Genomic DNA, 72,089 nt, shown 5'->3' with positions numbered 1-72,089 from the left:
CAGCAATGTGGGCATTAGGGCAGCCTTAGCATGCCTCCCTTGGGATGCCTGCTGGCTTATCCTACAGATTAGATTAGAGCTCACTTTCCAATAATAAATGAAAAATTGGACACCAAGCAAATTAATATATAGCTATTACAGTTGCCAAAGCTAATTACATTTATTATACTGATGAGACCCTTTGTGGCCCACCTTAGCCTTTGTAACATAAATGAAAATTAATGTATTCAATTAACCTTTAAAATAGGGGTTCTTAGTCTGGGGTTTGTGAACTTGTTTAAATTTTTTTGTATCTTTATTTCAGTATAATTGGTTTCCTTGATATTTTTAATATATTTAAAAAATATTATTTTGAGAAGGCATCATTTTACCAGGTTATTCCAAGAGTCCATGACACAAAAAAAGGTTAAGAACTCTTACTTTATATAACCTCCCTCCTGCCAGAAAGTAAAGTCTGGATAATTGTAGATTATAGATCATTAATTGGGGTGTGTGTGTGTGTGTGTGTGTGTGTGTGTGTGTGTGTGTATGTATGTAAAATCATTATAATCATATATACCTGTGGGCATATAGATATGTATACATATAAGTTGCCTAGATATCTATATATTTGTATATGTTTGTGTGTGAGAGAGAGATAGAAAAATAGAAAAGATATAGAAGAGAGAGGGAGAGGGGAAGGAAGGGAAATCTCTCTATATATTATAGAGAGAGAGAGGGAGGGGGATGGGGAGGAGGGGAGATATATGTATAGGGGAGGGGGAGGGGAGGGGGAGAGAGAGAGAGAGAGAGAGAGAGAGAGAGAGAGAGAGAGAAGAGAGAGAGAGAAATATCAACCATCACGCTCAAGGGAGTAAATAAAGTTTCCTATTTACCTGCTCCCACATGATTTGAGTTTTTTCTGAGAACTGTTCAAAGTCAATTTGTTCCCAAAGGGAGGGCAGAAGAATGACATGTTTTTCTATCTGTGTTTGTCTAAGCCAAGAACAATGCCTCTAAAGAGAAATGTGAGCATTGTGCAGCCCATGGCCCTGGGACCTTAATGGTGCTCTGTTTTGCAGAATGATGCTTTCAGAAGTCCTCCCAAATGCCTGTTTAATATTGCTCCATTTGGTACTTTGACCTCAGTTTAATCTGAACAGGCCATATGCAGCCACTCTCTTTCAAAATAATGACACCAGCATTCCACCAGTGTCAGAGGGCTTCAAGTAATGCTCTTCAAGCAAAAGATATTCCCAGAAGCAGTTGAGTGTTTCCAGATTTTACTTTTTAAAAACTACATGTGATAAATCTAGTAGAAAGTGAGACCAGAGGGTAATAGGGAAAAAAAGAATTTTAAGACTGAATTTATTCTTTAAATTATTTTTTAAAAACAGAAAGCTTTCTTCTTTACTACCATGGTAGGCAATACATATTTTCCCTACAAATATACATAACAGACTCACTCCTATTGCCACTTGGACTTGAATTTATACTCAGCACAAGGCTGAGTGAGATCTGTTGCTAAATTGCCAGGGGATCTGTGACTGTCTACTTTATTACTCTATTTTTCTTTTTTGAATTTTCTTTTTTATTGTGAACTTAATCAACATCAACAAATATGAAAATTTCAGGATACAAAGAATGAAAAAGATAATTACGCATGAAACCATGGTTTTGTTACAGAGTTTGTTTTAAAGAAAATTAATAATAAATTTAATACAAGAGTAGTAAAATTTTCCTGTTTTTGTCCCCTTCTGAATGTGTCTGTGTGTGTGTGTGTGTGTGTGTGTGTGTGTGTGTGTGTGTGTGTGTTTGTATGTGACTATGAGATATAAATAGACCCAATCTGTGGAGTTTTTGAAATTTTTTTATGAATGCTGTTTTCTTTCAAAAGAAAAAAGGCTATTTTCTTTCTTTCTCTTCCTCTTCCTCCCTCTCTGCCTCCCTCTTTCATTCCTTAAATCTTCTCTCCCTCTCCATTCTTCTCTTCCTTCCTTTTCCCCTTCCTTCTTTCTTCCCCCTTCCTTTCCTGCCTTACTCACCCTTGGATTACTCTTGCCATCCACTATCTTCACTCCTCATGAACTGCCAAAATAGAGCATGAAATGGAAAAAATAATAAATCTGTAATGACTGGATGCTCTACAAATTTGTTACATAACCCCAACTGGGTGCCCAAAAATTGTGGCAAGGCAATCTTTTTAAACTTCTTTGACTTACTGGCCCACCTATCATAGTAGCTCTTCCAAACCTTTTCAAACTTCCCAATGCTTCTCCTCCTCTTCACTCTTTCAGCTAAAAACCTTTCATATTTCACTAAAAAAAACCCCAAAACTGAAGCTCTCTCTCCCCTCTTCTTCATGGCATATCACTCAATTGCCTTCCACCATTTTGTCTTTCTTTATCCATTTCTTATGAGACAAGGCGGATGTCCTCCTTGACAAGGTAACTACTCTACATGCACAAGCGATCCCATTCCATCCCAACTTCTCCAGTAGAATGTCACCTATCATCTCTACTTTCTTTTATCTTTAATCTCTCTTTATTCTACTGATTCCTTCCCCATTGCCTACAAAAGTGCCTCTGTCTCTATCAACCTCAAAAACCCCTCACTTGATCCATCTATCCCTGCTAGCTACCATTTCCCTTTCATGACTAATTTCCTTGAGTGAGCCAACTATATGAAGGGTACCTCTCTATTTTTTCTTACTCTCTTCTGAACTCTCTACAGGTCCCTGATTTCATCATTTAGTTGAAACTCTTCTATCCAAAATGGCCAGTGATCTCTTTCTGATGTTATTGTTGTTTTTGCAGAGCAGTGGGGTTAAGTGACTTGCCCAAGGTTACATAATTAATACGTATCAAGTGTTGGATGTTGGATTTGAACTCAGGTCCTCTTGATGGCAGGGTCAGTGCCCTTTCTAATCTACTGTGCCACCTAGCTGCCCACAATGATCTCTAACGGTCACTTCTCCATTCTTGACTTCAGTTTTTGACACTATCAATCATCCTCTTCTTGATACTCTCTTCTCTTGAGGTTTTTATGTCCCTGCTCTCTTCTGGTTCAATTCCTACTTATATGCCATTCCTTCTAAGTCTCTTTGACTAGATCTTCATTCAGTCAACTGCTAACCATGGATGCCTGCCCCCCGCCTCCCCAGAACTCTGTTCTGAGTCCTCATCTATTCTCCTACTATACTATTTCACCTGGTGATCTCACCAGGTAGTAGGGACTCGATTTTCATTTCTAGGAAGATTTTCAGTTATATTTCCCTAGTCCTAACTTCTTCCTGGTGGCAGCTAGGTGGCACAGTGAGATAGATAGAGTGCTGGACCTGAAGTCAGAATGACTCATTTTCCTGAGTACAATTCAGGTCTCGGCTTTGTGTGACCCTGGTAAAGTCACTGAATTCTGTTTGCCTCATTTTCCTCATTTGTACAATGATCTAGAGAAGGAAATGGCAAACCCCATCAGTATCATTGCAAGAAAACTTCAAATGGGGTCACTGAACTACTTCTTTCCTGGCCTCCAGTCTCATATTGCCCACTATTTATTGAATATCTTATAGACATCTTGAATTCAATATGAACAAAATTCTACTCTCTGCCCCCCTCCTTTGCTCACTTCCCTATTATTATCAAGGGTACCATCATCCTCCTGGTCATCCTGTCCCACCTTACTCCCTATGTGGTATCTAGACTCTGATTCTCTCAAATCCCACTCCCCATAATCAATCAGTTATTAATTCCTATCTTTTCTATCTTGGTGAAACCTCTCACAGATGCCCCCTTCTCTCCTTTCATATGGCCACCATCCTGGTACAGATTCATATCACCTCATCCTGAATCGTAGTAATCTTTTGACTTACCTTGTTTCAATTCTTTTCCTCCTCCAGTTCATCCTCCACTAAGCAGTCAAATTAATCTTCTTAAATTCTGGGTCTGGTCTTGTAACCTCCCTACTCAATAAGGATGCCTTATCATCTCCACGGCCTTCTCACTAGTCCTCAAGCACAACATTCCATTTCCTGACTTCTTTATCTTTACTGTCTGTCCCATATGCTTAACTCTTTCCCTCTTTATTTATACCTTCTAGCTTTCCTGGCTTCTTTCAAGTTCCAACCAAAGTTCTACCTACTACAATAAGGCATTCCCTGAATGCCTTAAACTTATTGTCTTCTTTCTGAGATTATGTCCAACACACACACACACACACACACACACACACACACACACACATTCACATTTATATTCTGTTTGTTCATGCTATTTACATATTTTTATATTTTTTTCCTTCATTAGATTGTGAGCTTCTTAATAGCAGAGACCTTTTTAGCCTTTCTTTGTATCCCCAATGTTTAGCATAATGGAAGTTTGATAAATGCTTACTGAGTGAACTAAAACAGGAAAATAAAACAAAAGTGACATAATAATCAAAATAGAAGGACAAGGAAAAATTTGGCTTTCTATGCATAAGGGAAGAGTTCATGACTCAGAAAATAAAATGGACAATTTTTAAAAAGGTTTTGCACAAACAAAACCAATGCAATTAAAATTGGAAGGGAACTCAGTTAACTAAGGAAAAAATCTTTATCACCATTTTATCTAATAAAGGACTATATAAAAAAACTGATTCAAATTTCTAAGAACAAAAACAATTCCTTAATAGATCACTGGTTTGTGGATATGAACAGTTCTTTTCTTTTCTTTTCTTTTCTTTTCTTTTCTTTTCTTTTCTTTTCTTTTTTAGGTTTTTGCAAGGCAAATGGGGTTAAGTGGCTTGCCCAAGGCCACACAGCTAGGTAATTATTAAGTGTCTGAGGCCAGATTTGAACCCAGGTACTCCTGACTCCAAGGCTGGTGCTTTATCCACTATGCCACCTAGCCACCCCTTGAACAGTTATTTTCCAAGGAAGAAAACCAAACTACCAATAACCATAATTTTTAAAAAGTTCCAAATCACTAAAAAGTGCAAATTAAAGCATTTTTTGAAGTTTCATCTAACGTTCACCAAAATCAGAAAAATGACAAAAAAGAGAAAGAGAGAGAGAGAGAGAGAGAGAGAGAAGAAGAAGAAGAAGAAGAAGAAGAAGAAGAAGAAGAAGAAGAAGAAGAAGAAATGTTTAGAAAGTCTATGGAAAACAGTCATTATTGTAATGAGAATAACAACAGTGCACAGTTGGTAAAGTTGCAAATTAGTTCAGCCATTCTGGAAAGCTATTTGGAACTAAGTCCTTGAAATTACTAAACTGCATACCCTTTGATCCAACAAAATCATCATTAGGCATAAAAGGAACCATGTGTGCAAAAGATATTTATAACAGCTCTCTTTGTAGTAGGAAAATGTTGAAAACTTACAGGGTTCCCGCGTATTGGGAATGGCTAAACAAATTATGTAATATCTATATAATTATAAAGCATAAAAATAACAAAACAGATGCTTTTAGAGAAAATTGGGAAGACCTCTACCAATTAATGCAGAATAAAGTAAACAGAATTAGGCAGACAAGCTACATCATAACACTATTATAAAGAAAAACAACTTTGAAAGACTTGAAAACCCTTTTCAAAGCAATGACAAATCATTCAAAGAAACATGCGATTTATCTCCCAAAAAGGAGATAAACCTAAAAATCCAGAATTAGCACACACACACACACACACACACACACACACACACAAACATATATAATTCTCAAAATCTAGAATGAGTGTGTATGTTCATGGGTGTATTGTGTGGAGGTACATTTTATATATATATATATATGTATGTGTATATATATATATATATATATATAGTTACAGTTATAGCTATTGTTATTGCTATTTGGTCATTTCATTCTTGTCCTACTCTTTGTGACCTCATTTGGGTTTTTTTTTTTTTGCAAAAATTCTGGCCATTCCCTTCTCGGCTCATTTTACAGATAAGAGTTAAGGGACTTGCTCTATAAATAAAAAAAAGTTTTAAATTTAATTTTTAAAATTTAAGCACCTTAGGGAATAGGTTCAGAAAATAAATAGCTTTGCTAAGAGCTAATTTTGTCTATTTGTGAATATACATGGAAATCACAAAAGTGGGGGCTCATGAGACATAGTGATAAAAGTGGGTACTCATTGGGTATCCTAATATCTACAAGAGTATTAGCTATCCTTTGAGGCCTCAATCAAATATGAATACAAGTTGGGGGGAACACACAGAAGGAGGATTATAATATAAAACCCAATAGAGAGGTTTTCTTTATTCAACCAATAAAACACTCAGCTTTCTTTTATATTTGCTGTATGATATGTACCAACTCTTCAAGTTTCCCTGAAGCAAGATCTATTATCTCCTGAGAATTTTTAAATTTTCTTTGAAAAATGCTACTAGATATTTTGTGAGATGTCAGAATAACTTTCAAATTCCATTTGTTTTCTCTAAGAACTGTGAGCATTTCATTCACTCCATGTATGACTTACTGGAAATAATTAAACATTCCTCACTGTTTCTAATGATCTTAAGTGACACAATATTTGATGGCTAACACCATATTGGATTATTTGAATTCCTTCCACCAAAATGTTTTGCTCTTTGATCATTTTCATATCCTTGTCTTGATAAAACTATTCTCATTAAAAATTACATTGTCCTGGATCTTTCTATTTCTCTACAGATAGTGCTAATGAGAGTAAAATGTTGACTTCAGTGGTGGTATGTTCTACAAGTTTCTTATTCTAGAGAATAGCAATTAATATATCACTTTTGAAATGCAACAAATTGCAAATATGAAGTATTACATAATGCACATGTTAAGTTCTTAAAATTGCAAACCATGCCCTTCATTTTGGTAAAAAAAAAAAGTAATGGTGAAGTTTTTAAAGCTGTTACAAAAATGTAAGATTTCACATTTTAAAAAGTTCTTATCTAAATAAGTTACTATGCAGAAACTACTACAAGTATCAGTCAACACTACACTAATTTAATAATTGCCCCAATTTTATTTCAGAAAAGCAAATAATAATAAACCTATAACTAACATTTATATAACTCTTGCAAAGCTCTTTATAAGTATTATCTCATGTTGTCCTCACATAACCCTGGGAAATAGGTGCTATTACTAACTTCAATTTATAGATAAGGCAAAAGAGGTAGGCAGTGAATAAGTGACTTGCTCAGGGTCCCATAATTGGCAAATGTCAGACTGGCTTTGAGTTCTGGCCTTTCTGACTCCAATTCCATAGCTCTATCCATTGTATTAATTAATTGCTTCAGAAAAAGGTAAAAAAATATATAAAAATCCTAGAATTTTTCCCCCAATTCTAGAAAATGAGTATTTGATTTAGAAAAGGTGGATCACAATTCCTTAAATTTAACTCAATATTTTAGTCATGAAAAAATTTAAAAATTTTAGCTCACATGAATAATGCTTTGTATTTTAATCAATCAATAAACATTTAAGAACTTGCTATTATGCTAAGTGCCAGAGATACAAAAAGAGGCAAAAGAACTTTACAAAGTTCTTTACAACTTTACAAAATTCTTTCATCGCAACAATTCCATAAGATGCCTTGTGTCAGTGCTATTTCCACTTTAAAGATGAGGAGACTCAAGTTCTGGGATATATTCCAAGTCACATAGCTAGGAAGAGAGAGATCCAGTATTCACACCAAGTTCTTCTGTTTTCAGGTCCAAAGCATTATAGGATAATACATTATGTCCTGATAATTAATTATGAACTTGAGAAGTTTTAGTACCCATCTTGTAATGCTTGATTTTTTATTCACTTTTCCACTATTATTTGAATGGAAAAAAGTTATTTATAAAACTATATTAATAGGCATGAATAATGAAAGCAACCTTCAAGAATGGTTACAGAGTGTATTCTTATTTGCATATAAATGAAATAATTGTGTTCGTGTCAGAGGAAAAAATTATATAAAGTGAATTTTTTTTTACCATGCAAACCAATATCATAAATATGCAGGTCATAACTTGTAGGTTCATAATGTTTTGTTTTATCTTTCATTATGTTAAGATGACTAAAAATCAGATTACACTAATCAAACATTACTTCATTTACATATACCTTACACATTAAAAATGTATATATATATATATATTTTCATATGAATTTCAAGAAATAAATGAATGAAAAAGCATTTATTAAGTGATTACTATGCTATGCTATGGCACTGTGCTAAGCATTGGACATACAAATGCATAAGTATAACAAATTTTGATCTTAAGGAGCTCCCATTCTAATGGAGGGGATACAATTCTTGTAGGGAAGGTTGATCAGGGAGGGTATTTGGGTATAAGAACTCAGAAGGAGTGGAATAATGGAGACGGGTGACTGGTATGCTCTTTTCAGAAATAACAGTTGAGTTTTGATGACTTTTCCCAGAATTATGGGGATAGCTGGAAGTAGAATAGTACATGTTTGGCAACTAGAGTAATGGAAAGAAGAAATAGGAGGAAACATGGGTTGGGATGGAGCTGGCTAGATATAGTAGTCTCTCCCAAATCAGTTTCATAACTGAGTGATTGAATTCCTGCAAGATATGCTATCAGGAATTTGGGTTTATAAATGCAAGGTAGGAAGATCATAGGATTAAAGTATGGTCAGGTATAGTGAGTTCTCAGTTGATTATTTTAGATAAATATTGAAATTTTGTTAAAAAATGACTGAATTCATAAAAACTATCCTTTATTTGGATATTTTGTGAGAACCCTAATGTGTCTGTTTTACAATTTTCAACATCATGATTGAAGGAACCATCATTCTTCTAATCACTCTCTTCATAACTTTGGGAACCGTCATTGATCTTTACTTTCCTTGAATCTCTATACATTATCAGTTGCCAAGTTTTATCAATCCTGTGTCCACAATATCTATCCTTTTCTCTCTAGTCATGTAATTTTTAACTCTATTTTAGGCCTTCATAACCTTCCACTCAGATTATTGCAATTGTCTAATAATTAGAGTTCCTATTCCAGGTTCTCTCTTCTCAATCTTTTTTTTTCTTTACGTTTTGCAAGGCAAATGGGGTTAAGTGGCTTGCCAAAGGCCACACAGCTAAGTAATTAGTAAGTGTCTGAGGATGGATTTGAACTCAGTTACTCCTGACTCCAAGGTCAGTGCTCTATCCACTGTGCCACCTGGCCACCCCTAAATCTATTATCTTTACAATTGCCAAATTCATCTTCCTAAAACAGACTTGACTATGTCACTCAAAAAATTCAAAGGCTCCCTATTGGTTCTAGGAATAAATAGAATATCCTTAGTCTGACAGTTAATGCCATCTCTACTCTTTCTCCAACCTTTCCCCTTCCCACATAATTTTATTCCAGCCAAACTGGTCTGTTAACTAGCCCACATACATGACTATTCATCTTCGGCCTTCACACCAGTGACCAGGTTTTCTGGTTGCCTGCCATATTTGTTTTTTATTTTTTATTTTTTCCTTTCTCATTTAAATATATTTATTTTATATCTAAAATCATTACTTGTAATTTATATAAACTGTAAACTTCAAATGATCTTGTTTTGTTTTTTTCCTTTATTTTATCCTAGCTCAGTCTTTAGTCTGGTTGTCTGTTTGAGGGTTCCACACATGTAGTATCTATCATTCCCTCAATGTTGAATTTTTTTATTTTAGCTATTTTCAGTCAAATGGATCACTTCTGTAATGGGAACAAATTAAGAATTCTGGAAAACTGCTGATTGTCTATTTGACCTTTCCTTCTTTAGTTTCCTTCTCTCTTTGATTAATAAAGATTTTCCAAGTGACTGATCAACAAGCTGACATACTTCTTGAGCTGTTTTTGTTGCTACTTTTGGGCATCATGATTCTTTTATCCTAGACGACTTGCAATGATCATTTGCTTAGGATATTGCATCATTCCCTCTCCATAACTAAAACTAAGGCTGTGCTTCTTCCAGGTATATGTTCCCTTACTCCAATCTTCAAGTATGATGTCAACCTTACCTTCTACTTACTTTCATAGTTGCTGTATTAGCCTAACTTTGGCTGACATTAAAAAAATTATAAACTCCTTGAAGCAGTATTATGTATGCCTTTAACATGAAACTTAAACCTAAAAGTATTTGCTGGTATTCCAGATTTTCAAGTTTTACAAAATTTCATCAATAAATTAATTTTGAAAAATGGAAGTTGCATAAAAAAATTAACTGATATCCAGTTATTTTTAACATCACTTAATATTTCACAAAGTATTTAGTTTTGGCAGTTTTTGTTGTAATACAGAAGCTGAAACCAAATATAAATGTAAAACTTCAGTCATGTGATGAAGCAAGGCAGATTAATTTATGATATTATTACACTCTCAATTTACGTTTAATACATCCACTGCATATGGTGTTAGACTTAAAAAAAAAGCCAGTAAATAGAATGGAAAGCACTCCATGGACATATCCATGAAAATCAGTCTAGAAATTTTTTTAAAGTCAGGAAAAGAGAAAAGATATCTAATAATGCAAATACTATAACATCAAATTCTGTTTTCATAGTTTCAAATAGAAAAATGTAATAAAAGTGATATATTACCATAAAAGAAGAATGTGGCAAAAATGGGAACTGAAAGCAAAAACTGAAGATAAGGAACACAAAGATTTTACATATGCTGTAGGGTTCCATTTTTTTTTTAGCTGACAATGGACAGCTAAAATCTGGTATTCTATTGATCAGTATAAAGAAAAACTTTATTAAAATTATACAAATTTAATCATGGTTTTTGATGATTACATAAAAAAGCTATAAAAATGAAAAATGCTTGGTTATGAAGAATTTTAAATCACTTTTTTCTTCTTTTCCTTTTTCTTAACCTCAAAGTTTAAAAATACCTTGGAAGAAGCATATATAGTTGCACTTTGGATTTTCTGTTGTATACTTAGTGAACCTGCTAGGTCAGATAATTGCTGGTTGTCTATTTGACCTTCCCATTCTTTTGTCTCCTCTTCTTTGATTAATAAAGGTTTTCCAAGTGACTGACCAACAAGCTGACATACTTCTTGAGCTTTTCGCCATGCATTCTCAACAGCAGAGAGACAGACTTGCCGTCTAAGATTTTCAATTGCTCCTGGTGTATGATAAAACTGAGGAGGACTGATAACAACTGAACTATCTAGCTTTTCAACAAGAAAGTTACAAATATCCTGCATTTTTCCAAATTCAGTGAATGTAATGCAGATCTCCGCTTCCATGTGATAAGCATTTTCTATTCTACTAAAATCCTTTGTCACAGTTACGTTTTCTGCCTGGGCGGCCGGCTTCTGCAGGTTCTGCGTGATGTAGTCCAGGCGGCGGCCCACGCTGTTCTTGGCCTCGGCGGCCGAGGTTTTGGTGCTGCTGATCTTGACCGTCACCGAGGCCCGGTCGGGGCCGCAAGACCTCTGGGCCGCGCCGCTCACGTGCACCTCGCGGGCAGGATTCTGCGCCCAGGCCAGGGCCGGGGCACATGGGGGCAGCTGGGTGTTGGGGTTCGGCGGCGCCTCCCCGTTGGGGCCCGGGATGTCATCCCGGCCCCTCTCGCTTAGCGGTGCCAGCTCGGCCAACACCCGGGACTGGCTTGTGGCGGGCCAAGGCATGGAAACCCATCTCAGGTCCCCATGGCAACTGCGCACTACGGTGCCCTGGGAGGGGCTTGCCTGCCATGCTTGGATTGTACTCCCTCTTCAACTCTATCTCTCAGAATTCCTAGAATTTTCAATCTTCAAAGCTCCCATGACCTACTCTTTCAAGATACTTTGGCTACACAGAGATGGTCACACGCTTGATCTTTCTTTCCACTATCCACTATCTACTATCAAGAACCCTGAAATTCCTTTATAGGATCATAGTCTTCCACCATTTCATCTCTTCTTAAACTTTATTACTCCTAAAAGTATTCTCCTCATCAAGACTTCCAATTCTTCTGCCCATCATTATTTGCCTTGGACATCACCCCTGCTCTGACTTGACTCTCCTCCATTTCTTTGGATAATCTGGTCAACTCTACATAAAGTTTTACTTTTTAATCCTTTGTTCTTTCATCCTATAGCTCCTCATGCTTTGTCAAATCCCAACATGGACTATTTTCATCATCCATCTCTCTGATACAGGGTTATTGAACAGAACCTGAAAGAAGTCACAATCATGCTGACTAGGAGCATTTTACATTTCAGTCAAATAATCTCAACTAAGCTCTTACTATATTACTACTACTACTACTACTACTACTACTACTACCACCACCACCACTACTACTACTACTACTACTACTACTACTACTACTACTACTACTACTACTACTACTACTACTACATAACACTTTAAAGTTTGAAGAGTGCTTACAACTTCATTTTATCATCACAACAATTCTGGGAGGTAGAATCTACAAATGAAGAAACTGTGGCAAACAGAGGTTAAAAGTTATGTGATCAGAGTTATATACCATATAAGTATTGAAAGCTGGACCTGAAGTTAGGTCTTTCTGACTCCACTTATAATGTTCATTTCACTGAACCACCAAACTACCTCTATTTCTCTCTAATTGATTCTTATGTCCTCCTGACTCTAGGTGGGTGCTCTATCCACTGCACCACCTATCTACCCCTTAATTGATTTTCTATCTATTCACAGCAATGATTGCTCCAAACCTCTTTTCTCTTCAAGCATCCCCTACCACCTTCCTCCTCTTCACTTTTTCTTTCTCATACTTTACTGAGAAAGGAGAGATCATGCCTCTTGAACTATTTTTTTTAGGTTTTTTTTTTGCAAGGCAAATGGGGTTAAGTAGCTTGCCCAAGGCCACACAGCTAGGTCATTATGAAGTGTCTGAGACCGGATTTGAACCCAGGTACTCCTGAGTCCAAGGCCGGTGCTTTATCCACTATGCCACCTAGCCGCCCCCATCATGAACTATTTTGACTTCCCTCTTCTCAACTCAAAATTCTTTGATATCATAACTTTTTCTTCCTTTAATATCTGAAAGAGTCTCCTCCAAGATCAGTTCCTCTACATGCACCCAATCTCTCCTAGCTTTTCTAAAATAGCTTCTCTACCAGCATCCTCTTCCTCTTTAATATTCAGTTGCTCCCATTACTGATTCCTTCCCCGCTGACTACAAAAGGACTCACATCTACCTCCAGCCTTAAAAAAACTCTCAGGCATTAGTCTACTTATTTAGCTCCTCTTTTTCTCAGTCATGCTTCTTTTTCTTTTTTGATTTTTGCAAGGCAATAGGGTTAAGTGACGCACCCAAGGCCACACAACTAGGTAATCATTAAGTGTCTGAGGTTGGATTTGAACTCAAATTCCCCTGACTCCAGGGCTCCACTGTGCCATCTAGCTGCCCCTCAGTCAGGCTTCTTGAAAAAGAAATTTGTACTTGGAACCTCTCATTTTTCTCCTTTTAGACTGTTGTAAACCTTATATAATCTGGCTTCTGACTTCATCACTGATCTGAAACTGCTTTCTCCAATATTACCAATGAGCTCTCAAGTTGCCAAGACTATGGTCAGTAATCAGCTCTCAAACTTTTTGACCTTTCTGCCTCATATAACACTATGGATCACTTTTTCCTCGCTGAGTTTTTATGCTAGCATTCCTAGTTCTTCTCTTTCCTTTCCTTCTTAGTTTTCCTCCCTATTTGTTCTCTGTGCCCCCCTTTTTGGCTCATTATTTACATCATTTCCACTAATTACTTGAGATTTTCCTGATCTCTCCCTTCACCTATTGCCAACACTACCTGTCTCTTAAAATAAATTTTAATATTTCCTACATACTTTGTATTACTTATCCTCAATGTGTAGATATTACATTCTCCAACAAACTGTAAAATCCTTAAGGTTTCATTTTTATTTTTGTACTTGCATTATCTGGTATACAATAGTACCTTAATGAATGTTCCTTATATAATAGAAAATACTAAAAATTCTACCATTTCTTTTCCTGATATTAATTTACATCAATAACACTTTCATTTCTCCCTGTCATTTTTGGTTATCTTCATCTACCAACCATCTCCTTTGAATCTCAAACCATCTCTGCAAAGTTGTGCTACTTTGAATTTTCTTTTTAAAAAAAATTTACTTACATTTTTATTTATTTCTCAATTATATTTAAAGATAGTTTTCAACATTTATTTTTGTAAAGTTTTTTCTCATTCACCCTTACCTCCCCCTACCCTAGGGCAGTAAGTAATCTGATATAAGTTTTATATATATATATATGCAATTGTGTTATATGTGTTTTCATTCTATGAAAGAAAAAGCAGAATAAAAGGGGGAAGACCATGAGAAGAAAAAAAATAAAAAAAAAAACAAATTTAGAAAGGTGAAAATAGTATGCTTTGATCAGCATTCAGATTCCATAGTTCTTTTTCTGGATGTAGAAGATATCTTTCATCACAGGTCTTTTAGAATTATCTTTGATCACCGTACTGCTGAAGGGAGCTTTTCTTGATCATAATTAATTATCTCACAATTTGCTTTTAAGGTGTGCAATGTTCTGGTTCTGTTCATTTCACTCAGCATCAATTTATAAAAACTTTCCAGGTTTTTCTGAAATCTGTGAACACTTTCTTTTAAAAGAAAGTTGGATTTCTATTTTCTACATTCACTGTATTTGTGTCTCCTATGAGACACAAATTATTTGTCTAAATTAAAGGAATCATTCCCTCCTATTCTTTTATCTAATACCAAAATTCTCTTTCTAATAATTTATTTTACCATCACAATATTTTCCATTTGAACTTGTTTATCCTTTAAATAATGGGTCTTCCCCCCACACACACACACACTTTTCTGTTCATTTTAATTCATTTTCTCTCCTTTACTCTACTCTTTGGTGATACTTCCTTGGCTCCCATGACAGAAATTTCTGACTTTTCAAGATCACCTCCAAATATAAACAGTCATGTTTCTTCAGAGATTCCCTGATTTAATTTTAGGAAACACTGATCCATACATTTTTCCAAATTGTTAGGTTTAAGAAAAATTTCCATTCTGGTCTTAATGATGTGAACATTGCCTATTTCTTGTCATTTTTAGGGATGATGAGATCCAGTTTGTCCATAAGTACAGACAAGCTGGCACAGATCTTGAGGATAACATAAGAACCAGATGGCCCCACAATGATGAAAAAAGCATCCTGGAAAAAAATACCTCCAACTTTAATTTTACTTTTCAGCTTTCCACAACTATCATCTGGACGTGTTCACATACCCTAATTCTAATAGTACAAATAATCATTTATTGACTGAATAATAATAGTTAGGAGTTGATTCATGGAGAATCATAACCCTGCTCTGTAGATTCTAGCAACATAGCTATTCTTCCCTCCTATCTACCACCCAAGGATTTTATAGAAAAGAATAAAGGGTTTTGGGGGGAGGGTTAGAGGATCTATAACCTCATTGGTGCACAAATTCACTCTGATGATGCAAAAATGCAACCCCTTTAACTAGTACATCTTTTGTGATATTCTCATCCTCGTCCTTCCATAAATTCCCCATGGTCCATCTGCTTTGGGAAAACTTTCTTAGTTTATTTGACACTATGTTCACTTACTAATGGAGTATGTGAGGTCCTGCTTTTTGCATCCATTCCTCCTTATTCTGCCTCTTTTTACTTCTCCTTTTTGCTTCATAGGTCAAAGTTAAGGGAAAAAAAGAAGGGAGAGAAAAAGATGGGGGGGGGGATGGAAGGGAACTACAAGAAAGGCTCAGGAATAGCTTGTGCCAAGTCAGAAATGGGGGGTGGTCGAGATTTCATAATGCCAAAAAAGACAATATTCCAAATTTTATCTTGTTTGCTTTTCTCAAAACTAAAAGTCTACCCTTACTGGCTATAACATAGAAAAGCAACATATATATGAAGCACTAACTAAGACAATCCTTTGGGGTCACATGGCCACCAAGATGGTGAATTAAGTATTTTCTCCCATGCTCACACCCTCTCAGACCTCTTCAAACTAGGAATTATGCACAAAGGAATTGCATGTGTCTTCACAGTCTAGGACACCAAGAACACAAATGAGGTAAAAACCCAATCAATCAAAAGCAAAGAAGCCTAATCCCAAACTCCAAATTTGCTCAGTATTTCTCCCACCCTGAGTCCCACAACCCTCATCATATGGTTAGGACTACCCATCCTAACCAGTGAATTTGTGATGGAGCTCATTTCCCCCAGCTGTTCTGAAATATGGCAAAATCTGGAGGATCCAAGTGGGGAATCAAGCATGGTCAGCCTGGGCCTGTTTCCTAAAGGAAGATAGAACCCTTTACATTTCATCTTAGAAAATGTAGACATCTAAGTAAGTAGACCCCAGAATGAAGTCAGAAAATACAATGCTTTCCTATTCTAATTCCATTAAGTAGTTCAGGGAGGAAATAGTCATATGGGAATAGAGAATCTTCCAGGTAAAGCCATAGAAAGATTTCATCTACATATTTGCAAGATCTACTTGGTATCCTATGAGTTGAAGAATCAGGTTGTAATTTTCTGTTTTAAAAATTTAAGAAATGATTTATAATGCTAAAAGTAATTAAAATAGTCCATTGATTTCATTTCACCTTTTCTATCTTTGTAGCAAGTGTGATCAAGAGAAACCCTGATTTGATAGACCTCGGTACCTTTCTTGAAACCAAATTTTTTTCCCCCTTTGTTGGGATCCCTGAATGACACAGGAAACTGTTTATTTGGACACTGTAATATTGGGGAAGATTGTTGGCATCTGAGAGTCAGAAGAATATAAGAAAAAAATCTGGATATCTCATCCCTGATGTACCCACATTTTAAAATAGAGTCACTATGGATTTAAGATAGGTAAGCTGTACCATATTTTTCATTGAAACATTTGAAGTCATAATTGTTACACACATACACACACAGACATAAATAGGCAATGTAAATTATTTCCATCTAAAATATTTGTAGGATGTATTATAGATTGTTCACTTAAAATGCAATACAACATAATTTTATATTATAATTTGATTAATTTTTTTCTAAATTTCTAGGTAATACATTTACCTCTACTCTAAATGCTGTAGGATTTTTTCCCCCAGGAGAAAAAAGATAGATTCAAAAAAAATGTACTAAACCTGACCTTTGCCAACCATAAAACCTGATGTTAGCAGTTTGGATTAATGAAACTAACAGAATATGTTGTCCCAAAGGACAAACACTGCATATTTAAGTCAAGAATAACCCAAGGACATAACAAACAGAAACTAAGTACTATAGTTTCAAATGTTTTCTAGAATAATTGCAAGAAGCATATTAGAATTATGGATGTATTTTTTTCAAGAAAACAGAAATAACATTTTAAATTCTATTAACTCAGCAGAATGCTAATCTTGACATAAGCAAAGTTTAAACTTTGGCATGAAAGCATGGATCATAGAACAGGAAGGGACTTCATCACCTGGATCACAGTTCAGGAAAGGACTTCAACACCATAATCAACTGAACCATCTGGAGCACCTTTCATTTTACAGATGAGAAAACAGATACCAAGAGAAGTAAAGTAACTTACTTGGGATGATGGAAATAGTAAGCTTCAGAGGAAGAATCTAGTCAAATAGCCTTTCTCCAAACCACTGCACTGCTCTCCTTTTTCCTATTTCTACTGCAACCACCTTAAAAGAGCTTCTCATTTTAATTCTGAGAGCAGAAAGAAGCAGGGCAAGATAGCAAAATGTTTTTTTATTCCCTTGTCATCTTATAATTTTGCTCTTTGCTTAGCTCTAGGCTAATCTCATCTTACATACTCTCTAGGTAATACTCTATAGCTCTACATTCCATGTTCAAGCCAAATCGAACCATTCTTTGTTCCTCAAACATGCCTTAGTAATTTCCCATCTCCACACCTTTGCCTATTTCTGTGTTTGAGATGTCCTGTTTCCCCTTCCTAAATACCTAGGCACCCTTTATAGTTCAACTCAAATAAAGTTTCCTTCCATGTTATGAAGTCTTCCTTGATCATGACCATAAATGACCTTTCTTTTTGAACCTTCTATAGCAATTTGTTGCATAATCCTCTAATTCAACTATCATGTAATGGTCCACATTAGAGTTATCTGTATTTGTTACTTATCATCTTGTTAGAATATAATTGGAGGGCAGGTACTATATATATATATATATATATATATATATATATATATATATATATATATATATATATATGTATATATTTAACTTTATAATTCCTCCATTGCCTAACAGAGTGCTCTGGCCATATGGGAGTCTGGTAAATGGAGTCTGATAAATATTTGTTGGATAAATGAATAAATTTACCTTGGAATTCACAGAGTAAAAAACATTAGGACTGTTGTTTCCTTCATCACTTACAACAAATTCTGTAATTTATACAAGTATGCCCTCGAAAGTTTCTCTCTGGAAGGAATAAGTTCATTCCATTCAGTATGAGCTGTGAGAAAGTCATTCTTTCATTTGAATTTAATTGTTTGGTTCCTAAGAGCTGTCATCTCCCCAACTATATGGTAGTCATAATATGTACTTCCCCAACATGTTAATGTTGGAAACTCTTTCAGTAAAAGAGGTTATAGAAATGTAAATTTTTTGTTGTTGTAATTAAGGTAGTGTGGTATATCTTTGGTATACCACAACATAGTCATTTTAAAAATGATTTCCTTTAAATAAAAGTAATTCATTTCAAATTACCTAGATCCAAGTACAACACTTCTTTCCCTAGAAAAATCTTATTTTACATGAACCCAAATAACTATAACCGAATCTAAAATTTACTGTTATTTTATAGGGTGAGGTTCACAAACTCAGCACTCAAGGGGATGTTTATTTCCTCTTAAGCACTTTGCATATAATTAGTGTATGCTGCCACCAGGTGAGCAGGGCTGTCTTGGCTAGAGTTTCATAATTCAAACAGCAAGACTCCCCATAAGCACGGCCAGTTGAGAATGTGATGAACATGCTTTCCCATTTAATTATTTTTTAATTTAAAAAAAATCTCATCCTCATTTTTTTAACTAAAAGTAAAAATTTCCTGTATACTGTTCATATATATATATATATATATATATATATATATATATATGTATATATACACATATCATAGTCAGTTAATCTTTTCAATATGACTGGAAGAAGTCATGAAATTGTTCACAGTGGGTACATTATAAATTCATATTATTCAGCTTCAACTGGGCCCTTCCTGCAGTTATTAATTTATGCTTTATCATACTCCCCAGAGAAGCTATTTGAAATCTCTTCTCTCCTCAGTCCTCCTAAACTTCCTCCCAATATCTCACAGTTGAAGACCTTGCCTTTTTATTGAATAAAGTGAGATCATTTGACACAAAGCAGTTTTTTCTCTCCTCTTCATCTCAACATCTTTTGACATCATCTTTGACTCATTTTTCATCATGAGTCTTTTGGAATTGTCTCATAGTCTTGAACAAAAGTAACTAAGATTTTCACTGTTGATCTTTGTTACAATATTGTTGTTCCTATTTACAATGTTCCCTTGGTTCTGCTCACTTCACTTTGCATCCATTCTCTGAGAATTAGATGGCCCTTCTTCTTGCTAACCCCTCTTAAAGTGTCTTTTTTTCCCCCTCCATCCCTTCCATTCTTCTCCCTCAGATTGCCTTCTCAATCATCCTTCCCTTACCATGGTCAGTGTCTCTGTCTACTCATTCTTTCCTTCCCGCTTTCAAACACATTCAAGACTCCCCGGTTCTAAAAAACAAAACAAAAAGAAAACAACTATCACTTCATCTCTCTCCTGGTTATTATTCTTACTTTGCAAACTTTTTTCAACCATACCATAGAAAATTCATCACCTCCAGAAATACCATTACTAGATGTGTTTCCCAGTCACAAAAAAGGATAAAAATTCCACATGTACAAAAATATTTATAGCTACTCTTTTTGTAGGGGCAAAGAATTAGAAATTGAGGATATACCCAACAATTGAGGAATTGCTGAACAAATTGTGATTTCTGAATGTGATGCCGTTGTTCTATAAGAAATCTTGAGGGACAGGACTTCAAAATCGCCTGGAAAGACTTGGATGAAATGAATCTGAATGAAGTGAGCAGAACCAGAAGAATATTGGACACCCCAACAGCAACATTGTGTGATGATCAACTATGATGGATTTGTTCATTTCAGCAATACAATAATCAAAGATAATTCTAATTGTGATGGAAAATATCATCCATATCCAGAGAAGGAACTATGGAGTTTAAATGAAGATCAAAGCTTACAATCTTCAATTTTTAAAAGTTTCTTTCTGTATTATATTTTTTTCTCTCTAAATTATTTTTCCTGTTTTGAATCGAATCTTCTTCCACAACATGGTTAATATGGATCTATGCTTAGCATGATTATACATGTATAGCCTATATTAGATTGCTTTCTTTCAGGAGAAAGGAGGAGGGAGAAAAATGTGAAGCTTAAAATCTTGCAAAACTACCATAGCATAAAATTTTTTTTAAAAAAAGAAAGAAAATTCATCACCATGGAAGTTCACTCCATATCTCCATTTTAAGGAAGCCATCAGGCTAACTATGAATTTATTTTTTCCAAGCTTAATTCTTGACCTCTAGACTTTCTCTATTGTGCCCTCAAAATGTAGCTTGTTCTCTGCCCCCCACACCAAGATTTTTAGGTTCCTTTTATGTTTTGTCTTTCTGCATTGGAATGTAAGCTTCCCCAGGGCAGGAATTGCTTTTCTTGTTTTGTTTTGATTTCTAGCTTATATGTATATATAAGAAATAGAGAATATCATCTCCTCAAGTTAGCATCCTATATCTCTCTTCCATTTCTCAAACTTCTAGAAAAAGCTACTTATACTTGGCTGCCTCTGCTTCTTTCATTTCCACTTCAACTCTTTTCTCCTTTCAAGATTTTCTTTGATGTCTTAATAGCTCAATCTGCTGCATTTGATATCATTGACCACCAGTTCCTCCTAAAATTCACTTTTCTCTCCAGGTTTTCATCACCCTTCTCTCTTGGTCCTCTTTATATGACTCTGACCATTCCCTCAGGTTCCCTTCTCTTTTGCTGGCTAATCACTGGTATCATATCCCTGAACCTGGGTCATTTCCCAATGCTCTGTCTTAGGCTTTCTTTTCTTTTTTTCCTCTACATTCCTCTTATTTTTGCTGCCTTCAGCAGTTCCCATGGATTTAATTATCATTTCCATACCAATGACTCACAGAGAAGTTCAAGAGTCCCAGAGAAGAACCTAGACCACCATGATATAGACAACTCGGGACTCAGGAACGCAGAGCATCTGACTCTGCTTGTAGTCTATTCCCCCCCATAATCACAGTTCAGGGAAGCAACCAGGTTTATTAGGGAAGGAGAAGAGAAGGGAATAAGTATTATGAAAAAATGGATATGGTTTTATTACTGGAATAACTCTAAAGAAGATGCATTACTATCTGCTTTGCTACTGTACTCTACAAACCACTGGGCTTTTCCATCTGATACCGCTGAAGCTTCATCTCTGTGCTGTCTTCCGGTTAGGATGGGAACTTCTTCAAACAGAGGATACTATACTTTTTTTTTCTTTATAGTCTCAATATTTAGCATAGTGCTTTGCATATAGTGAATGTTTAATAAGTGTTATATCATTCATTCATTCATTAATCTCATGTGTGTGACTAAAATTCATAATCGCCATACATACCCTCAAGTTCCCAAATTTCCTTATTTCTATCTTTTCCCCAGGTTTGTAACGCGGCATTATTCTCAGTTTCTCTCTCCCTCACACTGCAAGTCCTCATTTATTGCCAAATCTTGCTATTTCTATTTCCACAATATTTTCCAAATCTGATTGTTTCTCTTAATCACACAGTTGCCATCTTAATTATGACTTCTCACCAGATTTCATTTACAATCTCCCAAAGGGTCTCCCTGCCTCAGACCTCTCCTACTTTACTCAAACAATGTGAGTGATTTCCTATTGCCTCTAGGAGCAAAAATAAACTCCTCTGTTTACAATTTAAGGTCTTTTACTAGGGGCAGCTAGGTGGCCCAGTGGATAGACCATCAGCCCTGAAGTCAGGAGTACTTGAGTTCAAATCAGGCCTCAGACACTTAATAATTACCCAACTGTGTGACCTTGGGCAAGTCACTTTAACTCTATTACCTTGCAAAAAATTTTTTAAAAAATAGTCTTTCTGATCATATTGTACAACACTATTCCTCCCACTCTTAAAGTTGACCAAATTGAACCTCTTTTACTTCCTCACATATTATGCTTCTTTTCCTTTCTCCTTGGCTTTGCACTATCCCCCTATTCCTAGAACATACTCTCTCCCCTCTGCCACCTCAAAAAACACTCATTTTCCTTCTAGATACAGCTCAAGCATCTCCTTCCACATTAATTCTTACCTGATCCCCACACCTGCTAGTGCCCTCTCTGTTAAACTACCTTTAACAAATTTGTATTTATTTATTTTCATATTTAATTTTTATTTACTTCTATATATATTTGTCTTCTTCATTAGTATGTATGTAATTTATAAAAAGTTTTGTTTATTTCTATTCCCAGAGTCTTACATATAGCAGTCAATTAATAAATGATTATTAATTATAGTCAAGTTCCTCATGACCTGCTTACAAAATTTTCTTCCCTTTTGTCTTTGGTAGAAATTTCAATACATAAGGAATCTTTTTTCTTTTCTTTTTTGAACTGGACCAAAACTTTTTATTGATTCCCTCCCATCCATTATTCCTTGGCAAGTACACCCTATCCAACTGCAAGCAAGAACCCAGAACTTTTAAGCTCTAGGCTGATGCAAATGGATTTCAATCTCGAAGATTATCTCCAAATTTTTCTCTTTGGTTTACTTTGTTCCTATCAGAATTTCTTCTATGAACTCAAAATAGAAATCATGTCTAGATCTTCATAGAATGGGTAAAAGGGTTCCCGTTTCCAAACACTCTAAACAACAATGCATATTTGAGAGGAACAATTTTTATTACATTCTATTAAAAATAAAAATAAGTCAATTGGGACTCACAAGAACCTATACCAACTCTTTCTGGTGAGTATTGCTTGCTTTTTATCCTAGGGTCTTCTACACACCTACAGGTCCATAAAGTTTGACTTCTGTATGGAATGAAAATGTCTGGTATTGCTTAAGAGGCAAACTTTCATAGCCAGATGAGAGACATTTCCATCTGAGGGACATATTTACGCCTATAGTCTTAAGAGTATTACCCTAAAGGTTTGGACTTCTCTCAGAAGAGAAACAAATTCAGGATTTCAAAACAGTAATCCCTTTGTGTTGGGCCTATGATGTCCAAATAACACCCAGGATTATTAGAGGGCAAAGTTCAAATCTTCCATTTAAAATCTATGTTGGACATGCTCCATAATGGTACTAGAGAATTTGTCTTTAAAAAAATATATTGTGCTTAATATAGAAATATGTTTAACATAGTTATGCTTGTAGCCTGTAGATTTCTCTCTGTTCAGGGAAGGGAGAGAAGGAAGGAAGGGAGGAAAAGATACCTTGAAAAGATTGAAAACTTTCTTTGCATGTAGTTGGAAAAATAAATAAATGAATTTATTTAAATATATATTAAATGAAATAAAGTTCTTCAATGAATTCATTGTACCATTTTTTCCCCCTAAATCTTCACATCTTTCATGCCTGATCACATTTCTTCATGAATAAAATGGAAGAGAAGATGATGTAGATGGGAACAAAATACCTGTTCCCAATTTGGAAGAAAAGCCCAGGATCACATATTTTCTATTTTCTCTACTTTGGGTGTTATAAACTACTAATTGCCCTTTGAGCCTAGTCAGAGAAGAATAGCATGCATGAATGGCATTAAGAATGAGCAATCAGGGCTGGAAAAGAGGCAGGTGTTACTTCTTTAGCTTATAATAGTACAGGATAACAAATAAAGTAGTGCGAATTTATGGAAGAAATGGAGCAAGGAACATTGGGAAAAATTTTATCATTAAGAAAAAGTAACAAGCATCAGTCAGTTGTTAAAAACTAAACCTATTAATATTATTTTATATGTCTTGGCTTTATATTATTTTTTCCATAAGTAGTCATTCTGAATCTTAAGAAACTCCATCCTCTGGACCTAAGGATATCTCCCATTCAGACTGAGTTCTGCCATGTCTTCATTTCTTTTCAGGTTTAGTAAGTATGTCATTCAGCAAAATTCTCCAATCTTTTGTTGATCATATGACCTCTGATATAGATGTGCCTAAGAGACAAGGAAAGGGTTCTAAAAATGTCATCAGGTTTGTAGTAGTCACTGTGAACCAGTCCTTCAGATCATAGCATTTTCACGTGCACCAAGTTTGCCCAGGGTCACAGCACAGAAAGATATAGAAATGCATAGGAAGTCCTATAGGAATACCAAATTCTCAGAATCATCTAGCTCCTTTGCATAAGAGAGATCTTGCCAGCTCTCTAATTCCTTCTTTCCAACTCAAAGATCTGCAAATATAACTTCACCCTTGTAGTAATAATATAATGGGCAGCCTAAAAAACAGTCCAGAGATGTGGTTCCTGTCGAATTGCATGGGCTGCCTCAAAAAAGAGAGAGGTGAAGTCTTTGTTGGAGCTTTTGGCAGCAGCTGCTATCTTTCTACCATGCAAAACAGTTGGTTTGGTTCTCTAGTTGCAGTAATACTGTTACTCTTTTTATATTCCCTTTTAGTTAAAATTGAAAAAGGGGTGATTGTAAAATCATGCTCACAGAATGACATGAAAAAGGAAAACAAATACAGAATTACAGAACTAGATACAGGGCAGCTGGGAAGTACAGTGGTTAGAGTACTTGACATGGAATCAGAAAGACTCATTTTCTTGACTTACCAGCTATGTGATCCTGGGGAAGTCACTTAACCCTGTTTGTCTCAGTTCTTCATTATAAACTGAGCTGGAGAAGGAAATGAAAACTACTCCAGTCTTTATGCCAAGAAAACTTCAAAATGCTGTTATGAAGAGTTGGACATGACTGAAAAACAACAGAAAACAGAATTTTCTTCTTAGCATTCTTGACTCAGGTTTTCTGCTTTAAAAAGAAAAGTTATTGGACTGATTTTTTTTAATGTGCACACTTTGTCCTTTTGAAATGACAAAATTTAAGGCAGCTTATGTTCAGCTTTTAATATTCATGATTTTCTAAAGCATTTTAATTGCAAGAGAAAGCTTGCATTTGACCAGAGGTCTTGCTATAAGGAATTACCTTGTAAAGTTAACCTGACTTGACAAGTTCCAGATGTGTTTTCTCTGTCCAACATAAAATCTTGGAAATATGATTTCAACTGCTACTGCTGGAAATTTTTTTGAAAGAGTCCATTTGTTTGTCATTATGAAACAATATGATTTCATAAATTCCATACATTTAAGGAATCACCAAATAAAGAAATATTGCCTCCAACAAGATACCTCCCATGAATATGTCAAATCACAAAAGACTTCTTAAATAGATAATATCAGTGCTAAATTGCCTTAACAACTCTCTGATTATTAGCTACAAAAGGGGAGAGTTGCATGTCCAGCAAAGATGTTGGCCAGTGTCATAGAGGATCTCTAGTATTTTTGTTGCTTAGTCATTTTCCGGCCAGACCCATTTGGGGTTTTCTTGGTAAAGATACTGGAGTGGTTTGCCATTTCCTCCTCCAATAATCAGCATCAATAGAGTCCAAATGGAAGATGATGTTGAATGTCCCCCTGAGACATCAATAACTACCCAAATCTATTCATAATCGAAAGAGCTCCAACTAGGGGCAGCTAAGTGGTGTGGTGTATCAAGCACTGGCCCTGGAGTCAGGAGGACCTGAGTTCAAATCTGTCCTCAGACACTACTTGCTTAGTTGTGTGAAGTTAGGCAAGTCATTCAAGCCTAGTGCCTTGCAAAAACCAATAACTAAAAATAAGAACTCTATTCACGAGATCTAAGTGGATGAAGAGTGACTTGGCCAGATGATGTAAAATCCATAGTGCTGGTTCATCCACACATATTTCACATACAAACTCTGCAGACAATGAACTGGGATCTGAATTGAATAGGAGGAAGATAGGATTTTCTTTAACTATAGTCCTAATAATCTTTTTTTTGATAAGGCAATGGGGTTAAGTGACTTGCTCAAGGTCACACAGCCAGGTAATTATTAAGTGTCTGAGTCTGGATTTGAACTCAGGCTCTCTTGAGTCCAGGGCCGGTGCTCTATTCACTGCACCATTCCCAGTCCTTCTAATAATCTTAAGATGCCTTGGTTACTCTGCTTGGGGTTAAGAGCACCTGAGAGTGAGACCCTGAGCCTTTACAAATCAAATCTACAAACATTTCTTAAATCTTATGAAAATATTATGACCTGAATAGGACAAATATTCTGTGAACAAAAGGATTAAATCATGATTCAGATACATACATTCTCTCCAAGTACTCAGTAATATACCCTAACAACAAATATGTAAAGATGATCCTGGACTAAAATGTTTCAGTTCAACAACTCCTGGCTCTCTCAAAAAGATCATCAGTGCTCTCTGAAAAGGAGTAATATTTGCAGAGAAATCTCATTATCAGGAGTTATCTAAGGTTGTGAGTGAGTATATTAACAGGGATCATCTTCAGTCCCTATTAACTACATGTAATAGCAAGAATGTGGCAGATAGCTACACAGGTGAGAGGGATCTGAGGTGGCATTCTGCGTAATCCAGAGTCTCCATCCTACTGGTTAACGAAGGCCATGGATAAATTAAAAATCACTCCAATTGCCACATTATTCACACTTTCTAAGTCTGATTCTTCGAAATAAACCTTGTCCAATCCAACAAATTTCACAGGTTGGGGACTCTTAGCTTTAATTCATCATTCCTGAACCTAACTCCTAAGGTTCCTTTCTCTTCTAGCCTTACAATTCCTAAGCACAGAGACTGATCTCCTGTTTGAAAAGCTCTAGTGTCTCCCTATTGCCTTGGTGATGATGATGATGATGATGATGTTGATGTTTATCTTTCATTCTTGAAGAGGACATAGCAACAGGGATGCCATGGCAAGAGCATGAACTGGATTTGAGTGAGGGAGGACTGTGCTAAGTCACCAGTCTCACTTTCTCCTCTAGAGCACCTGGGTCCAGTGGCCAGATAGGAATCAGAACAATTGGAGAAGGTCTTGGATGAGAAGCAATCAGGGTAATCAGAGTTACACAACTATTAAGTGCCTGAGACTGGATTCGAACTCCTATCCCCCTGGCTCCAAGAAAAGTGCTCTATCCACTACTCATCTCCCTTAATGCAGTCATTAAAGTCCTTCACAATCTTTGGCTCATGGCAGCCTTCCCAATTCATTAAACATTACTGTCATTCATACACTTTACATTCCAGGCAAACTGCCCTCCTTACCATTCCCAGTATATGGCATTCCATGTCCCCTCTGCTTGCCTTGACTTAGTTTTTCATCCATTTTCTTTCTCCCTCCCAATGTTTCACTCTTTCTATCCTCCAAGACACCCTTTTCTGGATTTTATCATATAACTTTTTTAAAAAAATATTTTTCCAATTATATGTAAAAAAATTTTTTGAAGTTCATTTGCAAAATTTTTGTGTTTCTAAGTTTCTTCCTCCCTACCCTAACCCTTGCTTGAGAAGGCAAACAATTTGATATAGATTATACATGTGAAGTCCTTCAAAGTATATTTGCATATTTCCCATGTTGCAAAAAAAAGCAAATAACAAAACCCTCCAGAAAATTAAGAAAGTGACAAAACAGCACACCTTGATCTTCATTCAGACTACATCAACTCTTTCTCTGGAAGTGGATAACATTTTTCATCATAAATTCTTTTGAAATGTCTTAGATCCCTGCATTGTTGAGAACAGCTAAATCATTCACATCCATTGTACAATATTTCTATTATTATGTATATTGTTTTCCTGGTTTTGCACTTCACTTTGCATCAGTTCATATCACTCTTCCAAGTTTTTCTGAAAGTATCTGCTCATTATTTCTTTTATCACAGTAATATTGCATCACAATCAAATACCATTGCCTGTTGAGCATCCCTTCAATGTCCAATTCTTTCCTTCCACAAAAAGACCTGCTGTGAATATAAGTATGGGTCATTTTTCTTTTTTAAAAAATTTCTTTGGGATGCATACCTAGTAGTGGTATTGCTGGGTCAATGGGGTATGCACTTATTTATTGCCCTTTGAACATAATTCCAAATTGCTTTCCAGAGTGGTTGGATCAGTTCACAACTGTGCATTGGTGACCCAATTTTTCCACCTCCCCTCAATTATCTTCCTTTTCTGTCATATAAGTCAATCTGAAAGGTATGAGATAGTACCTCAGAGTTGTTTTAATGTCTTAATTTTTAATCAATGGTGATTTGGAACATTTTTTCTTTTTTTAAAAATTTTCTTTAATTTATTTACACATAACTAAAATATTCTTGTTTAAGAGTAAACATAATATCACCTCCCCCACAAAAATATAAAACCTCATGAGAAATAAAGTAAAAGAAAGAGAAAAAAATGTTTCAGTCTGTGTTCCGATACTATCAGCTCTGTTTTGGGTGTATCACATTCTTTATCATAAATCCATTAGAGAAGTTACTTCCATATTTTTCCACAGTTGCTGTTGCTGATTGTAATTCCCTCCATCCATTCCTCTCTACTATCATCTATTATATTCTCTCTGTCCTTTCACTCTGTCCCTCTTCAAAAATGTGCTGTGGGTAGCTGAGTGGCACAATGGACAGAGCTCCAGCCTTGGGGTCAAGAGGCCCCAAGTCCACATCCCACCCCAGAGACCTAGCAACCACTTGGCCCCACTGTCCTGGACAGGCCACCCAATCCCACCACCTTACAAAAAGTGAAAAAGAAAATGTATTATATCTGACTATCCTCTCCTATGATCTACCCTCTCCTCTATAACCCACATCCCTCTTCCCCTCCCCTTGTCCACCTTCTCTCCTTTTTCTTCTAGATGTCTACACCTTATTGAGTGTGTATGGTGTTTCCTTTCTGAGCCATTTCTTTTCTTTTCTTTTTTTGCAAGGCAGTTGGGGTTAAGTGGCTTGCCCAAGGCCACACAGCTAGGTAATTATTAAGTGTCTGAGGCCAGATTTGAACTCAGGTACTCCTGATTCCAGGGCCGGTGCTCTATCCCCTGCACCACCTAGTTGCCCCTCTGAGCCATTTCTGATGAGAATGAAGACTCCTTCATTCCCCCTCACCATCCCCTCCTTCCATACCATTGCAAAAGCTATATGAAAGCTTTCATATGAAGTATCTTAGCCTATTATGTCTCAAATTTCTCTTACTCCCAGTACATTTCCCTTTCATCCATTGACTCCATTTTTACAATATATCTTCAAATTCAGCTCTCTCCTGTGCCTCATCTATAAAAGTTCCTTCTACCTGATCTATTAAATGAGAAGGTTCATATGAGTATTATCAGGATCATTTCTATGCAGGAATACATGCACTTCATCAACATTAAGTTCCTCATAATTTACCCTTCTCGTCCACCCTCTCTATGCTTCACTTGAGTCCTGTACTTGAAGATCAAAGTTTCTGTTTAGATCTGGTCATTTCAACAGAAACATTTGAAATTCCATTTCACTGAAATTCCATCTTTTCCCCTGGAAGAGGAAGTTCAGTTTAGCTGGGTAGTTGATTCTCGGGTTGCATTCCCAGCTGTTTTGCCTTCTGGAATACTATATTCTAAGCCCTACAAGCCCTTAATGGAGATGCTGCTAAGTCCTGGGTAATCCTGACTGCAGCTACATGATATTTGAATTATGTCCTTATGGTTTCTTGTAATATTTTCTCTTTGACTTGGAAATTCTGGAACTTGGCTATAATATTCCTGGTGTTTGGTTTTTTTTGGATCTCTTTCTGGGGGAGATCAGTGGATTTTTCTCAATTTCTATTTTTCCCCCTGCTTCTAGGATATCAGGGCAATTTTAAAAATGAGGTCAAGGCCCTTCTCCTGATCATGACTTTCAGGTAGCCCAATAATTTTTAAATTATCTTTTCTAGATCTGTTTTCCATATCAGTTGTTTTTTCAATGATATTTCACATTTTTCATTATTTTGGTGTTGAATTATTGTCTTGATTTCTCACAAAGTCAACAGCTTTCTTTAGCTCCATTCTACATCTGAAGGATTTGTTTTCCTCAGAGAGCTTTCTTATCTCCTTTTCCATCTGTTCAATTCTGCTTTGTAAAGCATTATTCTCTTCAATAACTTTTTGAACTGTTTTATCCATTTGACCCAATCTGGTTTTTAACATGTTATTTTCTTCAGCATTTTTTGGATCTCCTTGACTAAGCTGCTGACTTTGTTTTCATATTTTTCCTGCATCTCTCTCATTTCTTTTCTCAGTTCTTCTTCTTCTTCTATCTCCCTTATATAATTTTCAAAATCTTTTTTCAGTTCGGTCATCACCTTCTATATTTCTTGGAGTCTTTAGCTGCAGAATCTTGGACTTTCTCATCTCCCGATTGAGTATTTTGATCTTCCATGGGACCAACGTAATTGTCTATGGTCAGATTCCTTGTTTTTGTTTGTTTACTCATTTCCCCAGTCTGTTCTTGGTTTGGGGTGCTTCCTGAGCTTTTGAGTATTATTGGAACACCCTGAAAGGGCTTCAGTGTGTGAGGCTCTGACTGCATTTCTAGTCTGTTGAATAACCACGGGGCTGGGGTGGTTGTGGTGGGGTCCTTGATCTATAGGGGGTCTAGACTGTGACCAGGGTCTGAATATGGTTAAATCTCCAGAGTCCTGTCCCAGGGACAGAGGAGAGACCTCTGCAGTCTCTCTCCACCCCCTTACCTTCTGTGAGCTGAGCATTCAGGGCGCAGCTGCTAAGCAGCTCCTGCTGTGCCACTCCACAAGCCTGCATCTGTTTCCTAGGATCTGGGATGTGCTGAGGACCGTGGCTGGGCTGAGGGTCTGGGCTTGGTGCTCACTCTGGCAGAGGTCTCCCTGCTGATTTTCCAAGTAGTGCTTGGTGCTCCCTGGGGTGCAGGTCAGGAAACTGTTTCTGCTGCAGGGAGTGGGGGCTCCCAGGCACCCTGGGGCTGTTTCCAGAAGGCTGAAGCTCCTTCCCTCTAATGTGCTACTGCTCCCTCCAACCCCATGGAACAGAGACTTCCTACTATTTTCCAGGTTATCTTGGGGAATTGCCTCACTGGATCTTTCTGTGAGTTCTCTCAAAAATTTAGTTAGAGTCATAATTTTCAGGTTTTTGAAATATTTTGGAGAGAGCACCTAAGAGAGGCTCTACTTCTGCCACCATCTTGGTCCTGCCCCCTCTAGAACATGTTTTTCACATGTCTATAAATAGCTTTGATTTCTTTTTTCTGAAAGTTGTTTCTTCCTATCTTTTGACCATGTATAAAATTGTGGAATGACTCTTGTTCTTATAGTTTTGACTCAGTTCTTTATATAATTGAGAAATGAGACATTTATCGATTAAATTTGATGTAAATTTTTTCACATTTTCTGCTTTTCTTCTAATCTTGGTAGCAATCGTTTTGAATATGCAAAACTTTTAATTTAAAGTAATCAAAATTATCTATTTTTACATATTGTAATGTTCTCTATCTCATAAATTTTTCACTTGTCCATATAATACAGATAATATATTCCATGCTCCTTTAAAATGCTTATATCACCCTTTCTGTCTAAATCACATACCCATTTTGACTTTATCTTGATAGACAGTGTGAGGTGTTCGTCTATACCTAGTTTCTGCTAATCTGCTTTCTGATTTTTCCAACAAATATTGTCAAATGGTGAGTTCTTGTCCCACGTGCTTGATCTTAGCATTTATCGTTAAACACTAGATTCCAATGGTTATTTACTATAAACTGTGACATTCCACTAATCCAGTACACTATTTCTTAGCCAGTTTTAAATTGTTTTATTATTACTGTTGGTAATACAGTTTGAGATCTGGTGCTGCTAGGGAATCATTCTTCACATTTTTTTCTTTCATTGATTCCTTTGATATTCTTGACCTTTTGTTCTTCCAGATGAATCTTTTTAATTTTTTTCTTAGTTCTATAAAATATTTTTTGCTCATTTGATTGATATGGAACTGAATAAGTAAATTGATTTAGGTAGAATAGTGTTTTTTATTATGTTGTTTGGGCCTAACTATGAACAATTAACATTTCTCCAATTGTTTAGATCTGACTTTCTTTGTGGGAAAAGTGTTCTGTAATTTTATTCATGTAGTTCTTCAGTTAATCTTGGCAGGTAGAATCCCAGGTATTTTATACTGTCTACAGTTATTTTATTTATTTATTCATTTATTTATTTTTGGCTGTTGCAAGGCAGTGGGGTTAAGTGACTTGTCCAAGGTTACAAAGCTAGATAATTATTAAGTATATGAGGCTGGGTTTGAATTCAGGTCTTCCTGACTCCAGGGCCACCTAGCAGCCCCTGTCTATAGTTCTTTTAAATGGAATTTCTCTTTCTATCTCTTCTTGATGGAATTTTTCTGCAATTTAAAGAAATGTTGAAGCTTTATTTGGGATTATTTTATATCCTTCAACTTTACTGAATTTGCTAATTATTTCAACTAGCTTCTTTTAGATGAATTCTCTAAGGAATCTCTCTCTCTCTCTCTCTCTCTATATATATATATATATATATTATCATCATGTTATCTTCAATGAGTGATAGTTGTGTTTCCTCATTGCCTATAATAATTCCTTCAATTTCTTTTTCTTCTCTTAATGCTATAGCTAGCTTTTCTAGTACAATATTGAATAATAATGATGATATTGGGGATCTTTACTTCATCCCTGATCTTATTAGGAAGGCTTCTAGCATATACCTATTACAGATAATGTTTGCTGATGATTTTAGATAGCTATTTTGATTTTAAGGGAAGCCTCATTTATTTCAATATTTTCCAGTGTTTTAATAGGAATGATAGTTGTATTTTGTCAAAAAAATTTTCTGCATATGATTTTTGTTGTTTTTGTTATTAGCATGGACAATTATGCTGATAGTTTTCCTACTAATGAACTAACCCTGCATTCCTGGGATAAGTTCCACCTGGTCATAGTATCTGATCTTTGTGATATATTTATATAATCTCCTTACTAGTGCTCTGTTTAAAATTTTTGCAGCAATATACATTAGGGAAATTGGTTCATAGTTTTCTTTCTGTTTATTTTCTTCCTTTAGGTATCTGCAACTTATTTGAATTGTAAAAATAATTTGGTAAAACTTTTTTGACTATTTTTCCAAATAGTTTATAAAGTATTGAAATTAATTGGTCTTTAAATGTTTACTAGAATTCACTTATGAATTCATCTGGTCTTGATGATTTTTTCAGGGAGTTCACTGAAGGTTTATTAAATTTATTTTTGAATTAGTTTCTTAAGTATTCTCTTTTCTCTTCTGGTAATTTAGGCAATTTACATTTCTGCAAATATTCATCCATTTCATTTTAGTTGACATATTATTTCTCTTTGGGTCAAACAGCTCCTATTTTATTTAATTTCTTCTTCATTGATGATGAATTCACCCTTTTTTTTTAGGTTTTTGCAAGGCAAATGGGGTTAAGTGGCTTGCCCAAGGTCATACAGCTAGGTAATTATTAAATGTCTGAGACCGGATTTGAACCCAGGTACTCCTGACTCCAGGGCTGGTGCTTTATCCACTACGCCACCTAGCCGCCCCTTCCCTTTTCATTTGATACCGATAAATTGGTTTCCTTTCTTTTCTATTTAAATCAAATTAACTAATGATTAATTTTTTTTCATAAAACCAGAGTCTAGTTTTATTTTACTAGTTTAATATATCTCTTACTTTTGATTTTAGTAATCTCTTCTCATTTTCAGGATTTCTGATTTGGTATTTAATTGGGGAAATTTTAATTTGTGGTTTCTCTAGTTGCATGTCCAATTTTCTTTAGTTGCATGTCCAATTCATTGATCTATTCTTTCTCTAGTTTATTGATGTAAATATTTAGTGATACAAGATTTACCCCGAGTACAACTTCGCTATATTCCATAAATTTAGGTACGTTGTCTCATTGTTGTCATTCTCTTAAAAAAAATTGTTTCTATGATTCATTCATTTTTTGGCCCACTCAGACTTTAGGATTAGATTATTTAGTTTCAATTAATTTTTAATCTAACTTTCCATGGCCCTTTAGCAAATGCAATCTTTATTGCATTTAACATTTCTGGTTCTCTACATTTGATTGTGAGATTTTTGTTTTAGATTTTTTTGTTTTTTTTTCCAAGGCAATGGGGTTAAGTGGCTTGCCCAAGGCCATACAGCTAGGTAATTATTAAGTGTCTGAGGCCAGATTTGAACTCAGGTACTACTGACTCCAGGGCCAATTCTCTGTTCACTGCACCACCTAGCTGCCCCTGATTGTGAGATTTTTATACCCTAATACATAATCAATTTTTGTATAGGGGTTATGTACAGCCAAGAAAAAGATATATTCCTTTATATTTCTATTTCTCTTCAGAGCTCTATCACATATAACTTTTCTAAAATGCTACTCATTTTCTTAATTTCTTTCTTGTTTAATTTTTGGTTGGAAAGTTAGATTTCCCCCCTAGAATAGTTATATTATTTTTTACTATAACATTTAACTTTTCCTTTAAGAATTTGGATACTATACCTTTTGATGAATATATGTCTAATATTGATATGTCATTATCTATGGTACATTTTGTTTTATTTTACTTTTTGGTTTTTGCAAAGCAATGGGGTTAAGTGACTTGTCCAAGGTCATACAGTTAGGTAATTATTAAGTGTTTGAGCTGGATTTGAACTCAGGTCCTCCTGATTGCAGGGTCAGTGCTCTATATGCTGCCCCATCCTAGCTGCTCCTATGGTACTTCTTAACAAAAATATTGTTTCCTTGTTTATTTCTTTTATCTGAACCTATTTTTGCTTTTTGCTTTGTCTGAGATCATGATTATAAGTCTGCTTTTTTTTAAAACTTCTGTTGAAGCTTGAAAGATTCTTTTTCAGTCTTTTTTTTTACTCTATGTGTCTGTCTATTTCAAATTTGTAAACAATATATTATAGGATTCTGGTTTTTAATTCACTCAGTTTTTATGGATGGGTTTATTCCATTTACATTTATAGTTATGATTACTAATTGTGTATATCCCTTGATCCTACCAAACCCAGGTTTGTCCTCCTCTCTTTTTCCTTTTGCTCTCCTCAAAAGTCTGTTTTGCTTCTGATCACTGACTTCCCAATCTGCCCTTCATCCTATCAGCTTCCTGCTTCTCTTATCCCTCTCCCCTTCTGCTTCCCTGTAGGGTAAGATTCATTGCACAGCATGGGAGACACTGGCATAGGACCACCCAGCATGGCCTGCCCTCATCAGAGAGGGGGCTGCACTCTATGAGGAAGGCAGAATTAAAGCAGTTCAAAGGAAACGTGACATCCATTAAGTTTAGTGTACCCACCCCAAGTGTTCACATGGATTGTTTGTGCCTGACCTTTGGTAGAGCATTCCAGGCTTGTATTGGTCTGATCAGCCATGGCAGGACACATTGTCATTTGTTTCAAACATAGTGATGTCATTTTGGTCTTCTTCCATAACGAAGGACAAGAACCAGAACCAGAGTAAGATAGATTTCTATAACAAACTGAGTGTGTTTGTTATTTCTTCTTTGAGACAATTCTGAGAGGAGGGTTCAAACGTTACCCCACATGCCCCCTCTAGTCTCACCTCTATTTTTTTCCAATGTAAAAATATGGCCTTTCACGCCTCTTTTATGTGTGATTTACCCCATTCTACCTCTCATTTCTCCCTTCTTTTTATCCATCCCTCTTTCTCACAACTTAATTTTATTTTTTCAAATGATTCCATCATAGTCAACTCACATCCATTCCCTCTATCTATATATACTCCTTCTAAATGCACTAATAATAATATAGTTCTTAGGAATTATAAGTATTATCTTCCCATATAGTGATATAAACAGTTTAACCATACTGAATTCCTTATGAATTCTCTTTCATGTTTATCTTTTCATGCTTCTCTTGAATCACATTTGAAAGTCAAATTTTCTAGTCAGCTCTGGTTTTTCCATCAAGAATGTTTGAGGGACGACTAGGTGGCGCAGTGGATAGAGCACTGGCCCTGGAGTCAGGAGTACCTGAGTTCAAATCCCGCCTCAGACACCTAGCCATGTGGCCTTGGGCAAGTCACTTAACCCCATTGCCTTGCAAAAAAAAATCTAAAAAAAAGAATGCTTGAAAGTCCTCTATTTCATTAAGTATTCATTTTTTTCTTCCTGAAGGATTATACTTTGTTTTGCTAGGTAGGTTACACTTACTTATAATCCTAATTCCTTTGCTTTCTGGAATATCATATCCCAAGTCCTCTGCTCCTTTAAAATAGAAACTGTTAAATCTTGTGTTATTCTGATTGTGGCTCCATGATATTTGAATTGCTTCTTGCTGCTTGCAATATTTTCTCCTTGGTCTGGGAGTTCTGGAATTTGGCTAAAATTTTCTTAGAAGTTTTTATTTTACAATCTCTTTCAGGAGGTGATCAGTGGATTTTTTTACAATTTTTATTTTATCCTCCGGTATAAGCATATTAGGGAAGGGTTTTTTTTTGATAAATTCTTGAAATATGATGTCCAGCCTCTTTTTTTGATTATGGTTTTCAGGTAGTGCAATAATTCTTAAATATCTTTCCTCAATCTATTTTCCTAGGCAATTGCTTTTCCAATGAGATATCTCACATTGTCTTCTTTCCTCATTCTTTTGACTTTGTTGTGTTGTTTCTTGATGTCTCCTAAAGTCATTAGCTTTCACTTGTCCAGTTCTAATTTTTAGGGAATTATTTTCATCAGTAAATTTTTGTGCCTTTTTTACGATTTGGCCAATTTTGTTTTTTAAAGTTTTATTTTTCTTCGGGTTTTTTTGCCTTCTTTAGCAAAACTGTTGACTCTCTTCAAAATTTTTCTGGCATCACTCATTTCTTTTCCCATTTTTCCCTCTATCTCTCTTGAGTTTTAAAATCCTATTTTGAGTTTTTTCAGGAATTCTTTTTGGATCTGTGACCAATTCACATTTTTCTTTGATTATCTTATATGAAGCTTTTCTGATTTTGTTGTTTTCTGCATTTGTGTCTTGTTCTACCTTATCACCACAATAATTTTTTTTGTGGTCAGATTCTTTTCTTGTTGTTGCTTGCTCATTTTCCAGTCTATGTCTTAACTTATAAAATATAATTAATTTAATAAAAACTCTATGTTAAAGTTGGGCCAAACTTTAGGCCTTTCTTTTCACTGTTTTCAGAGCTAGCTCTAAAGAAGTACAGGTTTTTGAATTTTCCAAATTGGAATAATCTAAGGAAAGGTAGGTTTACTACTGGTTTGTGCTTCTGTTTGTGAGTGCCCACAAATACTCTTTTTCCATCCTGAAACTATGTCCTGGTCCTTTGATTCCTTAAGGTTACAAGGGTTATGAGCTAATGCTTCTCTGAGCTCAGGAACCATGAAGATCTGTGTGTGGACAATGAGATAGGATCCTGTAGCCAGTGCCAGCAAAAGGTCCCCATAATCCCCTTCTGATCAATAGTTCAACCTCCAAAGTTGCTACTGTTGTTGCTGTTGAACTTCCTCAGAAACCTGTTGCTGGAACCCTGGCTGTGAAGTTCAGATTTGACCAACCTCCTAAGTTGTCACAGGAAAATTGTAGCATTGTTTCACATAGGCCTTTTGTTTTGTTATCCCAGAAATTGATTTGAAGAAATTATTTTATAGTTGTTTGGAGGGGAATTTAAAAGAGCTCAGGTGAGATGCTGTCTTTATTCCACCATCTTGGCCCCACCTGAGTATATCTTTTTAATATCCAATGCTACCTCACCTCCTCTTCCTCTTCCTCTTCCTCTTCCCCAGCCCACTTACTTAGCTTGTTTTTTTCCCCTCTTTTTTTCTTTTTCTTTTTTTTGCAAGGCAATGGGGTTCAGTGACTTGCCAAAGGTCGCTCAGCTAGGTAATTAAGGAGTGTCTGAGGTTAGATTTGAACTTGTATCCTCCTGACTCCAGGGCCAGTGCTCTATCCATAGTACCACCTAGCTGTCCTTACTTAGCTTGTTATTAAGGTATACCCCTCTGAGCTATTTTTGAGTTATAAACCTCATCATTTCAGCAAGCATCTATGAGAATAAATCTGACTTCTCACATTAGGACCTCTAATTCTTCTTGCTTGATGTTTAAACATTGGACATTTTTGTAGAGACATTTAAGATCATAGGTTTTACTACCGGCTCCTTTTCTAGACAGCTGATAGATGAAATACTACATCTGAAATGGAGGAGGCTTTAGTTCAAATTAGATCTCAGATCATTAAACAAAACAAAAACAAGAAAGAGGGATAATAACAGCAGCTCCCTCATAAGGTTATTGAGAGGATCAAATGATACGTTATTTGCAAAGTGCTTAGAAGACATACAAAAATTTTTTGTTTTCTGCACATTTCCCATGATTCTCAGGTGATGATCCCAGCAGATCACTTCTGTGACTCTTCATTATCATTCATTGAAGAGCAAGTAGTTGTTTCCCTATAAAATGTAATTTGTAGGAGGATAGAGATTGTAAGAGGATAAGTAGAGGAGGGAGGGATAGGACATCTAGAGAGGGAGGAACAAAATGTCAGTGGGTTTGGCTGGACAGAAGAGTCCATAATGGCTATTAATGTGTAAGATATCTCAAGAGTTAAGTTGGACTCAGATTGTAAAGAACTTTAAATGCCAGAGGAATCTGCATTTGATTCTAAAGGCAATAGGGAACTTAACTGTGGCTTGTTGAGCAGGGGAGTGATGTGGAATTTAGGAATTTTAGGAATCTAGGTATTTTAGAAATATTATTTTGGCAGCTCTGTGATGAGGAAGAAAAGGTATCAAACTCAAGGCCTGTAGGCGACAAGCAGTCTGTATAGCTCCTCAATGTGGCCTGAACCAGATTAAAATATAATTGGGAAATATTTAATAATGAAATAAATAAAAATATAATACCACATAGATAATGTTAATTTGTAGTTTCCAAAGTCACTATGTGGTTCATAGAGACTCATTTCTATTTGAACTTGACCCCTTGATAATAGAAGATGAATTGGAGAAAAGAGAAATTAGAGGCAGGGAAATTAATTAGGAGGCTGTTGAAACAGTCCCAGCAAGAGATGATGAGTGAAGAAAAAGTACCCAATGCAAGAGATGTGAAAGTAGAATCAATAATGGTTGACCAATCATCAGACATGGTGGGTGAGGAAGAGGGAAGAGTCTGGAATGATTGAGACTATGAACCTGGATGAGTAGAAGGATGATGGCATCCCCTTTCAGCAATGAAGATTGGAAACAGGATAAAATATGGGGGGAAAGCCACCCAATTAAGAGACCCTGCCCCTTCTGTTTCAGTGTCTCTCCAAGAGGGAAGATTGACTCTAAACTCTATCTCACATCCAGGGCTATCTCCAGTTGTCATAATCCATAGCTGACTACTGGACCCAGATGGCTATGGAGGAGAAAATGTGGTTGGTGACTTTACACAGCTCCCACTCGCTCAATTCAAAATCAACTGCTTGTCATGATATCAACCGTCTTGATGTCACAGTCTCCTTTGAGAAGGAAGAACAAATATCATCTAAGGGAAGTTTGAGTTCACTCCCTCCTCTCCAACCACTTCTTTCAAAACCTTTTCACTAAGTACCTCTCCAGGATCCATTTGCCCTTTCCTCAGTCCCTTTCCCAAGGGATTAATCTTCCCATTTAGAAAACCAAGATTAAATCATTTACTTCACTGATACTGAATGAAGTCTGTCCATTCAATTCTCAGATGACTACTTTCTTTTGTATGTTTTTACCCTTCTTAGAATGTAATATTTTGGCATCGGGGACTGTCTTTGTGTTTATATTTCTATCCCCAACACAGCATATTCTCTCCTTTCTCACCACAGGAAGGCCACATAGAAATAGCATACTTTGAAGATGCTTAATAAAATAAATGATTTCCCCTGTAATAGAAAAAGGTGTGTGTAGGGGGGAAGAATTAAGAGGGAGTAGAGGGCTGATAGTGAAGGAATATTGGTAATGTAAATAGAGACCACATTGTGAAGGATCCTCACCCCCAGTTAAAGGAATTTGGATTTTGACTTACAAGGAAACTGAGGCAAACGAGGCGAAGTCATTCGCCCAAGGTCACAGTCATTAAGCATCTGTGGCCACATTTGAACTCGGGTCTCCCTGGCGCCAGGTCCTGCGTCTCTCCACTGCGCCCCCTAGCGGTCCCCACTAAAGAACTGCGTTAAAGTCTCCAAGTCCAGGCGTGTTAAAGGCCCGGCGGGAAAGGATGTCTCTCGGCGCCTGTGATTGGTTGTTCCTGGTGTAGGGAATTTGAATGGGGACACCTTCCCAACATGCACTGGGACTGGTCAGCCCTGGATCTGGACTTGAACTTGAGGGTTCCAGGGACCCTCCCACTCAGGGTGGGGTTTGCATCCGGGTCTTCCCGCCTCTGCCGCTTGGGACCTCGGGCCCTTTCCCCCGGAAGCAGAAGCCCCCTCTGTGGACTTTAGGGTCTCAGGGGGCACCCAGGGTGGGCAGTCGATTGCGTCCTACTCTGATTGGCGTCTGGGAACGAGGGTTCTCTCTGGCATCTCTGCGCCCTTCGGGGTTTGCAGCGTTTTGCAGGGGTGCTTCCTCGGAAGCTGGCGGTGCCCCGAGGGGCGCCAGTACCGTGACTGGCGCGGCCGCCGCTCCCGCCGCGGCTCCGGGGCTCCCACAGGGACGTTTTCCCCTAACCTTCCGGTAGGGGCGCTAAAACGGGTCAGTGCGCACGCGCGGGGGGAATTCGGCGGGGAGGCGGGAAGAGGCCGCGCAGGCGCGTTTGGCTCGCCGGCTTGGCCCCGGGCGGCCGGGAGTCCCGGGAGCCGGCGGGGAAGTTGCACGGCCTCGATCGTGAGTGGGGAAGACGCGGAGGGGCCCTCGGAGAGCGGGAGGGCCTCGGTGGAGGTGCGGCCCCCGGGGTGGGGGGCTCCTCCCCGCTCACCCCCCTTCCCGCCGGCCCTCCCGCGCGGGAAAGCCGGGCGCCTGCGCAGTGGAGGGCGGCCCTCCCGGACGCCGGCGCCGGGACCCTCCGCGCAGGCGCAGGCGCGTGCGCGCGGGGCGCCTGGCCCGGGCGACTCCTTCCTTCCCGGAGCCCTCGCCGGTGCCCTCGGCCCCGGGCCCGCGGCGCCCCGCCCGCCCCTTCCGGCCCCCCCCCCCGGGCGTTCTGGAACGCAGGACCCCGCCCCGCCGCCCGGGGAGCCCGCAGACCCCGGCCCGCCCGGCGGTCATGGACGCGGACTTGGCCGCCGCGCCCGAGGAGCCGCAGGACCAGGTGCGCACCGAGGGCTCCTTTAAGAGATACGAGCAGAACGGCCGGCCGGCCGCAGGTGAGTGGCGCCCGGGCCCCGCCGAGGGGGCAGGAGCCCGGCCCGGGCCCCGCCGAGGGGGCAGGAGCCCGGCCCGGGCCCCGCCGAGGGGGCAGGAGCCCGGCCCGGGGGCCGCCGGGGCCGAGAGCCTGGGCGGCTCCGGAGGGGTTCCAGAACGGCCCCGGCTCGGCCAAGGCCGGCCCGCCGCAGACTTGTGCTTGACCCGGAGGCTAAGAACGGAAAGGTCCAGGCCATATGGCAAGAGGCGCTCTTATATTCGCGTACATGTGTGTGTGCGTTAAGATACATATATATATACATATATATGTTATATATAATATATAATATACAATATATAATATGTTTTATATATATATATATATATATGTATGATGTAGGTAAAATAGGCTGTATTTAACTTCTGGAGTCACAATTTACTGACACTTCCAGAACAGTCTATAGGCGTTTTGACCCCAAGGCCAGCTTTCTTTCTGTCGTACTATATAAGTGAAACGTTAGTAGGGCACCTTCAGTTCTATACCGAGCCCCGTCTCATGATTTACTTGCGGGTCTGGCCGGCCGACAGACCATCCCAGCCCTCCAGGGACCACCATGACCCTCGTCCTGCTCCCCCTCCTCTGTTCACCTTCTGGGCTCTCAGGGTTTCCACAGTGCGGTGGTCAGCTCTGGACCCTGTCTCTAGGTGAGACCGCCCAGGCCCCGGGGCAGCTCTGGAACGCTGTCCGGATCCCCTGGTGGTGCTGGGGAGCTGGCACGGCGTGCCTCCAACCTTGTGTTAATCAGTTGTGGGCAACTAGATGTGCAGTGGATGGAGCACCAGCCCTGGAATCAGGAGGCCCTGAGTTCAAATTCAGCCTCAAACACTTGATACTCACTAGTTGTGTGAATCTCACAAAAAAAAAATATAGTCAATAAGAATTGATTAAATGTCTACTGAATAATAACCTTGTGCCAAGCACTCAGAAGACAAATTAAAACCATACTTTGCCCCGGAATCATTGTTAGAGTCAGTTCCCACTTCTGATCCCTCCTGGCTGTGTGACGGTGGGTGGGGCTTCACTTATCAGTGCCCTCAGCCACTTTAGCAAGCTCCAGACCTTGAAATGACAGTCTTTGACCTAGCTCCCCCTTACATGTGGCTGGCTGGCCTTCATTCTCCTCCCTGACCCTGGGTCCTCACCAAAATTCTAACTTGTATAGGATGCATTTCCATCCCTATGAATTCTAGTGTTGTCCCTCTTTTAATGACCTCCTACTGTATCTTTGGCTGTTTATAAATAGGATTTTGCTTGATGACTGTTGGATTGTAAGCTCCCTGAAGGGAGAGACCATCCTGTGCCTCAGTATCACTGATGCTTGGTCAGGACTTGGCATCTTGGAGCTGCTCAAAGGAATGTTTCTTGATCAACTCACTGACATCTGTCTATTTTTCAGTAACCCTGAATATAGTTTATGTGGGTCAAGTAATTTAAAGTGAGGGGCAGCTAGCTTTCCTGGTTTCCTCTTACTCATTGTTAGTTTGTCCTGTGGGGTCCCAAGAGCATTCTTCACAGAGAAAACAAGCAAAAGGCGAGTCAAGCAGTTATGCCTTCTGTCTCATTCATTCTGCCCACTCCAAATAGCAGCGTTGTCCATCATTCTGACCTCTTCTAATCCCTAACACAGCTTTACAAAACAAACCGATGCCCTTGTTATCCTTAGCAGTCTTTACTAAACTCAGCTCTCTCTGGGTTCCAAGTACTGTTGACAGCATGGGAAGGATGCCTCCAGGCTTTTGTGAGCCTCCTCTCTTAGCTTGCTTCCCATCTTTGTTGCTGGTCAGTGAGTTTCTTATTCATCAATGTTCTTTTTAGATAAATCTAGCTTTTCTCATCATTGTGATTATATGCTTTCTTGTTAACTTTCTGTCCTTCCTAGGCTGGCTTCCCTTGTAGAATTTTGGCTCTTTACTTGCTAATTATCCCTTCTCTGAACCTTTGAAAACTGCTTTCCCAAAATCTAGAGTCATGCCAGACACTTCTAGCATTTCTCTTACAGATTCTAAGAGAAGTCCTTTGTTTCTGAGACTTCTATTATTTTTACTTTATTCTTCCTTATAGCTCAGGATTGAATAGAGAACCAGTGTCCTTTCTCTACCTTGTGAAAGATGAAATAATCATTCACATAGTCCAAGAAAACATTAGGGTCTCTGTTTTTGACACAATCATTTATTAGGTGTGAGCACTGGAGCAAAATCAGTCAACATTGACTTTTTGCAAAGGACAAATGTTATCTCATTGGATCTTCACAACCACCCTGGGGGGTGGGTGCTGTTATTTTTTTGCATTTTATAAATGAAGAAACCGAGGCAGACAGCTTAAGTGGCTTGTCCAGGGTCACTCACTGATAAATGTCAGAGGCAGGATTTGAACCCAGATTTACCTGACTCCAGGTTCAGCACTTAATGCTGTCTAGAAAAGCTCCAACAAATATTCAGATGCCTGTGGCCCCTGCCCATGTGTCCTGACTTGGTGCCACACACAGAATAATTCTTAAACGTCCTTTCTGTTTCTTCTCTCAGTCCGGGGGGGGGGGGGGGGGTCCAGGGTAATTATTTGATGACAAACTCATCCATTTCTGCTTTTATTTCCTTTCTTTCCATTCTGCTTTTTCCTTGGAGTTCTAGGTTTTCTCCTTTGAGTGTTTCTTTTTAATGTATAGTGCATCCCCACCTTCTCACTATCTTCCTCTTTTTGAATAAAAAAGGTTGCCTCTCAGAAAGCTAGGGCCATTCTGGCTCCCAGTCCATCAAGGCCACCCTCCTGAACTGAGAGCTCTGAGGTTTTACTAGGGTGCTTTGAGTCTCCTCTTCCTCCTTACTTGTTTAACTATTGCATTCTCCTAGTCAGTTAAAAAGAGTTCCTCTAGTCCAAGGCCTGGATTTTTTTCCTTCTTCTGGGCATCATGCCTCTAACATAATAAATACTTGATATATTTTCTTGGATTGAATTCCTACCAGTTGTGATGCTGGCGTGTCAGTGCTTGTAGAAGATTTTTCCTTCAGTGATTTTCTATTTAGGAGTTTATTGTTTCTTGAGCCGCAGTGTACACCTTTCAGTTCCGACTGAATGTTAGTAACGCAGGGAATGCTTATATATTATATTATATATATATGTTGACCCAGAAATCCCTTTGGCTTTGTTATCCATAAAAGTCTAGACTTTTGCTCCCACTTCCATGCTTCTTCCTCTTGTTCCAGCATCCGCCTTTGGCCACTGCACCAGCATATTAGAATTCTCTAAACTTGTGTCTGGTAGGTTTTAAGTGAATGATGCTTATCCATGCTGATATTTTTTCAAACTCCAGAACTGTCATGATAGCTTTCTGATTCCTGAGAAGATCAAAAATGTCTTCCTGCAAAAAACTTTTCATTATACTCTAATTAGTTTAAAGGGCTTAAACTTCCCTTTAAAACTAACTTAGCTGTTTACTCTGCACATTGCTTGGGAAATTTTTCAAGTTCCTTTTGAGCTTTAGTAGTATTCGTTGAAAGTATCCATTGGAAATACCCTAAATGTGAATCTTTTCTAAATTTGAAAGAACTCATACATTTCAGGGAAAGAAGTTCTGTTTTCCAAGAATGTATGTCCTTGTCATGCCATCTAGTGATAAGAATACAAAATGTCATTAGTTCTATGCTGACTTGAGTTTCTTTGTGTTTGATCCAAAGTGATGGTGTACATGATCAAAAAGTAGTTGAAATTAAAGTTGTGTAATTCCAAAACAGTAAATTTTAAGTTACATTTTGGTAAACATAAATTCATGCAATTTCCTGTCATTTTTTAAACTTTTTTTCTTGTTGTGTTGTATATCTAAGTGCTTGTGTTTTATGATTCATTTCACTGGTTTATTTAATTTTAGGAAATATGTAATAAATCTCCTTTGGTTAATTGAGTGTGACTAGAAATGCTTTCAAATGTTTATTTCCTCAACAGGGGTTGAAAAAGATATTGAGAAACTATATGAAGCAGTACCACAGCTTGGTAGTGTGTTTAAGATTGAAGACAAAATTGGAGAAGGTAGATCTGGATCTAATTTTGAATTTAAAAATATTCTTATATTTTTCTGATGTGTATGTTTATTTCTTGAAGAAATTCCCTTTAATATTCCTTTTTAAATGTTAAGAAAATAAAATTATAAAATGAATTTTGGTATACTAATGAGTTATTGTCACTTAATTGAATTTTTACAAGAGTATTTATTAGATGACTTTAAAGCTGGAAAGAAGCACATTTAAATACTTGAAACTGAATTATAAGTATCAGTGTGCTCTTTCAATCCATTAATGAGCACTCTTGTAATTCAAAATACACAAACCTATAGAAAGGCAGGATGGTATATTCAAGCAAATATGATGTCTAAAATGATATAACAAAGGAAATCAGTATTATATAGAAAGAATAGGATTGTGTTAGCAATTATTTAAAAAGATTGCTTGGTGAATAAGGAAATATATTTACAGGGGAAAGGGGATGGTTTGTGTATGGAAAGCAGATTTGAAAAGGGGTAAGAAAGTAAAAGGTGTGTAAATGAATGGGTGAGGAATAAAAACTAATTACAGACTCGTTGACTGCATTGGGGCGAAAGTGGCAAGACTGTTGGGTTAGAAAATAATAGCATGATGTCTGTAATTAGTTTCTAAATATTAGGGTAGAAGAGACATTTTAAAGGAATAGCTTTTTAAGTATTTCAGTCTTAGTTTTGTCGTCAAACTGTGTGGTTGTCTTTAGGAAAAACCCTAAAATATCCCAATTTATTAAACAAAATCAAATATTTAAGATAAAATGTTAGTATTAACCCTGAAAATATTGATATAAATCTAGTCAAACAGATTTGCAAAGTTTAATGGAATTAATAACACTGAAAAGCAGTCTGAGAGCAGGAAGAATTTATTCAGAATGGAAATATGCCATATTTTATTTTCTTATTATAATCTGTTAATAAGCTCATTACTGAAAGTTATAAACAGATGGTTTAGATAATTTTCTGTACTTAAAATTTTTTTGTAATTTAGCATTTTAATAGGATTTTGTTATGCTTGCAAAAACCAGATATTGAAGTTTTTTCAATGCCTTTCACAGGTACTTTCAGCTCTGTTTACTTGGCCACTGCCCAATTAAAAATGGGACCTGAAGAGAAAATTGCTTTGAAACACTTAATTCCTACAAGTCATCCAATAAGAATTGCTGCTGAACTCCAGTGTCTTACTGTGGCTGGGTAAGTAATTTTCAAATATCTTTGAGTTACGTTAAAGCTGATTTATATAAAGGATCTTTAAATAAGTTATAATAGTGATGACCAAGAACCTGTCTCGGAACCATTCTTGGAGCTGATCTCTTGGTATCAAGGTTGGTTTCTTGTACCCAGTCACAGTTGATTTTTGCAGATTTCCTGATAGATCTCAATTCTGGGCCTCTCACAGAGGGTCAAACATGACTTTAATGATTATAAACCTTGTTTTCCTAAATATAAAATTGATAAATCAAAAGATTATTTTAAAATGATGAAATTATAACTCGAAATTCTTCTTTACTTCTATTAGATCATCTTGCCTCCACCTTTGCCATAGGAAGCAGACTGTCTGCTATGCCCTTTTCTTTACTTGACCCCATAAGTTGGCTATTCCTGTGCTTCACATCCTTGCCTTCCTTTCCTATTTTCTTTTAACCTCTCTTCTCACCACCAACTTAACATCCTCTTTCTTCAGTGCTCTTCTTCTGTGTCCTGGCTTTCATCCTAACCCCCTTCTCCAGAACAGCTTTCTGGTCAGATCTGGCTAAGTCTTTTTTCAGCTGTCGTACTCCATGGGTTTCTACTTCATTCAACACTGGGTTCTTCTGGTAATTCTTCACATGGCTTTAATGGTGTACTGTCTTATTCTTCCCATTTTTCCTGACGGTCTTTTTTTTTAATTGCTTTTCTTTCTCCTGTCCCTTAACAAAAGAAATACAGCAAGACACAACCCTGTTCTCTGTATGTTCTCTTCCATAATTTAAGTATTAAAATTGTAAATGTGTATCTTTTGCCCTGATCTCTCACCCAGTATCTCTCAGCTGTCCAGGAGATATGGGATATCCTTCTAACACTTTAAACTCACCATATCTGACACTGAATTAAAAATATTTTCACTTTCAAATTATTATCCTTTACTGACTTACCTTTCATTCTCAACACTATTCCCCAAGTCATCCGGGGTAAAGTGGTGGAAGTCAGCTTTCAGTCTCCTCCCTGCTTTCTATATTTGATTTATGAACAAGGTCCTGACTCTTCCTTCCTAAACTCAGCTTTCTTTTTATTTCCACTGCCTTCCCAGCTCTTTTCACTTTGTGCCCAAATTTCTTTCTAACTGACCTTGTTACTAGGGTCTGCTTTTACCAAGGTATTCATTGATACCACCACTACCACCACACCTTGTCTATAGAATAAAAGTCTTCGTTCTTCAGCCTGGCATTTGAATCTGTCTGTGTTCTGCTCACAGTCTATGGTTCTAACCTCAAGTCCTACTTTTCCCCTGCAGTGAACATTTGGCTTAGTCCCTTCACTGTCTTTTCCTCCCACCCTTCCAAACCTCTGTCCTTTAAAAAAAAGACTCCTCACCTGATAGATGAATTATCTAAGTGTCTTCTCAGACAGTAGGCATGCATCTGTAATTGGGTTCAACCTTGAAGCCTTTCCAGTTTAATAGGATTTCTCAGAGCTGGTACCTCTCCAGGGTGCCCTGCATATAAAAATGAGATAGCTGAATAGTGCTTTAGACCTAAAGTATATTTGAAGTATATTTGATATTCCAGATGTATTTTGACCTTATGTGGATAATGTCTGACCTCTTAATGCCTTAATTGTATTGGCCTTTTGGGTTGTGACTGCCTCAATTTCCTCTTCCAGGGACAGCCTGGCTCATCTATACTGATCCCTTCCTGCCGGCCTTTAGTCTGTCTTAGCCCCATGGGAAGTTCTCTGATATTGGTGCTTCTTTCCTGTATCTGCCTAAGTGCTTTTATACATGGTGAAAAAAATGAACCTTGAGAATTTAGACTTTAAAATATTATTTGAGGGGCAGTTAGGTGGCACAGTGGATAGAGCACCAGCCCTGGAGTCAGGAGGACCTGAGTTCAATCCAACCTCAGACACTTAATAATTACCTAGCTGTGTGGCCTTGGGCAAGCCACTTAACCCCATTTGCCTTTCATTAGGAGAGCCTACACAGGGAAAGCACAAATGTAACCCTATGATTTGCCATTAGCTGCTATTTCAGAATTGAACTGGACAGCTGAGAAGAAGAAAAAAGTAAAATGGGGACAGCAAAGTAATGAATAAGAGATTTGTTAAGAATCTTGGTACTTACTAGCTAGTCACTTATCCCCATTGTCTACCAAAAAAAAAAAGAGGTAATGGTTCTATTAAATCCCAACCTTGAGGGGCAGCTAGGTGGCATAGTGGATAAAGCGGTCCTGGAGTCAGGAGTACCTGGGTTCAAATCCGGTCTCAGACACTTAATTACCTAGCTGTGTGGCCTTGGGCAAGCCACTTAACCCCATTTGCCTTGCAAAAAAAAAAAAAAATCCCAACTTTGGCTATATATCTTTATTGATAAAAGTTGATTGTCAACTAATCATGGATCCCCTAATGAATTGTGCTTCTTATTTTAAGTTAGGCTTTAAACATAATTTGTGCTTTAAAAAAGCGCATTTCTAAATAGCCAACAAGGTTACAAGCGTTCTGATTTTTCTTTGTATATTTTTCCTCTAGGGGGCAAGATAATGTCATGGGAGTGAAGTACTGCTTTAGAAAAAATGATCATGTGGTTATTGCTATGCCGTATCTGGAACATGAATCCTTTTTGGTGAGTTTAGGGCTCCTTATATTTAAATAATTTGATTTCTAAATGGAGAATAATCATTTAATTATACTTCTTAAAACATCTGTTTCAGGAAATTTTGAATTCTCTTTCCTTTCAAGAAGTCCGAGAATATATGTTTAATCTTTTTAAAGCTTTGAGACGCATTCATCAATTTGGTATTGTCCATCGAGATGTAAAGCCCAGCAACTTCTTGTACAATAGGCGCCTTAAAAAGTGAGTGTGTAAAGTGAACAGATAACGTACAAGTGTTGGTCAAGATAATCCGTCTGGGCCCTGAGCTTCTAGTCTATGGCAAAAGTATTCCCTTTGAAAATGCTTTTTGAAAACTTAACAAGAAAACAAAATTGTTGCAGCAAAAGGGAATTATCCATTATCCTCAAAGCAATAAAAAAAATTTAAGAAGGAACAACTCCAGTGTTCAAAACTGAACTGAATGGTAAATGATGCATTATTGGGTTGGCCAGTGTTTGAACTTGGTGCTTATTTTTTGTTTATTTTACTGATGCTGACTTTGGCTAGATATATGGTTATATTACAATCTGCACATGTTTCTGTGTGCTGATAAATGATGTGATTATCATAACACATTGTTTATGACAGCAAGGCTAGAACATTTCTCATTTGTGCTTTTTGCACACATCTGACCACATTTTTTGTCCTTCTGCTTTCTTTAATCAGAATCATATTTAGCTTTTGTGTAACTTTAGACTGCATATTTTATAAGCTTGTTAACGTGGAAAGTTTCTGGTATGGTAGCAAGCTGGAAGCCCTACAATCCTACTGCTAGAATCAAAAAACAAGGAATCACAGCGAGAGATAGAATTCACACCCAGCTTTGAAGTTGAGAATGGCAGATGAAGAGCAGGTTATAGGAGCCCATCTTAGTGAAGATTTGTCTGTTTTTCAGGAAAGAAAATAGAACCAAGTATTGATTGTTTGCTAGCAGATTGATTCTTTTTGAATATGGTTTGTACACATAATAGGTTGTATTATAATAATACCCTTCCATTGTTTGAACTGTAACAAAACTAACCTGTTTGCCCAATTCTCTTTTGTAGGTATGCCTTGGTAGACTTTGGCTTGGCCCAAGGAACCCGTGACACAAAAGTAGAGCTTCTTAAACTAGTCCAGTCGGAAGCCCAACAGGAAAGTTGCTCACAAAATAAAGCTCATGTAATCATGGCAAACCAGGTTTCAGTGAGTGTCCCAGCACCAAAAGCGCTCTCCCAGTCAGCTACTCAAACAGCTGTTAAAAGGCCCTACTCATACGCACAAATTCAGACTAAACAAGGAAAAGATGGAAAGGTTCTACCCCTTTTTTTGTTTGTTTTTGATAATATTGTACTGTTTTTAAAGTGTATTTTTTTTTCATCCAACAGGGGGGGATATAACATTGAAACAATACTTGGTGATTCTTTATTTTGCTTTTGGTATGTGTCTTCAGCAGACAGCATTTTGATAAGATTTATAGTGAATTATTTCGGTTATTTTTATGACATTGGAAATTTAGCTCCCAGGTTTATAAACCACATTCTGGTCATGCCTAGGATAATACAAAGTCACTTGTTTTCTGTATAAAACAGAAAAGACTTGATTTTGTCCTGCTTGTGATAAGAAAAAATTGGGTAAGGATTCTTCTATTGAGGCAACAGTCCTTGTAGCTCATGCAGAAAAGAACGTTTCTCCAGTGTCTATCTCCATTTTAGCTTCACAGCAAAGTATCACATCCATGTAGAGGATTTTCGGCCTTCTCTGGGTCACCGTGGGGAGCTGGGGTGTTCCTTGTCAGGGTTGATGGCTCTATTCCAACTCCTGTCTTCTTTCACAGAAATCTTGTGGTATCTTAGGATGACTTGCTTGTAGCTGGTTTTGTTTGTCCCCTAACTCTTTTCACAACTATATCAGAGGAAAGCTGGCAGAAAGTATTACAGATATAATCCTTGTTGTCCTTGTTTTTGTTGGTATTGTAGGAGGCATCTGTAGGCCTTTCTGTCCAGCGCTCTGTATTGGGAGAAAGAAATTTCAATATACAAAGCTCCATTTCACATGAGAGCCCTGCCGCCAAAGTAAGTAATGCCGAACAATGAGTCACCCTCACTGACAGTTTAGGGACTTAGAACCTGCTAGCGGGAATTGTAACCTGTACCCCAGAGGTGGCTGCTTTGGACATCTGGCCTGAACTGCAGTCCCCCAGATTGTTCACTCTTGCATTTTACTCATGAAGTATTGCAAATGGTTTGATGCCTTTTTAACTATTGTTCTAGTTAAAGTGAGCTTGCTTCCTTTAATAGACTAAATTTTTATTCGGCATGTAACTAAATACTCCTTGAATGGTTGAAAATTACTTTTTTTTTCCTGGTTCTAATTTCAAGTGACTTACTTGAAATTTGGTACCAGAGCAGGGAAAATAACTTTTGAAAATAGACCTAAATTCCTAGTTCTAGATATTTACATCAGTATGGTTTGTAAGCTAGTAATAACCTAGTCTCTTTGTTCAGTCTGTGGTTCTGAAATGGAGTTAGACACGAGAATATTCCCTTTCTTATACTTCTCTACAAGTGTTATAGAGACCTCCAAGAAAATACAGGTGGCACTGTGTTCATGTAACCTAATATGATTTGAGTAGATATAATCATTAAAAATGGGTTTTACAAAACTGGAAGACTTGAAATCTTTGAGCAGATTAAAATGGGCATTGTAACCTGGTAATGCATTATGACTTTAGAAGTTATATTTTGCCATCCCTATTTTTGATACTATTTAGAAAACCTCAAAACTAGAAAACAATGTAACTTTTCTTTACAGCTCTTAAAGCAACCCAAGCCAATGGATATCACGTCTAGAAAGTTCGCAACGAAAAAGAAGGTTCTTTCTACAAAAACTGTGACCAGTAACATAACGAGAAAAACTGCCAGCACTTGCCCAGCTAACCTGACCTGTCACTGTTATGCAACAGATCAAGTTTGCAGCATTTGCCTTTCAAGGTAATGTGGTTGGAGAGTGTCGTCGAATCCCTGGTTGGTGTCCGACAGGTTGGGAATTGTCTGAAGCAGTTTGGTGGGCAGGGAGTGAGAAGATCTCAGGGCTGCCCCAGTACTGCCCCAGGAGCAGAGCCATTCCTTGCAAGGCAGCCAATTGATGGCTAGTTTCATGTGGTGTTCATTTCACATGCATATGCTATTAGGAAAACAGTTTTTGCTGTAATATGCAAATAATTTGAAAGGACAATATGGCTTTTTTGGAACCATGGAAGTTCACATTTGACTTGCTGACATAATGATTTCTGCCTTTCCTCTTTCATTTTTGTCCCTTCCCCTCACACAGAATAACTAAAACCAGGTGATAACTGCTCTGAAAAGTGAATTTTTCTCTGAATCTAAGAGGAAGAAAAAGTGACTTTCAGGGCGATTATCTGAAAATTTGGAGTTACTTGAAAATAAATTGGAGTCTTTAACATCCCCCAAATCTTAAAAGTGGAAAAAGTAGACAGGATAAGATTCCCATGAAATAGAGGAACATTGTCCCATTAAAAGTCTAAAACGATAAGCTCTTAAGAAAATGTAAGGTGAGCAAGAGCATTTTCAGCCAGTAAAACCTGGTAAAGTCTTGTATCAAAGGTGACACTGGAGCACCCAGAGCTGGTGAAAGAAAGTGGGCAGGTATAGGGAAATTCCCCAGGGCACATTCACAGGGGGCAAGAAGCAAGAGAAGACTGGGAAATAATCAACACCTACTGGTACGAGAAAGAGTTGGATCAAATAAGACTGGGGATATGATACAGCATTTGGTGCTGTTACCAGGTGAATGAAGACCAAAGTAATTTAATTTTTCTGGTAGGTTGCTAGGAGATGAAGAATCATCTTAAATACAAAGAGAATTTGGAGTTACAAGACTGGGCTTTGATTCCCAACTCAGTTATATCTTGGTGCAGGACTCTTATTCTTTAGGCCTCAGTTTCCTCATCTGTAAAGTGAGGGCCTGGGATTGAATGTTTCCTCAGGTTTTTTTAACATCAGTAATGCCGAACTCAAAATGAAAGGGATCCCTATCTGTTGCATATTGACTTAAAAAAACCCCACAAATTAATATTATCCGTGTTATATTGTCTCTTAACTTTTGTTAAACATTTCTCAAATACATTTGAATCTTTTGGGGGCTAGAGGAATTACTCTACATTACAGCTCCAAATGAATGATAACTAACTACCCTCTACAAGGGAGGAGAGATGCATCATGTACATACATTATGTAATGGGTTATTGAATAGGGATAGTGCACAACATCTGGAATGAGGAATTTGAGGCAAGACTTCCCAGAGGAGGGAGCACCTGAACTGAGGAATACAGAAGGAACAAGATCTAGGCCTTCAGATGGGGGGAAGCTTGTTGAAGAACCTAGAAGCAAGAGATGATATATAAACGTGGGGAAATCCAACAGTCCATTGTGGAGGGAATATGGTGAAATAAGTTTGAAATAGAGATTGGAGTAAAATTAAGGAAATCCTGAAGGACCAGACTGAGGAGTTTGAGCACAGGAGGGAACGTACTCAGACCTTAGGAACTGGAGAGCTTAGCTACAAGGATCTTAGGAAGAAAATGAATTTCTAATGTTGATAGGATATTTAATGGGAAGTGTATACATGTTTGGAGTTTCAGAGATCAATTTGCACTAGATCTATAGTCACAAGAATTCAGCTGCATTGTGAGGATAATTAAACCCATGGATGCTGATGAGATCACCAAGAGAAAGTGTTGGCAGTTTCAGGTTGGGATATTCCCTTGGCTCTGTGGTCATGGTCTTGGGGTGGCTGACTAATCTAATTCCAGTCCTGATTAACACTGGTCATTTTCTTAAGAACAGATCCACCCCAGAAGGGTAGATTGATGTTTGCAAATTAGTAGATGCCTATTGTTAGCCTAATACGTCACTATGGTTCTTTCCAAATACACACAAATGCAGCATGAGGCTTCATTAAGCTCCTTAAATCTTAATGTAAGGTTTTTACCCATCAAAAATGGAATGAGTTGTCTTGAGAAGTAATGAGTTCCTTTCAGTCAATATGCATTTCTTCCCCGCTCAGCATGTACTGAGCTCTATGACTTTGCTAGAGGCTTTTCAGTAGAGGCTGGACAGCTGTTTATTGAAGATGATTAAGACAATTTCCTTTCTGTTGTCCCGATTGTGTTGTCCCCAAAGTTAAAAGAGAATAGGGATCAAGATAGAGCCTTGAGCCCCACCCTGGGGAAAAAGAGATTAATGAAGAACCAGCTGAAAATGGGCTTGAAGAAAGGGGGCTGAAGATTTGCAGTCACAGGGGTGGGAAGAGAACCACAAGAGAGCACAGGTCAGCAGAGGAGAATGGTCAGCAGCGTTACAAGAGGTCATGGAGGAGGAAGAGGACTAAAGCTGAAGGGACTGTCAGCTTTGGAGATGGCTGGTGCTAGAGGGTGAGGGTGGATGTTCAGTGTTCATAGAACCTGTAGGTGGAGATGGCCTGCAGGGGGTCAGAACGTGTGACCAGAGCCCAACAGGTAGATTCTAGTAGACTGGATGATTAGGATGTGAGTTTAGTTTATTTTGATTCCTTCCTTTCTCCAGGACCTTCTCTATTCTTCTTCTTTTTCTTCTGTCTCTCTCTCTCTCTCTCTCTCTCTCTCTCTCTCTCTCTCACACACACACACACACACACATTCATTTCTCTTTAGTCTTTCAGAGTAGTTTAACCACTTGCTTGTCACAGTTATTGTTAAGAGAGTATTTTCTAAACTTGAAAATGCCATATAAATATTAGTATTAACAGCAACAATCATAATAACTCGATTCCTACCCTCCATTCCTAACTTTCTATTTCCTCAATTTTTACTTATTTCAGTAGATCTCTAATCTGATTGTCCTAGACTATACTCTCTCTAATGAAGATCACAGCCCATTTGGGTATGTCCATCTTGTGCCACCTCTTAACCATATTCTCCCATAAATCCACTATAAATGAGAACTTTTGTACCACTTTTCTTGTGCTAGTCCTCATTTTGTGGTTTGTTGTAGCCTGCTCATATCCCATGTTACTTAGTGTAGCCAAATTATATTCTTTCTAAAGTAACATTTTAATTACGTTACTCCCCTACTGAAAAACCTTTAATGATTTCAGTGATAATTGCTTAACAAAAAAAATTCATATTCTAACTGTATTATGTGAGCCCAGTCTATATATTTCTTTCTGTAGTCTAACGACATTATTTACTTCCCCCCCCATCCAAACACCCCTTCCATTCTCCAACCTCTGTGAGTTCTCATGTTGGTAGAAGGAATTTGCAGACTGCTTGAACACCTAGAATGTTCTTACCCATTTTCATTTCTGCCTCTCATTCCTTTATAACCTTTAAGACTCATCTCAAATGTCTCATCTTTCACTTAGATCACTCTATCCAGAAATGACTTCACATAGTTTTAAACTCTGAAAGTGTTTTGTATCTTATGACATACACATGTGAAAGGAACATTAGGCTTCACCCACAATCCTTATCTGTAAAATGATTTGATGTCTAAGTCCTTCTTATCTCTAAGATCCTGAACCTTGCTTGTATCTTAAGAAACCACTAGAGAAGTGAATGTTGTCTATTAGATTATAAATCTATATAAAACTATTAGATTATAAATTGCTTAGGGAACCTCTCTCTACACACTCCTAGCACATAGTAGACTCTCACTGCCATAGCTCTGGGATGTCCTCTGTGGGTGTTTGCTCCAACAGTGCTACCCACAGCCCATTCATACTTCCCCATCCTAGATAACTCTTTGTGTGCTCCAGTGGGAGGTTTCATTCAGTGTGCTGGAGGCCTTTTTTTTCCCCTGACATCCTGAGGGTGGTAGTAAGGGAAGCATTGGTGGATTAGTCTTTAGTAATCCTAATTTTCTAGCATTATTATTCCCTTTTATAAACTCTACATTGCTAGAGAGGAACTTGACATTTTATCTTTAACCTCCATAAGTTCACATAGACCATCCCCCATACCTAGAAATATCTTATCTCATCTTCACCTTTCAGAATTCCTGGCTTCTTTTAATCTTCAGCTACCAATTCCTCCTTTGATGAAGAATTACCTGTCTCTTCCCCAAATATTAGAGATTTTCATTGTTTTTTGTTATTCTTATTTATTTGTGTTGTGTTTCCATGGTAGAATGGAAGCTCTCTGAGAGCAGAGACTATTTGACTGTTGGTTTTGGCCTCCTAACATCCAGGAATTATTTATTAAATTGAACTGAAACTGGATCTTTTCTAACATTTAAGGACAATGAAAATAATCCATTTCAGCTTTTCCCAAAATATTTTTTGAAAACCTATAGTGCTGCTATATTTTTATATAGTCTCTTCACTGTATATTTTGATTTCATCATAAAGAGCAAAGCTCTCAACCTTTCTTGAAATGGAGACCAGAGTAGGAATGGATAATTTAAATTTATAATCAGAGAATCTCATTTGAATTTTACAGGAAACAAAATGGGCTAATTTGAACATTTCTTTTTATTTTTTTCTCCCCATTTTCTAAGAATGATAACAAACAGATCAGAAAGCAGGAATCAAGCAGCAGGGGAAAGAAATAAAAGGTCTGAACAGTCTGCAAATTAGATGATAAGGAATTGATTGATTTGATTTAGTTAAAAATTAGTACGAATCAGCAAATGTTTCATTTTGCAATTATCAGCAAAAACTATTAGATATTCAGCAAATCTTTCTCAATTACCCACTGGGCAGAAGAAAGAGATATTATGATAATTAAGCTGTAACTTATACTTCTGTGGAAATTTAGCATATACACAAGAAAGAGGAAAAACCATATGAAATCAGTTATAGGTATAACATTCTATAACACAGATTAGAAATATTACCAAATTTTAGATGAAGGAATAGGTTAGTCAACTAAATTCTAGATGGACTACATAGGACTTGGGCTAGAATTCCTTAAGTTTTCTTTCTTAAGTAAACTAACATTTCTGGCATTTTACTTACATTATTGAATTAGACCATTTGTTCACTGATTGTATACTTAGTTTGGGTCAAATCATTAAAAATTATAAATTTGTGGTGTTGACTCTAATAAAGAGCTTTTAAGCTTTTCACAACCAGACAAAAGAATCTGTGCATTCTGCTTGCTTTGAATGTTGACATTCTTCCAAAAAGAGAACCACATCTTAGAAAACAGATTGTGTGGTAATAGAAGACATACCTTGAAGGTAACAGGTGGGAGTTGAGACTACACCAATCTTAATTTGGAAGTGTGTCTTTTTCTTTATTACCAGACGGCAACAAGTCGCTCCCCGAGCTGGTACACCAGGATTCAGAGCACCAGAGGTCTTGACCAAGTGTCCCAATCAAACGACGGGTGCGTAATGCTGTAAACCAAACACCTGTTCACACTTGTTAACTTGGGTTCTTTGTGTTTTTGTACTATCATCTCTTCATGGTCTAAGATTTGACCCTTTTGCTTTTCACTAAGTTATATGTTAACATCTCTAAAGTCCTGTTAATAGTGTCTCTGAAGAAAAAATAATGTGCCTTTAATATGTTTTTTTTATTGTCGTATTAGAGCTGTAGTCAACAAACCATATTGTTGACAAATTGATTTCAGTGGGAGAACAGTTGGTCCTCACATTGCAAAGTTAATACCTTTATTTTATAGCTAGAATTCAAATCAAATGAAATTTTGGTTCAGAGATTCATTTAATATTCAGGATTTCTTTTCAATGGAAAATATATAGATTTGAATTTTTGTTTTGCTTTAGTGTAGTTTTAAAAATACACCATGTAATAGAGGGTCCAATTTGGGGTTACAAAAAGTAGTACAGTTTTCTCCAGTTTTTTGTCCATTATTTATTTACTTGTTTCTGATTTGCTTTTAAGAACCCAAGATAGAGGCAGCTTAGGTGGTGCAGTGGATAGAGCACTGGCCCTGGAGTCAGGAATACCTGAGTTCAAATCCAGCCTTAGACTTTATAATTACCTAACTGTGTGACCTTGGGCAAGTCACTTAACCCCACTGCCTTAAAAAAATAAAAAAAATTTTTAAAAAAAGAACCCAAGATAGACATTTTTAGATGGTAATCCCTGCTAAGAGAATTATCCTTTAGCATAGAAAAATAGCTATAAATACATGAATGCCTTGCATTCATATATTGCGTTAGGGTTGGAAACACTTCATATATGGATATTGCATGTCATGTTGTTGAAGTATAACCCCCATTTTTTGATGAGGAAATGTAAAAAACTTGATCAGGGTCATAGTCAGTCTACATCAGAGCTGGACCTCCAGGGAGGGTCTTCTGTCTCTGTTTTCTGCCATCCTCAGGGCTTCTTCACCAGTGGGTCAGCTCGGTTATCCAGTGAGGTCCTGGATGCTTGTAGTTTTAAAACCGCAAGGGACCCTGAGAGGGCCTGGAGTCCAGCCTTGTCTGAGACCCAGAGGAGCCCCAGGGTCACCCAGCATGGATGGGCCTGAGGCAGGACAAGGGCTGAAGAACACTTTGGGTTCTTTGGTCCTGCATCCTCACAGCCTGCCCTGCAGTTCATTTAAGCCAAGTCCTCCAAATACACTTATGTAAGCTTGTTAGAAGACTGCTGGGACAATGGAGATGTTTTTAAATATTTACATGATGATTCCTCGGTGATGGACCCTGGCTGAGCACTTTACAAATATCTCATTTGGTCCTTACAACCCAGGGAAGGAGGTGCTACCATATCCCTTTTTACAGGTGAGGAAACTGAGGCACGCAGGGATAAATGACTTACTGAGAGTCACAGTTAGCAAGTGTCAGAGGCTGGATAAGACTCAGATCTTCCTGACTCAGGACCAGGTACTCTCCTGTGCCATGTGGCTGCCCCAAAGATATAACATTTTGCAAATGGAAAACACTGAAAATATGTTTGAAGGAATTGCTAACTCTGCATCCTAAAGAGAGAGCCAGACACCTGGGCAAGTAGAAAGCTATTTGAGTTCCATTGCTCCAGGGCCCCCCAAAGGTCACGCTGAGGCACTAAGTTTAGATTACGAAGTTGACCTGCAATTGGTTGCACTGGCTGTGCAAGGGAGGGCATCTGACTCTGAAGTCCTAGGGCCCAGATTCCAAACCCACCTCTGTCACTTCCATCCTTTGTGGTCCTTGAGGAAGTCAAGAGGGTTGATCTCTTGAATTGACCTTGATGGCCAGGTCTGGGTCTGTGGCTTATGAGGGCAGAAGTTATTTCCAATTGAAACCAGGGTCATTTAGGTAATAGCAATCTAACGTAGTAGAAGCTACACAAGAATTAAGATCAAATGTAATCACTCCTTTCTGTGTCCAACTCTTCATAATCCCAGTTAACATTTTCTTGGCAAAGACCTTGGAATGGTTTGTCACTTTCTTCTCCAGATTATTTTGATGATGTTTGTTCTTCATTCTTGAAGAAAACCATGACATCGGGGAAGGTGATGTCATGACAAACATGTGAATTGGATTTGGGTAAGGAGGAGCTGTGCTAAATCACCAGCCTCACTTTTTCCTCCGGAGTCATCTGGGTCCAGTGGCCAGATAGGACTCAGGGTGACTGGGAAGGGCCTGGGATGTGAGGCAATCAGGACAACTGGATAGATGCACTGGCCTTGGAGTCAGGAGGACAGGAGTTCGAATTCAGCCTCAGTTGCTTGCCGCTTACTATCTATATGACTTTGGACGAACCATTTAACCCTGATTGCCTCACATCCAGGACTATCTCCAGTCATCCTGATTCCTATCTGGCCACTGGGCCCAGATGGCTCTGAAGGAGAAAGTGAGAGTGGTGATTTAGCATAGCGCCTCCTTAATCAAATCCAGTTCCAGTACATGTCATGACATCACCTTCCCTGATGTCATGTCTTCTTTGAGAACAAAGGACCTCAATCACTCCTTTTTTAGCATATTTTAACTACTTTTTTAAAAATATCAAACATAATTCTTCTTGCTATTAAGAAAGGCACCAAACCCCACAGTGTTAATATTTGGTTTTGAATTTTGGGTTATAATGATCTGCTAAATATCAAATTTGTGGGTGCCATTGGAAAATAGAATACAATGATGGCATTTCTTTGGGGAGTAAGTCTGCTCAGGTCAGTGTTTGATTTATATGATTTAGGTGTTCTCCTAGCTTTGGCTTTATTAACTTGATCTCCATAAATCTCCCTGGATCTACTTTCAGATATTTACTAATCCTTTTCTATTGGAATATTGCATTTAAACTTAAGTATTTACATAAATTATTAGTCTCAAAAGCAAACTTTGTATTTGAAGTATAGGATACAGGTGACAAAATTATGGTTGTGATGTTAACAGTTTCTTTTTGGTTTGCAGCCATTGACATGTGGTCTGCAGGTGTCATATTCCTCTCTTTGCTTAGTGGACGATATCCATTTTATAAAGCAAGTGATGATTTGACTGCTTTGGCTCAGATTATGACGATTCGTGGATCCAGGGAAACTATCCAAGCAGCTAAAACTTTTGGTAAGCAGATTTAAGTTATCTTCTAATAAATTAGTAGATAAAAAATCTAGCATATGCCACATTCTTGAAATGTTTTGATTTATCCAGTTTTAGGTAAAATCTTAATTTCCAGTAGTTGAAAATATTAAATGAAGAGTGATGAAAATACAGCCTCAAAGATTACATTATCTTTGAAAACATACAACCACTAATTCTAAAGCCAATCAACTATGAAGTAAATGTAGAATGTGTATATTTTTTTAATAATCCTAAAACATAGAATCTTATGATTAGTTATGAATAGACTTTTTTAGTGCAATAGAAATATTTTTGGAGCTATCCTGCCCTTTTTAAGGTAATTTGTAAATAGTACTCTACATTTAAGCATGACTTATTTGGATTTTGGTAATCAGAATACAAAAAATTGAACTCTTTAGTACTCTAGTGCAAACAGAACTTAGCAAGCCTCTAAATAAATGTTTATGAAAAAGTCTAAATTTTTATTTTGTTTGGGTCAAGTGGATAACTGTGTAGAAATAAAATAATCCTCTAGTTCTGATGTGTTCTCTTGGATCTCCTATATCTGTTTGAAATTACATTACAGTTCAACTAGTGGCGGCAGGCCACCAGTCACAGAATGACTAGGGAGTGTGACTGACATTCTTTTACTCCAGGCCATATAGGCCCTTCATGTGTAAAAATGACAGTGCTGACCTGCTATCATCATGGCATTGGAAATTAATTGTATTTACCAGACTTTGGGATAAGAGCAGAAGCCTCTTCCTTATCATTTTTAAGACCATTGTTGGCTGATGAGAATATAACTAAATGATTCCAAAAAAACATTTTTGGTAGTTTTTGGTAAGATAGTTCTATTGTCAGGTTGCCCTTTAGCCTACACAGTTACATTTTTCAAAAGTCATTGATCTTAGTGACTTCTCCTTAATTTAGCCAAGGAATACTAGCTCTGTAGTCAGAAGCCCTGGGTTCATCCATATCTGACACTGTGCATGACCTGGGACAAGTTGCTGTTTTCCTGGGCCTTGATTTCCTCATCTGTAAAATGAGGGCACTATAGTAAATGGCCTCTGAGTTCCTTTCTATATCTAGATCTCTAATTTTGTGATCCGTCTTCCAGGTTCATATAATGACAATAATTTGACATTTATATAGGTCTCCCCGCAACCATCCTGTGAATTATTTACTACAGGTATAATCTCTATTTTATTGATAAAGAAGCGAAGACCCTGAGAGTAAAGATTTGCCTGTGGTTACACAGTAAGTCTCGGGCATGATTTAAATCCACACCAAATACCTCCCATCCCGCGAAAGAGAGAACCCAACCCTATTACCATGCTCTTCTTTCAACTTAATTCAATATTTATTTCCTTTATAAGCATCCTGAATAGGGTTATGTGTGAGTTTTCCTTAGGGGAAGGGGTACTGGCATAGCCAAATAATTAGAGGAAAATGTTCTCTTTTAGGTAAATCAGTATTATGCAGCAAAGAAGTCCCAGCACAAAATCTCAGGACCCTCTGCGAGAGGCTTCGGGGTACTCCCAGTTTAGCTGTTGAAAAACAAGAGAACCATGCTCATGAATCAACCCTGTCATTGAGAACTGACCAGAAACTGAAGCTCCCTCTCCATATGGAGCATCCAAGGGACTCATTTCATGAAGATGGTAGGGATGTCTCAGAAACTCCTCTGAATGATCATCAAGCCAATTTGAAAGGCTGGGATCAAGTCCCTGATGAAGCTTATGACCTCCTTGATAAACTCTTAGATCTGAACCCAGCTACGAGAATAACTGCCCAGGAAGCAATGATACACCCATTCTTCAAAGATATGAGTTTGTGATTACAACTCTGAGTTTGGCATTTATTTGGTTATTGTCTAATGGGAAATAAGTTCATTGTAATTCTTTTAAGTTTTTGATTAAACTCCAGACCCTGGTAAGTAATGGGAGGGGGGAAAACCAGGATTTGGTCACATAACAAGTATATTGTTTTCTGTATTGTCTTTATGTCAGTTAACAGAAAACTGCTGGAACTTAAAGATCCCTGAAGGGATTGTGGAAGGTTCCATAGACTGGTCACATGCCTTGTCCAGTCAGATCCACTGAGGTAGAGATAGAAGGGATTCCTAACACCCAGGATGCTAGAATTCAAGCATTTAGTTGGTTTACAAGTTACCTTTCAGGTGAAAGGCCAAGATGAAATTGGCCTGAAGTCTCTTTATTCTTGAGCACCTTTCATGAAAATTAAAATCAGTAATGAAAGAAAATTTGAATTTGGTAAGATTAATTTAAAATTGTCATAATCTTCTGTTTTGGAAACATTTTATGGCAATTGCCATCTTTTTCTTAAGATTTTTTTTTTTTAACTATGCCCATGATTTCAAATTCTTTTGGGTGTTTATATGGTACTTATCACCAGGATTTCATGGATGGAAGTAGATGTAGAGTCGAAAACTGATGATAATAAAGAAGTTAAATGAGTTGACTCAAAGTGGCAAGTTAGAGAACCATAGGACCTATTGAAAACCTTTGTATTTCATAACTTCTAATGATAGCCAAAGCTATCGGGCCATCTGCATCTTCATTTTCCAACATTTGAAAACACTGGACCTACGCATGGGATGGCTCTAGTAGCATTTGACCTACAGAGAGGTCATGAAGAGAGGTGGGCCAGGCAGAAAGGACAGAAGAGAGAGTGACACGCCAACACAAGGCCATCACATACCAAGCCAGATTGGTAGGGGAAACTACAAGATGTTGGCTGTCTATACAGCATAACTCTCCACTAGGGAGTTGCTGTTTCACTATGAGATCTTTACAAGAAAGAAGGGGGCCTTCCTTTCCTGAGCAAGGAATTGAATATCTCTAACTCATGACTTGTTCCCAAATAGATGACTAAAGCTAGGGAATTGTTTACAGAAACCACCACTTGATTGATCTAGTTTCTTCTCATTCAGTAATTCTTAAAAAAAACAAAAACAAAACCTTTAAATGTGAAATTATATATTTGTATGTCTATTTAATAAAGAGTTACTTTTAGTATTTTTGTAATGTTCGATTATTTAATGGAGATAAAAGTAAATTATTTTCGCCAGTACTAGTCATTTTTCCTGTGAATGCCTCTTAAATAAGCAGCAGGTTGTAGTAATGAGGATTTTGATCATTTCTTCCCTCAAGTTTCTGAAACACTTATCAAAAGGAGGAAATTGCTCTCAAGGGCATGGAAGGTCCAAATTTGAATCAAAGAATGTTCCTAAAATAAAACCCACAGACGCAATAAATAGTTGTTAAATGACTGAAAAAAGATACACATTTGTTAAACTGAGCTTTTTGTTATTTTGAGTCCTTCAAAAATATCTAAATTGACTAAAATAAACATTTGACTATGGTTATAAATTGCACATGGAACAGGAGATTTTCCAAAGCAAAAAATAGGATCGGTACAGAAGGAAGGGATATTTATTGCAGAAGAAAATGACAACACTAAACCAATCATCTCCAAACATTTTGATCATACTATCAATAAGATGTGTTTGAGCCTGCACCATAGCTCAGTATAGTCAAGAGGATCAGACACTTAGTCATTTAACCAATGTCTGCATCAGTTTCCTCAACTGTAAAATGGGGATCATAAGAGCTCAACCATCCCCAGTGGAAGTGAGATTCAAACGTAAAGTGGTCAGTGTAGCTCATGGCCCACACCATAGTTTCCCTTATTTTTAACTGAATGTGTGTGTATAATAAAATGTGTAAATATACCACAATATGAATAAAAGATAAAGGTGAGATATTTTTAAATGTCATTTGGAAGATTTTAAAACAGTAGAAAATTCTGTTTCCAAGTTTTTTCCTAGTGTGGATGTGAGAATTTGGGGCTTTTGTTTTGTTTGTTTTTAATAGATGAGACATCATGAGCAATCTGGAGAGGCGAGTTAAATATGCAGCATGAGAGGGAAGAAGGTCTGTAGTATCAAAAGTAGCAGAGAAGGGTGAGGCTTTAGAAAAATCCATTGGATTTGACATTTAGGAGGTTGGCAGCAGGGTGGCACAGTGGAAAGTAGGAGCTGGAGTCAGGAAGACCTGAGTTCGATATGTGGTATGAGACAAATTAACTCTGTGACCCTGAGCAGGTCACTTCACCCTTCTTGCCTCAGTCTCCTCATCTGTAAAATGAGCTGGAAAAGGAAATGACACACCACTCCAGTATCTTTGCCAAGAGAACCCCAAATAAGGTTATGGAGTGTCAGACATGACTGACTGAATGACAACAAAAACTTTGAAGAGAGCAAGACTCCAGGATAAAGAAGATGGTGACCTGGGAACACTCCAAGGCTGATGGTGCGCTCTAAAGACATGAGGAAGTTTGGAGGGCAGAAGTAGTATAATAGATCAATATCTGCTCCTCCTGTGCTACTTTTTTCTACCTCCAAAAATAAAATTTGGGGGGGGGTCTTAGTGACCATTGCCTTAGGACACTGATTCAGTTGCCTGAAGGGTGTCTCTAATAGCCAGGAGATGGGGGGTGAGTCTTACCTCATCAGGTGCTTTAATAGCATGGCCCATGCCTTGTGGGAGGGGTGAGGGATTGGCACACTGAAGGGAGTCGTGTGATGGAGATAAACCCACTGTTGAATATTGGAGGGAGTCTAGGATTTGATCAACTGTCTTCTTTGGTGGATCACATGCCCTTTGGGGTCAAACCATAAACCTGAAGGACCCATGGTTTCCCTTTGATGTCTGCTGCTTTAGATAAAATAAAACCTGGAGATAAAGCAAAATCCGAGGAGTGTGTATGTGTGTGTCTGGGGGAGATCTCAAGTTTAAAATTCATCAAAGCACTTTAAATGTTCCAGTGATATTGTTACAACAGAATATTGATGAATAAGAAAGGATGAAAATCAGGGTAAAGGAAGACTTGTTTAAAATGAGATTTACATGATTTACATACTCAGTGTTATTAGTCAATTCATAGAATCTTGAGTTTGATGAACAGAATTAGAGAATTTGAATAGCCACTCTCCTGCCCAAGTGACAGCCAATTTCCACTGGACCTCCAGTGAGAGGAAATTCATTACCTCCACAAGCAGTCTGTTACATTTTCTTTTTTTTAATTATTATTTCCCCATTCCATTTTCAATAGCTCTTGTGGAGAAAAATTTTCCCCTTTAAACTGAAGTCTGAGTCCATCTTCCATTTTTTTCTTTGTCCCCTCTGGGGACAAATGGAACCCCAACTAAGCTCTCTTCCATTTAGTACAAATGTTTGAAGATGCCTATCTCACGGAGCCTCTCTCCATCATCAGTTCTTTAGCCCCAATGTCCCCACTTCCTTAAACCTCTTATGAAGTCAATCAATAATTAACATAACATTAACACTGAGGATACAAAAGAGGAAAGTTTCCTTCTCTGGGAGTTTTCCATCCTTGAACAGAAGACAATATTCAGGTATGATCTGACCCAGCCAGAATTTAGGACTAGTCCCTTCTTATTCCTGGAAATATGTTGCCCCTCGTAATGCAAATTGATAATATATTAGCTTTTTTGGGGGGGTGGAGGAGGGGGGCCCATGCCGCTGACTATATTTTGCCTACAGTTTCCTAGAATCCTCCGATCTCTCAGACATATTGTCTCATCTTGTCCTTGAGAAATTGAGCTTTCAAACCTGAGTCTCCCTCCTAAATTTCTTCTTAGATTCAGTCCAATGCTGTAGTTTGTCTAAATCTTTTTGTATATTGATTCATCTGGTGTATTAGCAATCCTTCCTAGGAAGTCTGGGCAGTGGATAGCATGCTGGGTCTGGGATCAGGATAGCAGTTCAAATATGGCCTCAGGTACTTACTGTGTAACCCTGGAGAAATAAAAGAACACGCACTTGTCTGCCTCAGTTTCCCCAACTGTAAAATGATAATAATAGCACTTCCCAAGGTGATTGTGATTGTCTGGCACATAGTAGGTCCCATTTATGACCTGCTCTTGTTGAAGCTATGCTGAATTCTGGAAATCACCACTTTACTGTTCACTTAACTACTTTTTAATGATCTATTTTAGAATTTTCCCAATAAAGTCAAGTTCATTGATCTTTAGTTTACAGATTGTTTTCCTCCTTTTTTGTTGAATATTGGGACTTTTTCTCCTCCACTCTTATCTCTTCCTGAAAAATCTGATTTGATCCCAGCATTTTATAGATGAGAAAATTGAAATCTAGGAAAGGTTAAATGAGATAAAGTTAGCAATATCAAAAACCAGGTTTCTCACCCAGCACCTCTGACTTCAAAAATATTACTTTTTTTCACATTCTATTAAATTAAATACTATACCATTTTTCCAGCTAGCTTGCTTCTGAATTGTCAGATACCGTATGGATCGGAAATGAGAAAGGCCTTCAATATGGACCATGAAAAGAACTTCTAGATGTGAATCTTCTGAAAACTAAAACTTGGGGGTGGCTAGGTGGTGCAGTGGATAAAGCACCGGCCCTGGAGTCAGGAGTACCTGAGTTCAAATCCATCCTCAGACACTTCATAATTACCTAGCTGTGTGGCCTTGGGCAAGTCACTTAACCCTATTGTCTTGCAAAAAAAAAAAGACTGAACTTCACCCAAATTCCTTATCCAAAAGGTCACTTCAATTCTCCATCCTAAACATTAGCTTAAGATGATATCCATTCTTTTATTCATCCTACAAATCAATGTTTTTGTTGTTTCTCCAATACCTCTTTAAAATGTGTTCACAATTCTGAAACACAAAACCCATTTATAGGAAAAGGTGAACAATAAGATTAGTTCTGACATCATTTATTATGCAACCTTGGATGATTTTTCATTGTCAGGTTTTTTTTTTGTTTGTTATTCATCCTGGAGATTAAATTGCTTAGCTAGAGAAAGTTTCTGTTGAAATTTATTAAGCCTAGACATGCAGAATTGTTGACAGAACCATCTACAAGTGATCTGTTTTAAAAGTAACCATGCTAATGACACTTTTCCTTATAAGGTACTGATACAGCCATGTTAAAGACTCAAACAGAAATGCAACTGGTCGTTCCAAATTTTCAAACTTGTTTCAAAATCAGAGCAAAAGTCGACAGTGATAACATCTTACAGTTTTTGGCATCCGTCACTAAGGAAAAAAAAAATTGTAAGATGTCAGAAAATTGATTGCATAAAATCTTGAGACCCACAAAACTCTGGGGGTCTGTATCTTAGTAATTTCTCCTGTTTATGTAATTTTGACCCTGCTTGTCATTGAAAAGTTATTTATCTTTTTTTAAAAAAACGATCCAAATCCATCAGGCCACTGTCTGCCAGTGTCTACAGATGCATTGTTTCCTTCTCCTTCCTTTTTTTTTTTATTTTTGCTATTTGTGGTTATTATCTGACCCCAGGCAAAAATGTCAACTATAATTCTCCCCTAGCCCCACCCCGCCCCGCCCCAGCCCTCTTAATGATGATAGATGACATTAGAATTGTCATCCTTTTCCAGAAAGTGAACATTTTCACCCCTGTATTTACTGGAGAAATCATCTGAAATGATTATTACTGTGTATATCAAATTATAGAAATCTATTCAACAAGGAATCATAGAGGTTATATCTTTTGAAGTATGAGATATGACATAAAAATAGTGAAAAGAAAAATAGAAAATGAGCAGAATGACAGAAACAAATTTAAAAAACAAACTAATGGGAGATTTCAATCAACAAGGCCTTTGGACGAACAGTTATTAAATGCTTACTAAAGGCCAGGTTCTTCTCTGAGTCCTAGGGATAAAAGGAGCAAAAAGAAACAAGTTTTTAAGAAACTTGCATTCTAATGCAGGAGTTATAATGTATACAGATAATAAAATTCAAAGTGATTGGGGGAGGTGGTCACTGACAATTAGAATAGGGATTTCTTAACTTTTTTGTGTCTCCCAGACTCCTTTGCCAGTCTGCTGAAGCCCATAAACCCTTTCCCAGATGGTTTTAAATGTGTAAAATAAAATATATACTTTTATGACTAATTATTATTTGATAATTATACTGATCATTATTTTTTAAATTATTATTTAAAAAAAACTAAGTTCATAGACCCCCTGGGCTAGCTGAGCCTTGAGGAAGCTGGGGATTCTATCAGGTGAGACAAGAATGCATCCCAGGCACAAAACAACCTGGTTTAGCAATAGAACACCCATGCATAAATGAAATGAGAGCATTAGTTCTATTATAATAAAAGAGAGCTTAGTCTGACCAATATTGACCAGTAGCAATAGAGAAGGAACTACTGAAAAAGAAAACGACATCATCCCTGGATTTCTATAAACCTATGCTGTGTGTTTCAAGTTAATATCTGATCATTATTTTTAATGTGCATCAAAGGTAATTCAAGGGTGAATAACCAAAATAACAATAAACTTGAAAGCTTGGGAAAATTAGTTTTTGCAAACAATGAAAGATGGTAGAAAAATCAGTGAGTATATGAATATTTAGAGGGTGTTTCATGTTATTGAGAATATAATGTGTTCTATATGCTATAGAAATGTGAAGGGGTATTACTAGGCTTCCAGCAGCTTCTTCGACAAATAGAGCAAAAAGCAGTGGAAATGTTGAGCCTACATATGTGGAAGATAATGAAAGACGAGAGATGAGAAAACATAGATCAGCCTAAAGGATGAGCTAAGTAACCTGAGCGCGAATGTTGAACATCCCCAAATCTGAAGACTTAAACCATCTATGCAGTTTTTGTTTGGGGGGGTTGGTGGGGAATCAAGATTCTAAATTTAGAAACCCTCAAGGAGAAACCCCTCATTCTACAAATAGGGAACTTAAGGTTTAAGATTGACCCCGGGGTGCACAAAACTGGTATCTGAGGAGGGTGTGTGTGTGTGTGTGTGTGTGTGTGTGTTTTATGAAACAACCACAAATTAGTAAATAAGGAAATCTGATGAATTTTTCTCTTTTTTTTCTAATCAGATGTTACATTTTGCTGCTCATCTACGTTCTCATAGTAGATTGCTTATTGTATGTGAGGGAGTTTCCTTCAGCCCCCTCTGTGTAAATCCAGGGCAAAGGCCCTCTGTAACCTCACTGAGGGTTGTGGCGTATGATGGAGAAAGGACGCCAGCTAGAACCATACTTAAGAGATTTTTATCAGGAACAGATGTGCACATTGGGGAGTCTCTCATTACTGGGTTTTCCCCCCCTAAGTACAAAGCTCTGTCGTTTGAAAAAAACAACTAAATCTGATTGTCTCCATTCACTCAACTCAGTGCTTTCATACACAATCAAAATAGATTTTTTCCCCCTTTTTGGCATTTTGCTGACAGTTGTCTTCTCTAACACTCAATAAAAATAGTTTGATTAAAACAGAACTGGCCATGGCGCACGCGGGCGCACTCGTGTGTGTGTGTGTGTGTGTGTGTGTGTGTGTGTGTGTGTGTCTAAAAGCAATCTTTAGTAACAGTTTGAATTGGTATCATTCCTCTTAACATCTGTCCACATTCTGTGAAAAGTCCAGTTCTTTGTGAAAATCTTGTCTATTATTTTCTTTTGTTTTCAGAGAATTCAGGGTTAAATGAGTCCATCAAATTTTATTTTGTTTTCTTGGTCTGGACCCATGATCAGATGTGGGGAATTCCTAGCAAGTATGTACAGATTGGCAACTTCTCTATAATTTATAATCTCAGACAGTTAGTGGGGAGGGGTCACTGGGAGCATTTCAATGACCTGAACAGGATCATAGAGTCAATCTAATAGTTAAGATTTACAAAGTGTTTTACAAAAACTTCATTTTATCCTCAGTGCCACCCTGGGAGGTAGGTGTTATTCATCCATTTTGCATGTGAACAAACAGAGATAAAGGGAGGTTAAGTAATTTGTTCAGGGTCAGAAAGTCATAGTAAGTGTCTGAGTCAGGAATTGAGCTCGGGTCCTCCCAGCTCCAAGTCCAGCTCTCTGTCCACTCACCCCTTAGTGATATCAAGGAGCAGGACTCGATCCCAGATCTCCCTGGCTCTCCACCCACTTCATTACACTGCTCTCATCACACGTATACTCGCCATTTTGTTTTTGCATTTTTTCAAAAAGGAATTTTGCCCATCTGAGCATCACTGTTTTATTTTCATACTTTGCTCTCTTGGAATCCCTAGCTCCCTTCACAAATACCCACAAAGTCTTTCCTGGTTCCCCACCCCCACCCCAACCTGGTTAGTACTCTCTCACCCTAATTATTTTGTATTAACTCATCTTCTACTTCATTTCCCTCAGTAAAATCTAAGTTTTTAGGGACAGGGACTTTTGCATTTTGTCTTTGTATTCACTGTTCCTAATTTGGCATAATATTTAATAAACTGATTGAATTGAATTTCTTGGTCATTTCAAGCTCAAAGCACCAATCACCTGCCTTTCCCACCATCAAAAATCCTTTCTTTATGAAGCGACTCCCTTACCAGTGAGCTTCTGGGGCTGAGAAGTTAAGTGACCTACCTTTGGCCATAGTGCATATGATGCTATGATGCTAGGATCTTGACCTGGAAAAGAAGTGTGGCAGAGGCAAAAAGTTGTGGAGGGATGGTAATCTGTCATCAAGGAGACTTTTGTGGAGAATGCAGCAACTGAAGAGATTTGAAAGAAGAAAAGAATCCAATTGCTAGAAATTAGAAGGGAAGGTAGTCTAAGTTTAAAGGGTTGGGTTGCTGCTGCTGCTACTGCCTCTTCAGGCACTCATTTGGACTGGGGTTTTGGGGGGTTAGTTTATGGCAAAGATGATGGAGTAGTTTGTATTTCCTCCTCCAGATCACTTTACAGATGAGGAAACTGAGGCAAACAAGATTATGTGCCCGGGTTAGTAAGTGTTTGAGGTCGCATTTGAACTCAGAACCTCCTAACTCCAGGGCTAGTCTTCCAACCACCATGTCAACTAAACGCCTTGAACTAGGATTTTGGCGATTTAAATGAAAAGGAAAGTTATTTAAGGGATGTGAAAAAAGCTTTGGATGAAGGATGACAATTGCTTAGATATGGGGAACTGTCAATAAGGAAAAAGAAAGAGTCAAAGCTGTCTCCAAAATTTAGAATTTGGGTGATAAGGGCGCTGCTGATGCTATCAATTAAAATAGAGATTTTAGGATAAGGGAAAGGTTTAAGAACGATGATAAGGAGTTCACTTTGAATTTGTTGCATTTGAGATGCCAGGTAGAAGTAAGTAGCAGTGACAGCTTAAGGCAGATTTTGGGAGTAGATACATAGATTTCTAGGTTATTTGCAATGATTTAACAAATTCATGAATGTGTTTGAACTCACTAATAGAAAGCACAT

The 72,089-nt window shown here is 37.6% G+C and overlaps 3 protein-coding genes across 4 annotated transcripts; 1 reads left to right on the top strand and 2 right to left on the bottom strand.

The window, feature by feature from the left end:
* Positions 1 to 7,477: 7,477 nt before the first annotated feature.
* LOC141510970 (interleukin-1 receptor-associated kinase 1-binding protein 1-like) lies at positions 7,478 to 11,599 on the bottom strand. The gene is made up of 2 exons (XM_074220340.1): positions 10,826 to 11,599; positions 7,478 to 7,599 (listed from the first exon to the last, which is right to left on the bottom strand). Exons 1-2 carry the CDS (start codon positions 11,567 to 11,569, stop codon positions 7,552 to 7,554), a joined length of 792 nt encoding a protein of 263 aa, XP_074076441.1. The 5' UTR covers positions 11,570 to 11,599; the 3' UTR covers positions 7,478 to 7,551.
* Positions 11,600 to 23,022: 11,423 nt separating this feature from the next.
* On the bottom strand, positions 23,023 to 41,299 carry LOC141511849 (uncharacterized). Its single transcript, XM_074220863.1, has 4 exons — positions 41,242 to 41,299; positions 40,122 to 41,132; positions 24,814 to 24,955; positions 23,023 to 24,196 (listed from the first exon to the last, which is right to left on the bottom strand). The coding sequence occupies exons 1-2, from the start codon at positions 41,297 to 41,299 to the stop codon at positions 40,579 to 40,581; spliced, it is 612 nt and encodes a 203-aa protein (XP_074076964.1). The 3' UTR covers positions 23,023 to 24,196; positions 24,814 to 24,955; positions 40,122 to 40,578.
* CDC7 (cell division cycle 7) lies at positions 41,154 to 63,839 on the top strand. Of its 2 annotated transcripts, none has more exons than XM_074221694.1 (11): positions 41,154 to 41,342; positions 45,372 to 45,455; positions 46,518 to 46,653; positions 49,186 to 49,279; positions 49,368 to 49,510; positions 50,356 to 50,602; positions 51,268 to 51,363; positions 52,103 to 52,281; positions 57,595 to 57,677; positions 60,655 to 60,804; positions 62,268 to 63,839. In XM_074221694.1, the coding sequence occupies exons 3-11, from the start codon at positions 46,559 to 46,561 to the stop codon at positions 62,639 to 62,641; spliced, it is 1,461 nt and encodes a 486-aa protein (XP_074077795.1). In that variant the 5' UTR covers positions 41,154 to 41,342; positions 45,372 to 45,455; positions 46,518 to 46,558; the 3' UTR covers positions 62,642 to 63,839. The 2 variants fall into 2 exon arrangements, with proteins under 2 accessions (XP_074077795.1, XP_074077796.1); XM_074221695.1 differs by having other exon boundaries at positions 41,222 to 41,397.
* Positions 63,840 to 72,089: the final 8,250 nt, after the last annotated feature.

This window comes from Macrotis lagotis, chromosome 2 (genome assembly GCF_037893015.1).
Source record: "Macrotis lagotis isolate mMagLag1 chromosome 2, bilby.v1.9.chrom.fasta, whole genome shotgun sequence".
NCBI lineage: Eukaryota > Metazoa > Chordata > Mammalia > Peramelemorphia > Peramelidae > Macrotis > Macrotis lagotis.
Note: the sequence above shows the minus strand (reverse complement) of the source record. Positions and strands in the feature narration are given on the sequence as shown.

Bases quoted from the DNA above. Each gene is read 5' to 3' on its own strand.
- LOC141510970 (XM_074220340.1), bottom strand. From the start codon at position 11,569: ATGCCTTGGCCCGCCACAAGCCAGTCCCGGGTGTTGGCCGAGCTGGCA. The intron at 7,600-10,825 runs GTATTTTTAAAC...CTCTCTTCCTAG, and splicing joins CTATATATGCTTCTTCCAAG to CTATGTGACTTGGAATATAT.
- LOC141511849 (XM_074220863.1), bottom strand. From the start codon at position 41,299: ATGACCGCCGGGCGGGCCGGGGTCTGCGGGCTCCCCGGGCGGCGGGGC. The intron at 41,133-41,241 runs GTTCCAGAACGC...CGCCCGGGCCAG, and splicing joins GCGGCGGGGCGGGGTCCTGC to GCGCCCCGCGCGCACGCGCC.
- CDC7 (XM_074221695.1), top strand. From the start codon at position 41,298: ATGGACGCGGACTTGGCCGCCGCGCCCGAGGAGCCGCAGGACCAGGTG. The intron at 46,654-49,185 runs GTAAGTAATTTT...TTTTTCCTCTAG, and splicing joins CAGTGTCTTACTGTGGCTGG to GGGGCAAGATAATGTCATGG. The intron at 57,678-60,654 runs GTGCGTAATGCT...TTTGGTTTGCAG, and splicing joins GTGTCCCAATCAAACGACGG to CCATTGACATGTGGTCTGCA.